The 72,089-nt window shown below is 46.6% G+C and overlaps 1 protein-coding gene and 3 pseudogenes across 2 annotated transcripts; 2 read left to right on the top strand and 2 right to left on the bottom strand.

Moving 5' to 3' along the window:
* The first annotated feature begins 14,393 nt into the window (after positions 1-14,393).
* LOC144126449 (uncharacterized) lies at positions 14,394-15,116 on the top strand (annotated as a pseudogene).
* Positions 15,117-16,588: 1,472 nt separating this feature from the next.
* LOC144132147 (uncharacterized) lies at positions 16,589-21,113 on the bottom strand (annotated as a pseudogene). The gene is made up of 5 exons (XR_013314722.1): positions 20,623-21,113; positions 19,766-20,018; positions 19,282-19,453; positions 18,269-18,380; positions 16,589-17,403 (listed from the first exon to the last, which is right to left on the bottom strand). The product of XR_013314722.1 is annotated as an uncharacterized LOC144132147 (transcript).
* Positions 21,114-28,334: 7,221 nt separating this feature from the next.
* Positions 28,335-29,057, top strand: LOC144126334 (uncharacterized; annotated as a pseudogene).
* A 1,472-nt stretch (positions 29,058-30,529) lies between these two features.
* LOC144132131 (uncharacterized) lies at positions 30,530-34,599 on the bottom strand. The gene is made up of 5 exons (XM_077664479.1): positions 34,560-34,599; positions 33,703-33,955; positions 33,220-33,391; positions 32,209-32,320; positions 30,530-31,344 (listed from the first exon to the last, which is right to left on the bottom strand). Exons 1-5 carry the CDS (start codon positions 34,591-34,593, stop codon positions 30,530-30,532), a joined length of 1,386 nt encoding a protein of 461 aa, XP_077520605.1. The 5' UTR covers positions 34,594-34,599.
* Between the last annotated feature and the right edge of the window lie 37,490 nt (positions 34,600-72,089).

Below are 72,089 nucleotides of genomic sequence, written 5' to 3'. Positions count from 1 at the left end.
GCTCGAACGATACACACGCCGGTGAGAGCCACAACCCAGCACTTTATGGACCTGTTTGTCGCGCGTGAATTTTTGCGAGGAGAAAATTGTACGACTCATTGGTAAACGAGGCCTAGCATGCAGCGCAAGACATCAAAAAGGACAAAGATTTAACTCTATGAATAACGGCACAGGACCAGATGGGACTCAAAGAACGAACGTCTTGTCGTGCGCCAAGTCTTACAAAGTATCCCTACGCTACACTTGAAAAAAAAAAACAGGATGACCGCGGCGCTCAGTAACAATTCAAGACTGTAAGAGTCACAAGCTGGGCTATGTTGAAGCTTTCACTTTTTATACAGTAGGACCTGCGTTTCCTTCTCCTGTCTTCTGGATTAATCATTCTGTGGTAATTGTGGACTCCATTGCCATAAGCGTTTTATGCCGTCGTTATTTTCTTGTTATAGGGCAATGCTTGTACCCACTGTGTGACCGGTGGGTACTGAACCCCGCCCCTTCCCTTTGCCAGGCGGATACTCTAACCGCTAGGCCACTGTTGTAGTGCCAGGAAAAAGAAGAAAAAGAAACTGAGAACAAGAAGGAGAGCAAGCATGAACAAATTACAATAAAATGGTAAAGCCGACGCACTAAATGCAACTAAAAAAAAGCCTTCCAAGTCTACGACAGCATTTGCTGCGAGACTTCGGAATAAATACCAGTAAACCTCGAACCGCGTCCGAGATATAGATCTGTCTCGGAGGCCAGTTCTGAGCAGAGGGCGCCAAAATAGACGGCGCTCTATACAGCAGCGATGCAATTCCTGTTCGGTGCAACCCTGCTTCAGCCTCCAGCACCGCGCGGCTCGTTCACCGTGAGCGTGGGAACGTTTTCCTTTTGAGTCCGGCAATCGCCGTCCTAAATATCGATGGATCAGTTTTATTTTTGTTCTTTCCTTTGCTTCTGATGCTTTCCAGTTCAAAAAATATATGCGCTTTAAACGCGATTCGCCTGTAAATTTTGGCATGTTACTTAGAAATTTATTGCCTTCGCTGGCAAGTGGTAGAAAAAGCGTGGACGAAGGAAGGAACAGAAACACGTGCACCCACCAGCACAAAGCCTTCGCTCATTGAAATCTGGGAATCTAAGGAGCATGCCTGGTGATAACACCTCAGCGACCTTCTCTGCCGAATTTCACCAGGCGCCCCGCGTCTTCCTGGTCCAGTGTTATGCCCACCAAGGCGACACCAGTGTACCCGATGGCGGCGCAGCAAGGGTGGGCCCTTTCGCAAGTCCAACCCGTCCGCAGAATTACAGAGACCGCCTGGCGCGCGTGGCGCGGCTATTCCTCCAAGCTGTCCACGCCATGGAACCAACCACCCGGTATCGTGGACAAGCCCCCGGCTGTCGCAGCTCTGCCCGGATCATCGCAACGGGATTCACGGTCCTGGCGGTCCGGAGTTCCCTCGGCCATCTTCTACATCGAAGAGTCCCATACGTCGCGGTTACCCTGAACGGCACCGAGCGATTTTTACTTTTCCTACTTTAATATCTTGGCCTCAGCTTGTGCGTGTGTGCGCGCACATTTGTGGAATAATACCTCTTGAAAGCACTCGTGTGTCGGTCGTCCTCTGTTGCTGCGTCATCTACACGCTGTAGAGTATTTAACCTCCCAGAGCAAAGTAAGTGGGGCAAAATCGCAAACTATAAAAGGCAGTCTATTAAGTAAAGAGCATAGATATACAACCTCAAAAAAGCGACGGAAACAATATTATATCTGAACAATGGAACAAAAATATATACAGTAACAACTTTGAAACATAATGCAAAAAAGTGAAACTTTAAACAAGGATTACTACTGTTTTGACATGTGAACTACACAGAAGATGAAGTAAATATCTTTAACGCGATGATGAAATGAGTGAACGGTAAACGACAGTTTAATTTCACTTGGTAAAGTATTCTAACAGTTTATGCCGGCAAATAATGAAGTAAATTTTCTACAATTAGTCCTCACTTTAGACAAAAGAAGACTATTACGTGTTGAAGACTACTAGGATTAGTATTTATAAGCTGATCAGTAAAGCCATCAATATGAGTGTGATTATTAATTATCTTAGACGTAATGATGGATAGTTTCACACTAAATAACTGTTGAAGTGGAAGTATGCGCAAGCCATGATAAAATGGAAAAGAATGTGTTAGTAAGGCACTGAATGATACGAGCCTATCGGCTTGATTCTGAAGGCGCTGAAGTCTTTTGATGTCAGTGTAATACGTATTTACTCAGCAGGATAAACAGTAACTAAGGTGACTGTGAACATATGCATAATATAAGGAACGCATGATGTGTGGTTGAAAATATGCATGTGTTTTGATTATGATATGAATGCCGAAGGAAACCTTATGCGCGAGAAATTCAACATGAAGACGTAACTTCAACTGCTTATGTAAAGTGACGCCAATGAATCTGAAAGTTTTGGAAATAGGCAGGCCATGGTTATCGAGTGTTAGTGATGGTGAAATATTAATGATTTTGGGAGGAGAGTAAAATAGCATGAAAGCTGTTTTGGGGTGGTTCATTTGCAGCATGTTGTTTTTGCACCACTGGCTAATAATATTTAGGTCTTTAGGTTAAGTTTATGCTGAAGTGTGGTGGTAGATTTTCGGAAGTGTATATGGTAGTATCTTCTGCATATAACACGCATTTTGTGTGATTTAGTGCAACAGGTAGGACATTAATGAACATTAAGAACAGTAACGGGCTTAGTATTGATCCCTGCGGCACACCTTGGTTTACGTCTTGAGGGGTAGAAGATGTGTCATTTTTAAAGTATTTATGCGCCTTCATAAAGTGCAGACAGGAGGCATCCTATGTGATCATTGAGAAAATCAGAAGGGGCACACTGGTTGTCAAAAGTAAATAAAAAGGATAGAAAAGCAGCTAACAAATTTTGGAATAATCTGGAACTCTATGAGTAATAAGAATAGCCTAGAGCAGAGGTTTAAGTAACATATCAAGCTATTCCTCTAGAAGAGGATGATCAAGACAGAGGAACATGTAGGATCAACGATGACAGAAAATTTTAAATACAAAATCATGTTACGCATAATTTACCTAAGCACGATATACCGGCTGCTGCAATCGTTTCGCTTCGACAAACAGAGCGGGAAAGGGCACATCAGAAGGTTCCTAGTAGCCGTTGGCAGCAGCGGATGGTAGCCCAATTACGTTAATAAAGATATAATTCCCAAAATCGGAGTAAACATTAAAAGATGCAGTGAGCAAAATTATAATAGATGAGAAAGCTCCTGATGGGCAGAAACTAAGCAGAATGAACACGATATATAAAGCAAAGGGGCACAAAGCTGACATAAATAACTACAGTCCCATAACAGTTATGTCAGTGTTTTGCAGGGTGGTGATGCAGATTATAAAGGACAGACTACAGGCATGTGTGGGGAATGAGGGGGTGCCAGGGGGCCTACAAAATGGGTTCCGGAAACAAAGGAGGTTAGATTACAATCTATTCTCATTGACGCAGTGTATCGAGACAGAGGCCACTATGGTTAGCATTTCTTGATATCAAGAGATCCTATAACAGTGTAATTCAATATGATTTCTGGAGCACACATGGCAAATTGGAAGTGGAAGGCAAACTAATGTTTCAAAAGATATCTATAGAATAAGTAAATAAAAGCAACAAAGTGCTTATAAAATACGGAAAAAGTGTATCACAGCCTGTAGAGGCACAGCGGGGGGCTTAAGGGTGTTTTTTTTTCAATTTCGTTGTTCATGTTGTACATACAAACATTAGAGACCAAATTTGAACTTAACAGATTTGGCTTCAACATTTCTTTTGAATTTCAAGCAAGGAGAATGGATTGAACAGTCACTACCAGGTCTGATGTATGCGAATGATTTAGTGATAATGGCTGACAACAAGGAATATTTGCAGAGCAGAAGTTGTTCGACATCTGCGGTACAGAGGGAGATAGACTAGGCCTCCAGATTGTTAAAAAAATAGGTAATAATCATTTTTAGGTATGAATGCGGGGAGAGTAGGATAAAGGAGGCCACGCTAGAGGTAGTGAATAAGTACAAGTTTGTTGTGGGTGTCGATGAATAACGGTGCTTAGGATCTAAGAGAGAATGAAAATTATGGTAACGACTAAAGGTACAGTAGGGACAGGCATGAAAATAGGGCATTGTGGAATAACAATGGGCACGAAGTGGTAAGAGAGATCTGAAAAAAGGTGATGGTTCCTGGTCCGAATTTGGCCGATGCGGTCCCGTGCATGAGACCAGAGGTTCAAGTAAGGTTAGATATCGAGCATCGTAGGGCAGATAGGCTTGATTTGGGAGCTCGTGGCAATACACCAAATCAGGGGGTACAGGGTGATATGGGATGGGTGTCGTTCGAGAGCAGAGAAGCTAGCAGTAAGATAGCATTTGAGAAGCGATTCAGAGAAACGAGTGAAATCTGTGTGCTAGGAAAGTGTTCAGTTACTTGTTCGATGCCTTTCAGGACGTGCTTGATCCACTCCGCCTCGGACAAAGACTAGTTCACCCTTGTACAGAAATTTCTGACATCCTCGATGCAGCTGGCGAACACATCACCCTGCAGCTGGGCTCTCACTCGTAGGCGCTGTTCGGGGCACAGCTTGCGTACTCCAAAGCGCCCGAAGATATAACAAATGGCAGGGTTAAAGGCTGACCTGGTGATGAAGTCGGCTTCTTGGTTTCTGTACTATAGGCTGGCCACGTCCGACAGGTTAACGACCATGTTGTTTAGGTTCATGACGTTGTCCACCGGTTGTGGCCGTTTACTATTTGTAGTAGACAAGCAAATCCTCCACGTTGTGTTCATCGTACCGCTAAAGATGGCGGGGTCCCGCTGTCAGAGAGCGCCAGGGCAAACAACGGGCGTAGGCGAAGGCACAGATCGGTGGACATAGTTGACGCGATGGTTCTGCTGCGAATCTCCAGGACGGAGGCCAAAGGCTGAACCCAGCATACCTTCACAAACTTCTAACAGAGATTTACACGGATAACAGCCTGAGGACAGCTAGCCAAATAGCTGTCTGAGCTCCGGTCATCAACACAACATTCCCGCGCCCTGCGCTGGCGGTGGTGGTGGTGAAAAGCATTTATTTAATGAAAGAGGTGAGGCTCTTTAAAGAGCCCCGCAATGGGTGGAGTCCTTATTACGGAACCCCATTGGTCGAAGCCGCCAGCTTAGCCCTCTTGACCCAAGCCTTTTGGGACTGAAGGTCCGAACAGCCAAGCAGGGCCGCCTCCCATTCCTCTCTGGTAGGGTTGGGGTGGGGGGAGAGAGCTGAGTTGCGCTGGCAAGCCCAAACCATGAGGTAGGTGTCAGCCACCTCCCCACAGTGTTTGCACCTGCCAGTGAACGCGGGATCGAAGTGTTTTCGTACTGCCGGGCACAGCATTGTGTTCGTGAATAATCGGAGTAGAACGCGTTCGTTTGCTTTCCCAAGTCCCTTTGCAGAGGCCGGGTAGAGGCGATGCCTATCCTTATAATAGGATGTGATAGCTTTGAAGGAGAGTAAGTAGCTTCCTTCAGGTTCCAGGTGCTCAGGAGCCAATGGGAACGCCCGGTGAATGAGTGCTCGGGCCGCCGCGTTTGCAGCTTCGTTTCCTGCTAGGCCCTGATGGCCCGGAGTCCAAACCAGGCAGCGGGGTGTAGGATCGGTATCCCGGCTGCAGTTCCTTAGTATTCGTTCAGCTAGTGGAGTTATCCAGCCAACCTCATAATTGCGACATGCCGAACGCGAGTCTGTTATTATGTGTTTGGATTTTGAATCAGAAGCAGCTAGGGCGATGGCAACCTCTTCAGCTTGTGTTGTGCCTGGGGCTCGAAAGGAAAGCCCATCCACCTGTGTTTCTTGATGTATGACCGCGACCGTGTACCACCCTCCGTGGGTATGCCCAGCTACATCTACGTAAAAGACACCATGTTTGTTGCCATAGTGGTGCGCTAAGGCTTCCGCCCTAGCCTGACGACGACCACTATGATCCTCCTTGTCCATCTTAGTGGCGAGGGGTCGAACTCTGACGGCGCGTCTCCAGAGTTCGGGCACTCGGACCCGCTCCTGAATGTGAAAATCATGTTAGATGTGAAGGCGGGCTACCAAGTGCCGACCCGACTTCGTTTGGGCTAGCCGCGTGTATTGATTTGTGAGATGGGCTTCCTTGAGTTCCTGAAAAGTGTTCACCACTCCCAATGCAAGAAGTCTCGCATTGGAGGTGGACACAGGAAGGTCAAGTGCCCTCTTCATCATTTTGCGGAGTTTTACCTCAACTTTGTCTACGTCGTGTTTCCGCAAGGGTAGATAAGGGGCCGAATAGAGGATTCGGCTTATTACGAAAGCATGGGCCAGCCGAACAGCATCCCTGCTTCGCAAACCCCCTCTCTTGTTGGAGACGCGACGGACCATAGGCCTACTTGGTCTCCAACTTTGCGGAGTTTGTGCAATGTTGTGTCTACTCTTCTTTGGCTATGGATGAGGAGCCCGAGTATTCGAATCTCTTTGGCCTCGTGTATGGAGCCATTTGTTAAGGAGAGATGTATTTGGGTAGTGTCCTTAGGGGATGCCCTAAGGTGCACAAATTCAGATTGTTGGGTGCGTATTGGAGACCACAGTGCCCTGCGTAGTGATCCAATGCGTGAGCGGCTGTTTGCAGGCATTCCTCAATGCGCCCTAAGTTTCCCTCTGTGGCCCAGATCGTGATATCATCGGCATACAGCGCATGCCGTATGCCTTCGATACCATTCAACTTGTCTGGGAGATGGAGCATCGCCAAATTAAATAGTAGGGGGATAACACCGCGCCTTGTGGTGTCCCCCGCGTACCCATTTGATACGGACCAAATTCTTCCTCTTGGATTCTGATTAGAGCGGCTCGATCGGTCAGGAAGTCTTTGACATAGTTGAAAGTGTTGCGGCCACAGTTGGTTTCATTGAGGTGTATCAGTATGACACTGTGTTTGATGTTGTCGAAGGCTCCTTTCAAGTCCAAGGCCAGGACGACCTTGTCATTGTGTGGGTGTTTGACTGGTTGTATTATGTCTCTGTTGAGCTGGAGGAGTATGTCCTGTGCCGACTTATGTGAGCGAAAGCCGAACATAGTGTCTGGAAATGTGTTTCGTTGCTCCAAGTATTCGGAGAGCCTATCCCGCACCATGGTTTCCATCAGCTTGCCCACACACGAGGTGAGCGAGATAGGCCTCAAGTTGTCTGTGTTGATTTGCGCTGGCGGTGCGCCTGCCGCCACTTCCCATCTTCCTTTTATACATGCTACATATTTACATATTTTACCTCATATTTACGTATCTAATGACAATGGCGAATTTGTAAACTGAGTTATTACTGCATTAAAGAAATTAAAGAAACAGAAAGCCGAGCATGGTGGAAATTGCTACCACCCCGTTTCAATGGGGACGCTCCCATCTTTCATCCAGCCCATCACTTTTACTTTTTAGTTTTAGTGGGGCACACACAGCAATAGAGTAAGGGTTCATCCTCAGGAAATTGGAGTCCAAATCTTTTATAAATCCCGTCAAATCCAGCTATGTGTTTCTGGGGACTGCAGTGCCCTACAACTGTTTGTCTACTAGCGCTTTTCATTATACGCGAGCGCAGGGAGTTGATTCATGCACGTAAACGGGCCGCTGCAGTGAGGAAACGTGCTGTGGTCACCTAAGAAGGCTCGAACGATACACACGCCGGTGAGACCCACAAGCCAGCACTTTATGGACCTGTTTGTCGCGCGTGAATTTCTGCGAGGAGAAACTTTTACAACTCATTGGTAAACGAGGCCTAGCATGCAGCGCAAGACATCGAAAAGGACAAAGATTTAACTCTATGAATAACGGCACAGGACAAGATGGGACTCAAAGAACGAACGTCTTGTCGTGCGCCAAATCTTACAAAGTATCCCTACACTACACTTGAGAAAAAACAGGACGACCGCGGCGCTCAGTAACAATTCAAGACTGTAAGAGCCACAAGCTGGGCTATGTTGAAGCTTTCACTTTTTATGCAGTAGGACCTGCGTTTCCTTCTTCTGTCTTCTGGATTAATCCTTCTGTAGTAATTGTGGACTCCACTGCTATAAGCGTTTTATGCCGTCGTTACTTTCTTGTTATAGGGCAATGCTTGTACCCATTGTGTCACTGGTGGGTGCCTGGAGGCAGTGCGTACCGAACCCCGCCCCTTCCCCATGCCAGGCGGATGCTCTAACCGCTAGGCCACCGCTGTAGTGCCAGGAAATAGAAGAAAATGAAAATGAGAACAAGAAGGAAAGCAAGCATGAACAAGTTACAATAAAACGGTAAAGCCGACGCACTAAATGCATCAAAAAAAGCCTTCCAGGTCTATGACAGCATTTGCTGCGAGACTTCGGAATAAATACCAGTAAACCTCGAACCGCCTCCGAGATATCGGTCTGTCTCGGAGGCCAGTCCTGAGCAGAGGGCGCCAAAATAGACGGCGCTCTATACAGCAGCGATGCAATTCCTGTTCGGTGCAACCCTGCTTCAGCCTCCAGCACCGCGCGGCTCGTTCACCGTGAGCGTGGTAACGTTTTCCTTTTCAGTCCGGCAATCGCCGTCCTAAATATCAATGGATCAGTTTTATTTTTTTCTTTAGTTTGCTTCTGATGCTTTCCAGTTCAAAAAATATATGCGCTTCAAACTCGATTCGTCTGTAAATTCTGGCATGTTACTTAGAAATTTATTTCCTTCACTGGCAAGTGGCAGAAAAAGCGAGGACGAAGGAAGGAACAGAAACACGTGCACCCACCAGCACAAAGCCTTCGCTCATTGAAATCTTGGAATCTAAGGAGCATGCCTGGTGATAACACCTCAGCGACCTTCTCTGCCGAATTTCACCGGGCGCCCCGCGTCTTCCTGGTCCAGTGTTATGCCCACCAAGGCGACACCAGTGTACCCGATGGCGGCGCAGCAAGGGTGGGCCCTTTCGCAAGTCCAACCCGTCCGCAGAATTACAGAGACCGCCTGGCGCGCGTGGCGCGGCTATTCCTCCAAGCTGTCCACGCCACGGAACCAACCACCCGGTATCGTGGACAAGCCCCCGGCTGTCGCAGCTCTGCCCGGATCATCGCAACGGGATTCACGGTCCTGGCGGTCCGGAGTTCCCTCGGCCATCTTCTACATCGAAGAGTCCCATACGTCGCGGTTACCCGGAACGGCACCGAGCGATTTTTACTTTTCCTACTTTAATATCTTGGCCTCAGCTTGTGCGTGTGTGCGCGCACATTTGTGGAATAATACCTCTTGAAAGCACTCGTGTGTCGGTCGTCCTCTGTTGCTGCGTCATCTACACGCTGTAGAGTATTTAACCTCCCAGAGCAAAGTAAGTGGGGCAAAATCGCAAACTGTAGAAGGCAGTCTATTAAGTAAATAGCATAGATATACAACCTCAAAAAAGCGACGGAAACAATATTATATCTGAACAATGGAACAAAAATATATACAGTAACAACTTTGAAACATAATGCAAAAAAGTGAAACTTTAAACAAGGATTACTACTGTTTTGACACGTGAACTACACAGAAGATGAAGTAAATATCTTTAACGCGATGATGAAATGAGTGAACGGTAAACGACGGTTTAATTTCACTTGGTAAAGTATTCTAACAGGATATGCCGGCAAATATTGAAGTCAATTTTCTATAATTAGTCCTCACTTTAGGCAAAAGAAGACTATTACGTGTTGAAGATTATAAGCTGATCAGTAAAGCCATCAATATGAGTGTGATTATTAATTATCTTATACATAATGATGGATAATTTCACACTAAATAACTGTTGAAGTGGAAGTATGCGCAAGCCAGGATAAAATGGAAAAGAATGTGTTAGTAAGGCACTGAATAATACGAGCCTATTGGCTTGATACTGAAGGCGCCGAAGTCTTTTGATGTGAGTGTAATACGTGTGTACTCAGTAGGATAAACAGTAACTAAGGTGACTGTGAACATATGCATAATATAACGAACGCATGATGTGTGGTTGAAAATATGCACGTGTTTTGATTATGATATGAATGCCGAAGGAAGCCTTATGCACGAGTAATTCAACATGAGGATGAAACTTCAACTGCTTATGTAAAGTGACGCCAATGAATCTGAAAGCTTTGGAAATAGGCAGGCCATGGTTATCGAGTGTTAGTGATTGTGGAATATTTACGATTTTGAGAGGAGAGTAAAATAGCATGAAAGCTGTTTTGGGGTGGTTCATTTGCAGCATGTTGTTTTTGCACCACTGGCTAATATTATTTAGGTCTTTAGGTTAAGTTTATGCTCAAGTGTGGTGGTAGATTTTCGTAAGTGTAAATGGTTGTATCTTCTGGATATAACACGCATTCTGTGTGATTTAGTGAACAGGTAGGACATTAATGAACATTAAGAACAGTAACGAGCCTAGTATTGATCCCTGCGGCACACCTTGATTTACGTCCTGAGGGGTAGTAAAGGTGTCATTTTTAAAGTATTTATACGCCTTTTTAAAGTGCAGACAGGAAGCATCCTATGTGATCAATGAGAAAATCAGAAGGGGCACACTGGTTGGAAAAAGTAAATAAAAAGGATAGAAAAGCAGCTAACAAACTCTGGAAACATCTGGAACTCTATGACTAATACGACTAGCCTAGAGAAGAGGTTTATGTTACATATCAAGCTATTCCTCTAAAAGAGGACGATCAAGGCAGTGGAACATGTAGGAACACCGATGACAGAAAATTTAAAAAAAAATGTGACGCATAATTTACCTAAGCACGATATACCGGTTGCCGCAATCGTTTCGCTTGGACAAAGAGAGCGGGAAAGGGCACATAAGAATGTTCCTAGTAGCCGTTGGCAGCAGCGGATGGTAGCCCAATTACGTTATTAAAGAATTTAGGCCAAAACTTGGAGTAAAAATTAGTAGATGTAGTGAGCAAAATTATAATAGATGAGGAAGCTCCTGATGGGCAGAAACTAAGCAGAATGAACACAATATATAAAGGAAAGGGGCACAAAGCTGACATAAACAACTACCGTCCCTTAACAGGGATAGCAGTGTTTTGCATGGTGGGGATGCAGATTATAAAGGACAAACTAGAGGCGTGTGTGGGGAATGAGGGCGGGCCAGGGGGCCTACAAAATCGGTTCCGGAAACAAAGGAGGTTAGAGGACAATCTATTCTCATTTACGCAGTGTATCGAGACAGAGGCCATTATGGTTAGCATTTCTTGATATCTAGAGATCCTATAACAGTGTAATTCAATATGATTTCTGGAGCACACATGGCAAATTAGAAGTGGAAAACAATATAATGTTTCAAAAGATATATATAAAATAAGTAAATAAAGGCAACAAAGTGCTTATAAAATATTGAAAAAGTGTATCACAGCCTGTAGAGGCACAGCGGGGGCTTTAGGGTGTCTTTTTGTCAATTTTGTTGTTTATGTTGTACCTACAAACATTAGAGACCAAACTTGAGCTTAACAGATTTGGCTTCAACATTTCTTTTGAATTTCAAGCAAGGAGAATGGATTGAACAGTCAGTACCAGGTCTGATGTATGCGAATGATTCAGTGATAATGGCTGACAACAAGGAATATTTGCAGAGCAGATGTTGTTCGACATCTGCGGTACAGAGGCAGATAGACTAGGCCTCCTGATTGTTGAAAAAAAATAGGCAATAATCATTTTTAATTATGAGTGCGGGGAGAGTAGGATAAAGGAGGCCACGCTAGAGGTACTGAATAAGTACAAGTATCTTGCGGGTGTCGATGAATAACGGTGCTTAGGATCTAAGAGAGAATGAAAATTATGGTAACGACTAAAGGTACAGTAAGAAGCTTTCATGAAAATAGGGCATTGTGGAATAACAATGGGCACGAAGTGGTAAGAGAGATCTGAAAAAAGGTGATGGTTCCTGGTCCGAATTTGGCCGATGCTGTCCCGCGCATGAGACAAGAGGTTCAAGTAAGGTTAGATATCGAGCATCGTAAGGCAGATAGGCTTGATTTGGGAGCTCGTGGAAATACACCAAATCAGGCGGTACAGGGTGATATGGGATGGGTGTTGTTCGAGAGCAGAGAAGCTAGCAGTAAGATAGCATTTGAGAAGCGATTCAGAGAAACGAGTGAAAAGCAGTGTGCTAGGAAAGTGTTCAGTTACTTGTTCGATTCCTTTCAGGACGTGCTTGATCCACTCCGCCTCGGACAAAGACGAGTTCACCCTTGTACAGAAATTGCTGACATCCTCGATGCAGCTGGCGAACAATTCACCCTGCAGCTGGGCTCTCACTCGTAGGCGCTGTTCGGGGCACAGCTTGCGTACGCCTGAGCGCCCGAAGATATCACAAATGGCAAGGTTAAAGGCCGACCTGTGATGAAGTTGGCTTCGTGGTTTCTGCACTATTAGCCCCGAGAACGAACTCTGGCGCCGCTGCGATCGCCGCAGTGTGACGTCACGGCAAGGACTCGATCAGCCTGGCGGCCGGCGCGCTGGCTGTTTTCGTTCGTTTTCTCGCGCTAATTCGCAGTCATGGTGACTTACTGCTCAGTGCCGCAGTGCAAATCACGTAAAGAAGCCGGTGTTAGCTTCCACTTCTACCCGAAGTCGTCAAAAATGAAGAAGGCTTGGATGAATAAATTAAAAATGGGGAAGCAACCGTCAGCGTCAGCTGTTCTGCGCAGCAAGCATTTTAAAGAGGAAGACTGTGTACCCGGTTTACAAGACACTAGGTTAGTCCTCTGCCGACGCTTTTCCGTGCTGGTTGTCAGCGATTATCTTTATAATTATCAGGTTACAAGTACAGGAAGCTGGTGCCGGAAGCTATTCTATCCGTCAATCTTCCTGTGCGTCCAAGTGATGCAAGGCGATCGCCCCTGGGTTTGACGCGGCAGCGTCGTAAGTCAGTCACATCTTGTTCAAGCTGTCCTTCACCCTATTTTTCGTCACTGAATGTTCAGGCGTTTATTTAAACCACGCGAAGTGACCGAAAACGGCTTCCACGGTAGCCAAACGACTAAGTTGGATCAGCCGTGGCGATTCTTCTAGCCGCGTGTGAGAGTACTCACGGCCGAGCTGTTCTCATGCTCGATCATGCAGGAAGATTTGATATAACATGCAAAGAGCCGTTACGGGTCTGTAAACTACGCCAGTTGTACAAGGCAATCTGTAGGTAGGATTTTTCTCGGGGGTACGGCGCGCGAACTTTGGGACGGGCCCCGTGGGGCCCTCCCTTGGCTTCGTGCCCGACTTGTACTGTGCTGTGCTTTAAGAGTACCCGAGATGTACAGCTGGTCAGTGCTATTTTCTTCTGAGAGCATGCCCGGACTGTGTTAATTAGACCTTCATCGATTCCCCGTAACACTTTGATTAAAATTCCAGGTGACAGATGAGTTCCCGCAAGATCATTTCAGCTCTGCACACACATGGACGCATTGGAAACACACGAAAACGGGACCGGCAGTAAAAGTTCGACCGCCGCTCCAATAGAATCTGCTGCACGATCAGACGAGGAGGTGGTACACATGGAGTGCGATGGTATATTTACAGTCTATCCCGCCCATGTGAACATTCACGTTGTTGTGGCTGAGCTTTTGTAGGGCGTATGCGAAATACAGGACCCTCCTTTTGGTAAAAAAAATGCATTGTGCTTAGCGCTATCCATAAACCAGTACTAAACAAATATTCCTAGGCTCAAAGCACTATAAATGGCCAGCTTTAGCTCCTCACCATTAATTTTGATCAAAGCGACATGATGCTACCCCAACGTAATCTCATGCCACTGACACCTAGGACGAGTGACCACTTGGTACAAAATATAAAGCCACAGGTATTAATTACCTCAGGAACTACACAAGAAATCTCTTCTGCCCACTCGCATCTCCCCACTTAGCAGAAAATGGCATAGTTTTCAATAAGTGTGGAAATTTAGTAATATCCCTGTACATGCACAGAGTATATCAGATGACACGCATTATTCTGCTGTTTATTTTTCTTTCAATGCTTTAGCTGCTCGAACACAGAGTCTAGACCACCACGCAGCAAGTTCAGAAGGTACCGATCAGTTTCGTTTTTCACATGCAGCTGTTTTTTTACATTGCTTGTATTTTTTCTTACAGAGGTTACCTTGCAGGTGCAGAAGCTTTGCAAAGATGCTGGAGTACAAGTAAATACAACAAATGGCATTTTCAAAAGTGAACAGCTCATAACTATTTCAAAAATTTCAGATGAAAGTGGCTTGCTTGTGCTCACAGGGATAGGATCCTTTGAGTTGTTTTATAACATCACACAATTGTTCACAGAAGCACGTGCCTTGCAGACAAACCGCAGCTTCTGTATAAGCAATGATGACGCTGTCCTCTTAACATTCATGAACTTGTATTATGAATTAATTTTCTCACTGCTGGCTGTGCTGTTTCAAGTTCACCGCACAACTGCGTCTAACTTGTTCAGAGAGTCCATTTTGATCCTGGCCAGGATTTTATAGCACGCAGTATTTTGGCCAGAAAAGGCCTGCGTGGTCACCTGCCTCACAACTTACTTCAAGGAGTACAAAGACACGAGAATGGTGCTCGACTGTACAGAAATAGAAATTGAGCGGCCAAAAGACCTCACCTCACGGCTGCTAACATACAGCCATTACAAACGTACCTACACTGCAAAGGAGCTGGTAAGCGAGACTCCAGGCGGTCTAATTAGCTATATAAGCCCAGCATATGGTGGGAAAGCATCGGATACATATATCACAAAACACTGAAAAGTGCTCGACAAGTGCATGCCACATGTTGACAGCGTCATGGTCGATGAAGGATTTCTTATCAGTGAACTCTGTAGAGAAAAAAATGTCAAAATGAACAGACCTCCCTTTCTTATGGAAAAACAGCTGATAACAGAGAAGGCAAAAAATAATCATTCGATCGCAAGTGCTCGTATGCATGTAGAAAGAGCCATTCAAAGAATGAAACTCTTTCGTATTTTGAGAAATAGGTTCGATCTCGACCTTCTGCCATACATAGACAACATTCTCTTTGCTGGCACAGTGAACCTATCGAAGCCTTTGTTTAAGGATAACAAGTTCCTCTTCCGCTCGTAGATCACTGGGTTTGAGTGTATGGAGTAAACAGATCAGTGTGGTATGTTTCATGTGTGTTGTAAAATATGTATTACTGTCATATCATCTTCATTTGTAACATTCAGAACAGTATTTATTCACTAAATACTTCACTCTCTGAGTTTATTGTTTCTTCAAAACACAGTTATATCACAGATCCACTATAGAGTAGGGGCAGGAAGATGGGATTCTTGACAACACATAACAAAGTGAGCAGGAATTGATGGGGAGCTTCAGTTAGCTAGCCAATGATTTCACAAGAGGGCAACGTTTCCACAGGTCCTCTTCTCAAAACATTGTCTAGCCGACTAAGGCTTGCCCTCAACTCTTGCTCATTTGTTTTGTGTTATATCACAGATATATCACAAAGTGTGTGTCACATCTGTGTGATAAAAAGCGTTGAATAGCAAAAAACAGCTGGCAGGTATATTACAGGTACAAAACGCTTGACTGCATTTCTTAATCTCACATAACACTTTCTGCAAAATATGTAACAAACGGTAATTATTCCCAGGACATCTTTCAATGAATGCTTAGAGTGGTCCTAATCTGTACCTACAGACGTCGTTTCAGCTAGCATAATGGGAAGCCTTATCACACACCGAATATGTGGGAGCACATACCCTTTGAAAAAATAGGACCGCTCAACCACATCCCTGAAATATTCCTCATCGAATGGCACTGGTATGCACATGTTCGTTTCATCATTCAAAAAGACAAATAGCTCCCCTTGCTTCAGTTCCCTCAACTCTTGCTCACTTTGATGTGTTATATCACAGATGTATCACAAAGTGTGTACCACATTTGTATGATAAAAAAACGTTGAATAGCAAAAAACAGCTGGCAGGTATATTACAGGTACAAAACGCTTGACATCTGCATTTCTTAATCGCACATAACCCTTTCTGCGAAAAATGTAACAAAAGATAATTATTCCCAGGACATCTTTCAATGAATGCTTAGAGTAGGTCCCAAACTGTACCTACAGACTTTGTTTCAGCTAGCAGAATGGGAAGCCTTATCACACACACAGAATATGTGGGAGCACATACTCTTTGAAAAAATACGTGGACCACTCAACCACGTTCCTGATATACTCCTCATCGAATGGCACTAGTATGCACATGATCTTTTCATCATACAAAAAGACAAATAGCTCCCCTTGCTTCAGTGCCCTCAACTCTTGCTCACTTTGTTGTGTTATATCACAGATGTATCACAAAGTGTGTACCACATTTGTATGATAAAAAAGCGTTGAATAGCAAAAAACAGCTGGCAGGTATATTACAGGTACAAAACGCTTGACTTCTGCATTTCTTAATCGCACAAAACACTTTCTGCAAAAAATGTAACAAAAGATAATTATTCCCAGGACATCTTTCAATAAATGCTTAAGAGTAGGTCCTAATCTGTACCTACAGACTTTGTTTCAGCTAGCAGAATGGGAAGCCTTATCACACACACAGAATATGTGGGAGCACATACTCTTTGAAAAAATAGGTGGACCGCTCAACCTCATCCCTGAAATACTCATCGAATGGCACTGGTATGCACATGTTCTTTTCATCATTCAAAAAGACAAATAGCTCCCCTTGCTTCAGTCCTGCCAAGCCCATTTGCACTTGTATCTGGCAAAAGTACGTGCTTGCACGCTTCAGCTTTTCAGTTGTTGTTTTGTCATTCTTCTCGGTGATCTCCATTACAAATTTTTCCAAGGACTCTGGGCACTTAACTTCAAGCACACGCTTGGGGTAGCACTCGCACTGTACTAGTCCATCTGGTCTTGCACCAATGTATGGTCGTCCACCCATAACAATAGGTCCACACTGTGTCACAATCAAGTCCTTGTGTTGCGATTGCTGCTGTTGGGCATAGCACTTCTTTGTGCTTTCTTCCAACATGCTGCCACGACGCATTGCTGCTGTGCAGACATTCGTTTGCCGCATGACCTTTTTTAGTAGAGGTCTCAGGTCATGTGGTCCCATCTTTGTCCGTAGTGTCTTCACCCTTGTGAAGACACTGTAGGCTATGGAGGCGGTAATCATGCCAACTCTGTGCTGTCACCAGAGGCCAGATTTTGCTTGGTGTCGTGTCGACTGTTCAATTGCAGCAATATCTTCGCAACTTCTTGCATTCTTTAAGTGTTCGAGCAGCTTTTGCAGGTCACAGTTTCCAAGCAACCTTCTCAGCTCGTGAAGGGTACCCATCAGAGTGATGTCTCTAGGTTCAGGCTCACATCGGTCGGGATTTTCACCACAGTCTGCTACAGCTGCAGAGAAAGCAGACCACACAAAATTAGAGGTCTACATTGTCTCAGGTTTACTGACTCTAAAAGGCATAACAAGTGAAACGGCGCCAAAAGAACAATGTAATACATATGAGATGCATATGGACATGCTGGAAAATTGCTGGTATTTTGTGCCTAGTACCCATACTATAATACATGACCTTATAGCAAGGCAGACAAATATTGTTGGACGCTCATAAGTACAGGAGGTACAACTTTCCGAGTGCAGAGTGACAGATACCAAAGGCTAAATCCCCTAGACAGCCTCACAGCTATAGGCATTTAAGGGTGGCCGAGTATCCTCGTAGGCCACCTACTGAAACTTCAGTGACCCTAAATCGCAGCATGCTGGATAGCTTGGTTGTTCCCAAAATGTGTCGTCATATCTCAACCAGTACTGCAGTGTTACTACTGCATGCTCCTTGTTAAAAACACTACATGAGCAGTCACACTAAAATGGTCCAACGGCAATGTTGGCAGTTGTACACAAGAGTACCTTGCTGTCATGCAAAGGTCCCAATTCCATTCATTGGGTGAAGTTCACATTTAATTTATTCATGTAGGAGACGTTCTACTGCTGACAGTGTTGCACATCAGAAAATATAACATACCATGCTGCGACCAGATCAAGCAGCAGCCTTCTTTTGCCCAGCTGTTGCACAAATAAATTTGGATGTAGCAAAGTAACATGGGATTAACTACTATGTAGATGAATGAATTCCAGCATAATGGTATTATGTACTGCAACCTTTGACTGCACGGATTCATTTCATATAAATAGGCTCAGCTGCTATGTATACTGCACTGATATGGCCAGCCAATATCTAAAATAAGCTTGCATTGATACCTATTTCAGTGGTGCTCTCCGAAGGCATTTTTGCTGCAGATTGATGGCCCAAATTCTTTAGGAGCCGTCCAAGGATATTACCTTCGGGTTGAGCAGGCTCTTTGATCTTTGCCTGAGAAACAAGAAGAAATTGATATAAAGGTCCAGGCTGAAAAATGTGCGCTTGATGAAAACACACAATTTGGCATTTAGCCAGCCACGTCTTTAGCCAGCGACGTCTCAGTGGTTAGGGCGCTCGACTACTGATCCGGAGTTCCCAGGTTCGAACCCGACCGCGGCGGCTGCGTTTTTATGGAGGAAAAACGCTAAGGCGCCCGTCTGCTGTGCGATGTCAGTGCACGTTAAAGATCCCCAGGTGGTCGAAATTATTCCGGAGCCCTCCACTACGGCACCTCATTCTTCCTTTCTTCTTTCACTCCCTTCCTTAACCCTTCCCTTACGGCGCGGTTCAGGTGTCCAACGATATATGAGACAGATACTGCGCCATTTCCTTTCCCCAAAAACCATTTATTATAATTATTATTATTACTATTATTATTATTATTATTATTATTATTATTAGCCACGTCTCACCATTTGTATTTCGTCTCTGAGAGTTATCATGAAGTGATACATAAGAAAGCTACGTTTCAGTAAACAAAAGAGTACCAACTTATATTTAGAGTCAAACACCGTGTATCTGAAGCACTCTTATAAAACGGAGGTGTGACACCTGATATTCCCGAAAATTATCACATGGTACTTGTGACGCTGGTTTTTACAGTTGGTAAAAAAGAAAATAACATGTTCTTGTACCCATTGTGGAGAATGAACGTAGCAATTAGAGCGCTGTGAGAGCTTTCAGTGCAGAAGCAGTAAGCAAATCGCTTAATTTATATACCAAAAAATTTCACTACTGTAACATAATGCACCAGTCAGCAGTGGCCTTCCTTTCAGGGTCACAGTGTGGCCTTTCAATCTCATTGTTTTTTTTTACTGCAAGTAATGTTGTAAAAGCAGAATTATTCACACACCTTTTTTGTGCATGGAAGGTCAACCATAGCCCTTGGTTCATACTTCTGCTTTATTCGGTCCTTCTGCGCTTTGCCCCACTTCTGTGGCTGATCAGTCGGTGACAGTCTGTCAAAAGTTCTTGCTCCATTAATATGTAGCAGAGAAGCCACAATGTGCTTACATTTGTAGTTTCTGTAAAATAAAATCCAAAACAGCACTTGAAGACATTCGAGTTACCTGAGTCTTAACACCTATTGTATCAATTAAAAAAGGTCCTTAAACGCGAATTTGATACTATCATTATTAATTAGAGTGTCAGACACTTGAAGGGAAGAAACTCTTAAAGAATGTTTTGAGCTTTTTCCACAGCCAAGTTCTATGCATAAAAAAAAGTTACTCAGCGCAGGATGCTGTCATTTTTTGCTATTGTCACCCAGATATTAAATTTACTGTACTCCGTACATGTACAACTTGAGCCGACAGTCGAGCGGAAAGAGATCATACCCTGCCTTGCAGGAGCAGCGGGCTCGATCAACCTCCGAGTTGCACACGGTGATCTTAACTTCGTGTGGGGCATTGTCGAGTGCGGTCGTTTGTGAAACAAACGCCAGGAAATTGAAACGACCATTTCCAGCTGCTTCAATGGAGCACTCAACTACATGGCCTGCATAGTACGCGTCCACTGCTTCGATGAGGCAGCGACCGGTCTCGCACGCCTTGTCCACATAGCAGTTGATGCTGCTTAGTGGCAGGGCGACTGCAAAAGAGAAACGTTCGAAGGTTAGTATATAATACCCGAGACAGCGTTGCGGTTACGTCGCAGCACGCAGAGGCGAAACGAATGCCGGAGAGGCTGATCATTCTGCGGCAGCAACGATAAAAACACGATCATGCATGTACGTACGTTGCCGTTAGTAAATTAGGTGTAATTGTACTGCGCACATGCTTCCGACTACACTAAAAAATGCGCGTCAAGCAAGGCTAATCTTCCAGCTTTAATTGATAGCCTACTTTCAATAGAAATCCGCGATCCGCGCGCATCACGTGCCACCGCGCCAAACGCACCTCACAACAACATCGCTCACAACAACATTCACGACCCTATATCAACATCAAACAATCTTATATTGCGTCGTAAACCGACCAACCGCACATCTGCCGTATGTCCCTTACTCGAATAAACAAAACGCATATAGAAGACAACCGGCATTGCTGAAGGCAGAGAGTCATTTCCGAAGCAAGAAGTCATAGCAGGCGCCCGTCGCGGCGAACGCTCGAGAGCACGTGCGTTCGCCGCGATGTACTCTGTTCTTTAACCTTTGAACGCGGCAGTGATCGTGATTCAGCATAGTTTTGCTTACCTGAGATTCTATCTCCACTGTCTGCGTTGTTCATTAGTCTTTAGTGACGGGCAACAAAACGTTGAAGCGAACCTGAACGTACTAGCAGCCGGGGCTGTCGACACAGGCGCACGAGAGTCCTTGGCGTGACTTCACGTCGGCTGGCCGTGAGGAGGCGCCACTCAAACTTCTCGGGGCTAATAGGCTGGCCACGACCGACAGGTTAACGACCATGTTGTTTAGATTCATGACGTCGTCCCACCGGTTGTGGCCGTTTACCTGCTTGTAGTTGACAAGCAAATCCTCCACGTTGTGTTCATCGTACCGCTAAAGATGGCGGGGTCCCGCTGTCAGAGAGCGCGAGGGAAACAACGGGCGTAGGCGAAGGCACAGATCGGTGGACATAGCTGACGCGATGGTTCCGCTGCGAATCTCCAGGACGTAGGCCAAAGGCTGAACCCAGCACACCTTCAAAAAATTCTAACAGAGATTTACACGGAAAACAGCCTGAGGACAGCTAGCTAAATGGCTGTCTGAGCTCCGGTCATCAACACATTTCCGCGCCCTGCGCTGGCGATGCGGCTGCCGCCACTGCCCATCTTCCTTTTATACATGCTGCATATTTACATATTTTACCTCATATTTACGTATTTAATGACAATGGCGAATTTGTAAACTGAGGTATTACTGCATTAAAGAAATTAAAGAAACAGAAAGCCGAGCATGGTGGAAATTGCCACCACCCCGTTTCAATGGGGACGCTCCCATCTTTCATCCAGCCCATCACTTTTACTTTTTAGTTTTAGTGGGGCACACACAGCAATAGAGTAAGGGTTCATCCTCAGGAAATTGGAGTCCAAATCTTTTATAAATCCCGTCATATTCAGCTATGTGTTTCCGGGGAACGCAGGGCCATACAACTGTTTGTCTACTAGCGCTTTTCAGTATACGCGAGCACAGGGAGTTGATTCATGCACGTAATCGGGCCGCTGCAGTGAGGAAACGTGCTGTGGTCACCTAAGAAGGCTCGAACGATACACACGCCGGTGAGAGCCACAAGCCAGCACTTTATGGACCTGTTTCTCGCGCGTGAATTTCTGCGAGGAGAAAATTTTAAAACTCATTGGTAAACGAGGCCTAGCATGCAGCGTAAGACATCGAAAAGGACAAAGATTTAACTCTATGAATAACGGCACAGGACAAGATGGGAGTGAAAGAACGAACGTCTTGTCGTGCGCCAAATCTTACAAAGTATCCCTACACTACACTTGAGAAAAAACAGGACGACCGCGGCGCTCAGTAACAATTCAAGACTGTAAGAGCCACAAGCTGGGCTATGTTGAAGCTTTCACTTTTTATACAGTAGGACCTGCGTTTCCTTCTTCTGTCTTCTGGATTAATCCTTCTGTAGTAATTGTGGACTCCATTGCTATAAGCGTTTTATGCCGTCGTTATTTTCTTGTTATAGGGCAATGCTTGTACCCATTGTGTCACTGGTGGGTGCCTGGAGGCAGTGCGTACCGAACCCCGCCCCTTCCCCATGCCAGGCGGATGCTCTAACCGCTAGGCCACCGCTGTAGTGCCAGGAAATAGAAGAAAATGAAAATGAGAACAAGAAGGAAAGCAAGCATGAACAAATTACAATAAAATGGTAAAGCCGACGCACTAAATGCATCAAAAAAAGCCTTCCAGGTCTAGGACAGCATTTGCTGCGAGACTTCGGAATAAATACCACTAAACCTCGAACCGCCTCCGAGATATCGGTCTGTCTCGGAGGCCTGTCCTGAGCAGAGGGCGCCAAAATAGACGGCGCTCTATACAGCAGCGATGCAATTCCTATTCGGTGCAACCCTGCTCAGCCTCCAGCACCGCGCGGCTCGTTCACCGTGAGCGTGGTAACGTTTTCCTTTTCAGTCCGGCAATCGCCGTCATAAATATCGATGGATCAGTTTTATTTTTTTCTTTCCTTTGCTTCTGATGCTTTCCAGTTCAAAAAATATATGCGCTTCAAACGCGATTCGTCTGTAAATTTTGGCATGTTACTTAGAAATTTATTTCCTTCACTGGCAAGTGGCAGAAAAAGCGAGGACGAAGGAAGGAACAGAAACACGTGCACCCACCAGCACAAAGCCTTCGCTCATTGAAATCTTGGAATCTAAGGAGCATGCCTGGTGATAACACCTCAGCGACCTTCTCTGCCGAATTTCACCGGGCGCCCCGCGTCTTCCTGGTCCAGTGTTATGCCCACCAAGGCGACACCAGTACCCGATGGAGGCGCAGCAAGGGTGGGCCCTTTCGCAAGTCCAACCCGTCCGCAGAATTACAGAGACCGCCTGGCGCGCGTGGCGCGGCTATTCCTCCAAGCTGTCCACGCCATGGAACCAACCATCCGGTATCGTGGACAAGCCCCCGGCTGTCGCAGCTCTGCCCGGATCATCGCAACGGGATTCACGGTCCTGGCGGTCCGGAGTTCCCTCGGCTATCTTCTACATCGAAGAGTCCCATACGTCGCGGTTACCCTGAACGGCACCGAGCGATTTTTACTTTTCCTACTTTAACATCTTGGCCTCAGCTTGTGCGTGTGCGCGCGCACATTTGTGGAATAATACCTCTTGAAAGCACTCGTGTGTCGGTCGTCCTCTGTTGCTGTGTCATCTGCACGCTGTAGAGTATTTAACCTCCCAGAGCAAAGTAACTGGGGCAAAATCGCAAACTATAGAAGGCAGTCTATTAAGTAAATAGCATAGATATACAACCTACAAAAAAGCGACGGAAACAATATTATGTGTGAACAATGGAACACAAATATATACAGTAACAAATTTGAAACATAATGCAAAAAAGTGAAACTTTAAACAAGGATTACTACTGTTTTGACATGTGAACTACACAGAAGATGAAGTAAATATCTTTAACGCGATGATGAAATGAGTGAACGGTAAACGACGGTTTAATTTCACTTGGTAAAGTATTCTAACAGGATATGCCGGCAAATATTGATTACATTTTCTATAATTAGTCCTCACTTTAGGCAAAAGAAGACCATTACGTGTTGAAGAGTAGTAGGATTAGTATTTATAAGCTGATGAGTAGAGCCATCAATATGAGTGTGATTATTAATTATCTTATACATAATGATGGATGATTTCACACTAAATAGCTGTTGAAGTGGAAGTATGCGCAAGCCATGATAAAATGGAAAAGAATGTGTTAGTAAGGCACTGAATGATACGAGCCTATTGGCTTGATACTGAAGGCGCTGAAGTCTTTTGATGTGAGTGTAATACGCATTTACTCAGCAGGATAAACAGTAACTAAGGTGACTGTGAACATATGCATATTATAACGAACGCATGATGTGTGGTTGAAAATATGCACGTGTTTTGATTATGATATGAATGCCGAAGGAAACCTTATGCGCGAGTAATTCAACATGAAGATGAAACTTCAACTGCTTATGTAAAGTGACGCCAATGAATCTGAAAGTTTTGGAAATAGGCAGGCCATGGTTATCGAGTGTTAGTGATGGTGGAATATTTACGATTTTGGGAGGAGAGTAAAATAGCATGAAAGCTGTTTTGGGGTGGTTCATTTGCAGCATGTTGTTTTTGCACCACTGGCTAATATTATTTAGGTCTTTAGGTTAAGTTTATGCTGAAGTGTGGTGGTAGATTTTCGGAAGTGTAAATGGTTGTACCTTCTGCATACAACACGAGTTCTGTGTGATTTAGTGCAACAGGTAGGACATTAATGAACATTAAGAACAGTAACGAGCCTAGTATTGATCCCTGCTGAACAAATTGGTTTACGTCCTGAGGGGCAGAAAAGGTGTCATTTTTAAAGTATTTATAAACCCTAATAAAGTGCGGACATGAAGCATCCTATGTGATCAATGAGAGATTCATAAGGGGCACACTGGGTGTCAAAAGTAAATAAAAAGGATAGAAAAGCAGCTAACAAACTTTGGAAACATCTGGAACTCTATGACTAATAAGACGAGCCTAGAGCAGAGGTTTAAGTTACATATCAAGCTATTCCTCTAGAAGAGGACGATCAAGGCAGTGGAACATGTAGGTACACCAATGACAGAAAATTTTTCAAAAGAAAAAAAAATGTGACGCATAATTTACCTAAGCACGATATACCGGTTGCCGCAATCGTTTCGCTTGGACAAAGAGAGCGGGAAAGGGTACATAAGAATGTTCCTAGTAGCCGTTGGCAGCAGCGGATGGTAGCCCATTTACGTTAATAAAGAAATTATGCCCAAAATCGGAGTAAAAATTAATAGATGTAGTGAGCAAAATTATAATAGATGAGAAAGCTCCTGATGGGCAGAAACTAAGCAGAATGAACACAATATATAAAGGAAATGGGCACAAAGCTGACATAAATAACTACCGCCCCTTAACAGTGATATCAGTGTTTTGCATGGTGGGGATGCAGATTATAAAGGACAAACTACATGCGTGTGTGGGGAATGAGGGCGTGCCAGGGGGCCTACAAAATGGGTTCCGTAAACAAAGGAGGTTAGAGGACAATCTATTATCATTTACGCAGTGTATCGAGACAGAGGCCACTATGGTTAGCATTTCTTGATATCAAGAGATCCTATAACAGCGTAATTCAATATGATTTCAGGAGCACGCATGGCAAATTAGAAGTGGAAGCAAATATAATGTTTCAAAAGATATATATAAAATAAGTAAATAAAGGCAACAAAGTGCTTATAAAATAGGGAAAATTTGTATCACAGCCTGTAGAGGCACAGCGGGGGCTTTAGGGTGTCTTTTTGTCAATTTTGTTGTTTATGTTGTACCTAAAAACATTAGAGACCAAACTTGAACTTAACAGATTTCGCTTCAACATTTCTTTTGAATTTCAAGCAAGGAGAATGGATTGAACAGTCACTACCAGGTCTGATGTATGCGAATGATTTAGTGATAATGGCTGACAACAAGGAATATTTGCAGAGCAGAAGTTGTTCGACATCTGCGGTACAGAGGCAGGTAGACTAGGCCTCCTGATTGTTAAAAAAAATAGGCAATAATCATTTTTAATTATGAGTGCGGGGAGAGTAGGATAAAGGAGGCCACGCTAGAGGTACTGAATAAGTACAAGTATCTTGCGGGTGTCGATGAATAACGGTGCTTAGGATCTAAGAGAGAATGAAAATTATGGTAACGACTAAAGGTACTGTAAGAAGCTTTCAAGAAAATAGGGCATTGTGGATTAACAATGGGCACGAAGTGGTAAGAGAGATCTGAAAAAAGGTGATGGTTCCTGGTTCAAATTTGGCCGATGCTGTCCCGCGCATGAGACCACAGGTTCAAGTAAGGTTAGATATCGAGCATCGTAGGGTAGATAGGCTTGATTTTGGGAGCTCGTGCCAATACACCAAATCAGGGGGTACAGCGTGATATGGGATGGGTGTTGTTCGAGAGCAGAGAAGCTAGCAGTAAGATAGCATTTGAGAAGCGATTCAGAGAAACGAGTGAAAAGCAGTGTGCTAGAAAAGTGTTCAGTTACTTGTTCGATGCCTTTCAGGACGTGCTTGATCCACTCCGCCTCGGACAAAGACGAGTTCACCCTTGTACAGAAATTGCTGACATCCTCGATGCAGCTGGCGAGCAATTCACCCTGCAGCTGGGCTCTCACTCGTAGGCGCTGTTCGGGGCACAGCTTGCGTACGCCTGAGCGCCCGAAGATATCACAAATGGCAAGGTTAAAGGCCGACCTGTGATGAAGTTGGCTTCGTGGTTTCTGCACTATTAGCCCCGAGAACGAACTCTGGCGCCGCTGCGATCGCCGCAGTGTGACGTCACGGCAAGGACTCGGTCTGCCTGGCGGCCGGCGCGCTGGCTGTTTTCGTTCGTTTTCTCGCGCTAATTCGCAGTCATGGTGACTTACTTCTCAGTGCCGCAGTGCAAATCACGTAAAGAAGCCGGTGTTAGCTTCCACTTCTACCCGAAGTCGTCAAAAATGAAGAAGGCTTGGATGAATAAATTAAAAATGGGGAAGCAACCGTCAGCGTCAGCTGTTCTGCGCAGCAAGCATTTTAAAGAGGAAGACTTTGTGTACCCGGTTTACAAGACACTAGGTTAGTCCTCTGCCGACGCTTTTCCGTGCTGGTTGTCAGCGATTATCTTTATAATTATCAGGTTACAAGTACAGGAAGCTGGTGCCGGAAGCTATTCTATCCGTCAATCTTCCTGTGCGTCCAAGTGATGCAAGGCGATCGCACCTGGGATTGACGAGGCAGCGTCGTAAGTCAGTCACATCTTGTTCAAGCTGTCCTTCGCTCTATTTTTCGTCACTGAATGTTCAGGCGTTTATTTAAACCACGCGAAGTGACCGAAAACGGCTTCCACGGTAGCCAAACGACTAAGATGGATCAGCCGTGGCGATTCTTCTAACCGCGTGTGAGAGTACTCACGGCCGAGCTGTTCTCATGCTCGATCATGCAGGAAGATTTGATATAACATGCAAAGAGCCGTTACGGGTCTGTAAACTACGCCAGTTGTACAAGGCAATCTGTAGGTAGGATTTTTCTCGGGGGTACGGCGCGCGAACTTTGGGACGGGCCCCGTGAGGCCCTCCCTTGGCTACGTGCCCGACTTGTACTGTGCTGTGCTTTAAGAGTACCCGAGATGTACAGCTGGTCAGTGCTATTTTCTTCTGAGAGTATGCCCGGACTGTGTTAATTAGACCTTCATCGATTCCCCGTAACACTTTGATTAAAATTCCAGGTGACAGATGAGTTCCCGCAAGATCATTTCAGCTGTGCACACACATGGACGCATTGGAAACACACGAAAACGGGACCGGCAGTGAAAGTTAGACCGCCGTTCCAATAAATCTGCTGCACGATCAGACGAGGAGGTGGTACACATGGAGTGCGATGGTATATTTACAGTCTATCCCGCCCATGTGAACATTCACGTTGTTGTGGCTGAGCTTTTGTAGGGCGTATGCGAAATACAGGACCCTCCTTTTGGTAAAAAAAATGCATTGTGCTTAGCGCTATCCATAAACCAGTACTAAACAAATATTCCTAGGCTCAAAGCATTATAAATGGCCAGCTTTAGCTCCTCACCATTAATTTTGATCAAAGCGACATGATGCTACCCCAACGTAATCTCATGCCACTGACACCTAGGACGAGTGACCACTTGGTACAAAATATAAAGCCACAGGTATTAATTACCTCAGGAACTACACAAGAAATCTCTTCTGCCCACTCGCATCTCCCCACTTAGCAGAAAATGGCATAGTTTTCAATATGTGTGGAAATTTAGTAATATCCCTGTACATGCACAGAGTATATTAGATGACACGCATTATTCTGCTGTTTATTTTTCTTTCAATGCTTTAGCTGCTCGAACACAGAGTCTAGACCACCACGCAGCAAGTTCAGAAGGTACCGACCAGTTTCGTTTTTCACATGCAGCTGTTTTTTTACATTGCTTGTATTTTTTCTTACAGAGGTTACATTGCAGGTGCAGAAGCTTTGCAAAGATGCTGGAGTACAAGTAAATACAACAAATGGCATTTTCAAACGTGAACAGCTCATAGCTATTTCAAAAATTTCAGATGAAAGTGGCTTGCTTGTGCTCACAGGGATAGGATCCTTTGAGTTGTTTTATAACATCACACAATTGTTCACAAAAGCACGTGCCTTGCAGACAAACCGCAGCTTCTGTATAAGCAATGATGACGCGGTCCTCTTAACATTCATGAAGTTGTATTATGATCTAATTTTCTCACTGCTGGCTGTGCTGTTTCAAGATCACCGCACAACTGCGTCTAACTTGTTCAGAGAGTCCATTGTGATCCTGGCCAGGATTTTAAAGCACGCAGTATTTTGGCCAGAAAAGGCCTGCGTGGTCACCTGCCTCACAACTTACTTCAAGGAGTACAAAGACACGAGAATGGTGCTCGACTGTACAGAAATAGAAATTGAGCGGCCAAAAGACCTCACCTCACGGCTGCTAACATACAGCCATTACAAACGTACCTACACTGCAAAGGTGCTGGTAAGCGAGACTCCAGGCGGTCTAATTAGCTATATAAGCCCAGCATAGGGTGGGAAAGCATCGGATACATATATCACAAAACACTGAAAAGTGCTCGACAAGTGCATGCCACATGTTGACAGCGTCATGGTCGATGAAGGATTTCTTATCAGTGAACTCTGTAGAGAAAAAAATGTCAAAATGAACAGACCTCCCTTTCTTATGGAAAAACAGCTGATAACAGAGAAGGCAAAAAATAATCATTCGATCGCAAGTGCTCGTATGCATGTAGAAAGAGCCATTCAAAGAATGAAACTCTTTCGTATTTTGAGAAATAGGTTCGATCTCGACCTTCTGCCATACATAGACAACATTCTCATTGCTGGCACAGTGAACCTACCGAAGCCTTTGTTTAAGGATAACAAGTTCCTCTTCCGCTCGTAGATCACTGGGTTTGAGTGTATGGAGTAAACAGATCAGTGTGGTATGTTTCATGTGTGTTGTAAAATATGTATTACTGTCATATCATCTTCATTTGTAACATTCAGAACAGTATTTAATCAGTAAATACTTCACTCCCTGAGTTTATTGTTTCTTCAAAACACAGTTATATCACAGATCCACAACAGAGAGGGGGCAGGAAGATGGGATTCTTGACAACACATAACAAAGTGAACAGGAATTGATGGGGAGCTTCAGTTAGCTAGCCAATGATTTCACAAGAGGGCTACGTTTCCACAGGTCCTCTTGTCAAAACATTGTCTAGCCGACTAAGGCTTGCCCTCAACTCTTGCTCATTTGTTTTGTGTTATATCACAGATGTATCACAAAGTGTGTATCACATCTGTATGATAAAAAAGCGTTGAATAGCAAAAAACAGCTGGCAGGTATATTACAGGTACAAAACGCTTGACTGCATTTCTTAATCTCACATAACACTTTCTGCAAAATATGTAACAAAAGGTAATTATTCCCAGGACATCTTTCAATGAATGCTTAGAGTGGTCCTAATCTGTACCTACAGACGTCGTTTCAGCTAGCATAATGGGAAGCCTTATCACACACCGAATATGTGGGAGCACATACCCTTTGAAAAAATAGGACCGCTCAACCACATCCCTGAAATATTCCTCATCGAATGGCACTGGTATGCACATGTTCGTTTCATCATTCAAAAAGACAAATAGCTCCCCTTGCTTCAGTTCCCTCAACTCTTGCTCACTTTGATGTGTTATATCACAGATGTATCACAAAGTGTGTACCACATTTGTATGATAAAAAAGCGTTGAATAGCAAAAAACAGCTGGCAGGTATATTACAGGTACAAAACGCTTGACATCTGCATTTCTTAATCGCACATAACCCTTTCTGCGAAAAATGTAACAAAAGATAATTATTCCCAGGACATCTTTCAATGAATGCTTAGAGTAGGTCCCAAACTGTACCTACAGACTTTGTTTCAGCTAGCAGAATGGGAAGCCTTATCACACACACAGAATATGTGGGAGCACATACTCTTTGAAAAAATACGTGGACCACTCAACCACGTTCCTGATATACTCCTCATCGAATGGCACTAGTATGCACATGTTCTTTTCATCATTCAAAAAGACAAATAGCTCCCCTTGCTTCAGTGCCCTCAACTCTTGCTCACTTTGTTGTGTTATTTCACAGATGTATCACAAAGTGTGTACCACATTTGTATGATAAAAATCGTTGAATAGCAAAAAGCAGCTGGCAGGTATATTACAGGTACAAAACGCTTGACTTCTGCATTTCTTAATCGCACATAACACTTTCTGCAAAAAATGTAACAAAAGATAATTATTCCCAGGACATCTTTCAATAAATGCTTAAGAGTAGGTCCTAATCTGTACCTACAGACTTTGTTTCAGCTAGCAGAATGGGAAGCCTTATCACACACACAGAATATGTGGGAGCACATACTCTTTGAAAAAATACGTGGACCGCTCAACCTCATCCCTGAAATACTCATCGAATGGCACTGGTATGCACATGTTCTTTTCATCATTCAAAAAGACAAATAGCTCCCCTTGCTTCAGTCCTGCCAAGCCCATTTGCACTTGTATCTGGCAAAAGTACGTGCTTGCACGTTTCAGCTTTTCAGTTGTTGTTTTGTCATTCTTCTCGGTGATCTCCATTACAAATTTTTCCAAGGACTCTGGGCACTTAACTTCAAGCACACGCTTGGGGCAGCACTCGCACTGTACTAGTCCATCTGGTCTTGCACCAATGTATGGTCGTCCACCCATAACAATAAGTCCACACTGTGTCACAATCAAGTCCTTGTGTTGCGATTGCTGCTGTTGGGCATAGCACTTCTTAGCGCTTTCTTCCAACATGCTGCCACGACGCCTTGCTGCTGTGCAGACATTCGTTTGCCGCATGACCTTTTTTAGTAGAGGTCTCAGGTCATGTGGTCCCATCTTTGTCCGTAGTGTCTTCACCCTTGTGAAGACACTGTAGGCTATGGAGGCGGTAATCATGCCAACCCTGTGCTGCCACCAGAGGCCAGATTTTGCTTGGTGTCCTGTCGACTGTTCAATTGCAGCAATATCTTCGCAACTTCTTGCATTGTTTATGTGTTCGAGCAGCTTTTGCAGGTCACAGTTCCCAAGCAACCTTCTCAGCTCGTGAAGGGTACCCATCAGAGTGATGTCTCTAGGTTCAGGCTCACATCGGTCGGGATTTTCACCACAGTCTGCTACAGCTGCAGAGAAAGCAGACCACACAAAATTAGAGGTCTACATTGTCTCAGTTTTACTGACTCTAAAAGGCATGACAAGTGAAACGGCGCCAACAGAACAATGTAATACATATGAGATGCATATGGACATGCTGGAAAATTGCTGGTATTTTGTGCCTAGTACCCATACTATAATACATGACCTTATAGCAAGGCAGACAAATATTGTTGGACGCTCATAAGTACATGAGGTACAACTTTCCGAGTGCAGAGTGACAGATACCAAAGGCTAAATCCCCTAGACAGCCTCACAGCTATAGGCATTTAAGGGTGGCCGAGTATCCTCATAGGCCACCTACTGAAACTTCAGTGACCCTAAATCGCAGCATGCTGGATAGCTTGGTTGTTCCCAAAATGTGTCGTCATATCTCAACCAGTACTGCAGTGTTACTACTGCATGCTCCTTGTTAAAAACACTACATGAGCAGTCACACTAAAATGGTCCAACGGCAATGTTGGCAGTTGTACACAAGAGTACCTTGCTGTCATGCAAAGGTCCCAATTCCATTCATTGGGTAAAGTTCACATTTATTTATTCATGTAGAAGACGTTGTACTGCTGACAGTGTTGCACATCAGAAAATATAACATACCATGCTGCGACCAGATCAAGCAGCAGCCTTCTTTTGCCCAGCTGTTGCACAAATAAATTTGGATGTAGCAAAGTAACATGGGATTAACTACTATGTAGATGAATGAATTCCAGCATAATGGTATTATGTACTGCAGCCTTTGATTGCACGGATTCATTTCATATAAATAGGCTCAGCTGCTATGTATACTGCACTGATATGGCCAGCCAATATCTAAAATAAGCTTGCATTGATACCTATTTCAGTGGTGCTCTCCGAAGGCATTTTTGCTGCAGATTGATGGCCCAAATTCTTGAGGAGCCGTCCAAGGATATTACCTTCGGGTTGAGCAGGCTCTTTGATCTTTGCCTGAGGAACAAGAAGAAATTGATATAAAGGTCCAGGCTGAAAAATGTGCGCTTGATGAAAACACACAATTTTGCATTTAGCCAGCCACGTCTTTAGCCAGCGACGTCTCAGTGGTTAGGCGCTCGACTACTGATCCGGAGTTCCCGGGTTCGAACCCGACCGCGGCGGCTGCGTTTTTATGGAGGAAAAACGCTAAGGCGCCCGTCTGCTGTGCGATGTCAGTGCACGTTAAAGATCCCCAGGTGGTCGAAATTATTCCGGAGCCCTCCACTACGGCACCTCATTCTTCCTTTCTTCTTTCACTCCCTTCCTTAACCCTTCCCTTACGGCGCGGTTCAGGTGTCCAACGATATATGAGACAGATACTGCGCCATTTCCTTTCCCCAAAAACCATTTATTATAATTATTATTATTATTATTATTATTATTATTATTATTATTATTATTATTAGCCACGTCTCACCATTTGTATTTCGTCTCTGAGAGTTATCATGAAGTGATACATAAGAAAGCTACGTTTCAGTAAACAAAAGAGTACCAACTTATATTTAGAGTCAAACACCGTGTATGTGAAGCACTCTTATAAAACGGAGGTGTGACACATGATATGCCCGAAAATTATCACATGGTACTTGTGACACTGGTTTTTACAGTTGGTAAAAAAGAAAATAACATGTTCTTGTACCCATTGTGGAGAATGAACGTAGCAATTAGAGAGCTGTGAGAGCTTATAGTGCAGAAGCAGTAAGCAAATCGCTTAATTTATATACCAAAAATTTCACTATAACATAATGCACCAGTCAGCAGTGGCCTTCCTTTCAGGGTCACAGTGTGGCCTTTCAATCTCATTGTTTTTTTTTACTGCAAGTAATGTTGTAAAAGCAGAATTATTCACACACCTTTTTTGTGCATGGAAGGTCAACCATAGCCCTTGGTTCATACTTCTGCTTTATTCGGTCCTTCTGCGCTTTGCCCCACTTCTGTGGCTGATCAGTCGGCGACAGCCTGTCAAAAGTTCTTGCTCCATTAATATGTAGCAGAGAAGCCACAATGTGCTTACATTTGTAGTTTCTGTAAAAAAAAATCCGAAACAGCACTTGAAGACATTCGAGTTACCTGAGTCTTAACACCTATTGTATCAATTAAAAAAGGTCCCTAAACGCGAATTTGATACTATCATTATTAATTAGAGTGTCAGAACTTGAAGGGAATAAACTCTTAAAGAATGTTTTGAGCTTTTTCCACAGCCAAGTTCTATGCATAAAAAAAAGTTACTCAGCGCAGGATGCTGTCATTTTTGGCTATTGTCTCCCAGATATTAAATTTACTGTACTCCGTACAGGTACAATTTGAGCCGACAGTCGAGCGGAAAGAGATCATACCCTGCCTTGCAGGAGCAGCGGGCTCGATCAACCTCCGAGTTGCACACGGTGATCTTAACTTCGTGTGGGGCATTGTTGAGTGCGGTCGTTTGTGAAACAAACGCCAGGAAATTGAAACGACCATTTCCAGCTGCTTCAATGGAGCACTCAACTACATGGCCTGCATAGTACGCGTCCACTGCTTCGATGAGGCAGCGACCGGTCTCGCACGCCTTGTCCACATAGCAGTTGATGCTGCTTAGTGGCAGGGCGACTGCAGAAGAGAAACGTTCGAAGGTTAGTATATAATCCCCGAGACAGCGTTGCGGTTACGTCGCAGCACGCAGAGGCGAAACGAATGCCGGAGAGGCTGATCATTCTGCGGCAGCAACGATAAAAACACGATCATGCATGTACGTACGTTGCCGTTAGTAAGTTAGGTGTAATTGTACTGCGCACATGCTTCCGACTACACTAAAAAATGCGCGTCAAGCAAGGCTAATCTTCCAGCTTTAATTGATAGCCTACTTTCAATAGAAATCCGCGATCCGCGCGCATCACGTGCCACCGCGCCAAACGCACCTCATAACAACATCGCTCACAACAACATTCACGACCCTATATCAACATCAAACAATCTTATATTGCGTCGTAAACCGACCAACCGCACATCTGCCGTATGTCCCTTACTCGAATAAACAAAACGCATATAGAAGACAACCGGCATTGCTGAAGGCAGAGAGTCATTTCCGAAGCAAGAAGTCATAGCAGGCGCCCGTCGCGGCGAACGCTCGAGAGCACGTGCGTTCGCCGCGATGTACTCCGTTCTTTAACCTTTGAACGCGGCAGTGATCGTGATTCAGCGTAGTTTTGCTTACCTGAGATTCTATCTCCACTGTCTGCGTTGTTCATTAGTCTTTAGTGACGGACAACAAAACGTTGAAGCGAACCTGAACGTACTAGCAGCCGGGGCAGTCGACACAGGCGCACGAGAGTCCTTGCCGTGACTTCACGTCGGCTGGCCGTGAGGAGGCGCCACTCAAACTTCTCGGGGCTAATAGGCTGGCCACGACCGACAGGTTAACGACCATGTTGTTTAGATTCATGACGTCGTCCCACCGGTTGTGGCCGTTTACCTGCTTGTAGTTGACAAGCAAATCCTCCACGTTGTGTTCATCGTACCGCTAAAGATGGCGGGGTCCCGCTGTCAGAGAGCGCCAGGGCAAACAACAGGCGTAGGCGAAGGCACAGATCGGTGGACATAGCTGACGCGATAGTTCCGCTGCGAATCTCCAGGACGTAGGCCAAAGGCTGAACCCAGCACACCTTCACAAAATTCTAACAGAGATTTACACGGAAAACAGCCTGAGGACAGCTAGCTAAATGGCTGTCTGAGCTCCGGTCATCAACACATTTCCGCGCCCTGCGCTGGCGATGCGGCTGCCGCCACTGCCCATCTTCCTTTTATACATGCTGCATATTTACATATTTTACCTCATATTTACGTATTTAATGACAATGGCTAATTTGTAAACTGAGTTATTACTGCATTAAAGAAATTAAAGAAACAGAAAGCCGAGCATGGTGGAAATTGCTACCACCCCGTTTCAATGGGGACGCTCCCATCTTTCATCCAGCCCATCACTTTTACTTTTTAGTTTTAGTGGGGCACACACAGCAATAGAGTAAGGGTTCATCCTCAGGAAATTGGAGTCCAAATCTTTTATAAATCCCGCCATATTCAGCTATGTGTTTCCGGGGACTGCAGGCCCATACAACTGTTTGTCTACTAGCGCTTTTCAGTATACGCGAGCACAGGGAGTTGATTCATGCACGTAATCGGGCCGCTGCAGTGAGGAAACGTGCTGTGGTCACCTAAGAAGGCTCGAACGATACACACGCCAGTGAGAGCCACAAGCCAGCACTTTATGGACCTGTTTGTCGGGCGTGAATTTCTGCGAGGAGAAAATTTTACAACTCATTGGTAAACGAGGCCTAGCTTGCAGCGCAAGACATCGAAAAGGACAAAGGTTTAACTCTATGAATAACGGCACAGGACAAGATGGGACTCAAAGAACGAACGTCTTGTCGTGCGCCAAATCTTACAAAGTATCCCTACACTACACTTGAGAAAAAACAGGACGACCGCGGCGCTCAGTAACAATTCAAGACTAAGAGCCACAAGCTGGGCTATGTTGAAGCTTTCACTTTTTATACAGTAGGACCTGCGTTTCCTTCTTCTGTCTTCTGGATTAATCCTTCTGTAGTAATTGTGGACTCCATTGCTATAAGCGTTTTATGCCGTCGTTATTTTCTTGTTATAGGGCAATGCTTGTACCCATTGTGTCACTGGTAGGTGCCTGGAGGCAGTGGGTACCGAACCCCGCCCCTCCCCATGCCAGGCGGATGCTCTAACCGCTAGGCCACCGCTGTAGTGCCAGGTAATAGAAGAAAATGAAAATGAGAACAAGAAGGAAAGCAAGCATGAACAAATTACAATAAAACGGTAAAGCCGACGCACTAAATGCAACTAAAAAATGCCTTCCAGGTCTAGGACAGCATTTGCTGCGAGACTTCGGAGTAAATACCAGTAAACCTCGAACCACCTCCGAGATATCGGTCTGTCTCGGAGGCCAGTCTTGAGCAGAGGGCGCCAAAATAGACGGCGCTCTATACAGCAGCGATGCAATTCCTGTTCGGTGCAAACCTGCTTCAGCCTCCAGCATCGCGCGGCTCGTTCAGCGTGAGCATGGGAACGTTTTCCTTTTCAGTCCGGCAATCGCCGTCCTAAATATCAATGGATCAGTTTTATTTTTGTTCTTTCCTTTGCTTCTGATGCTTTCCAGTTCAAAAAATATATGCGCTTCATACGCGATTCGTCTGTAAATTTTGGCATGTTACTTAGAAATTTATTTCCTTCGCTGGCAAGTGGCAGAAAAAGCGAGGACGAAGGAAGGCACAGAAACACGTGCACCCACCAGCACAAAGCCTTCGCTCATTGAAATCTGTAAATCTAAAGAGCATGCCTGGTGATAACACGTCAGCGACCTTCTCTGCCGAATTCCACCGGGCGCCCCGCGTCTTCCTGGTCCAGTGTTATGCCCACCAAGGCGACACCAGTGTACCCGATGGCGGCGCAGCGAGGGTGCGCCCTTTCGCAAGTCCCTCCCGTCAGCAGAATTACAGAGAGCGCCTGGCGCGCGTGGCTAGGCTATTCCTCCAAGCTGTCCACGCCATGGAACCAACCACGCGGTCTCGTGGACAAGCCCCCGGCTTTTTTTTTTTTACGCAGACCTTTAAAAGTTAAACCACTGCCGATATTGCTTGCACAAAGCATTCTCAATGAGTCGTCATATGTTGGCGCAGGTTTCTGCGTACATTTGATATCGAAGAATCTGAATGCCAGCCTAATGCACCGCCTCCAGTATGAATGGTGCGCAACAGCGCGAAGTTGTCTTTCCGCGTATTTCAAGCGCTGGTCGATTGATAGCGTGTTGCCGAGATATAAATCTGTCCTAATTCTCTCACGATGGCTTCGTGTATGAGCGGCTTAGTTGACGCGACGGAGCTGGACGGCTGTGCATTGGGTGATTCTCGACATTGTTTGAACTGCATTCATTTTAATCTGCGATCTGGCAGGAATAAGGATGGCGCTCTTGAGGTTTTCTTTAGCCAAGCCAATATTATATTTAATGTACTGATGTTTTCAGAAACCTGGTTTGACTGTGAAGAGGACGTGATTAAGCTATCTGGCTACAAATCTTACTTTGTTAATCGTGTAGGTAAGCGTGGTGGCGGTGTATCGATGCTCATTTCTAACGAAATTGAGTGCGAAGTTCTTGATGAGTTCTGTTGTGCTTCTACTGACTTCGAAGTGCTTGTACTAAAATCGCGCAAATACTTATTGTGTAGTTGTTATCGTCCACCATGCGGTGACGTCTCTTTATTTTTCACTTTCATGTATTCTTTGCTACAGTTTGTCAATGCTCAAAACCTCTACATTATGTTGGGTGGAGACTTCAATATTAATTTTCTGGCTGAGAATAGCCCAAAGATGAAATTTGAATCCCTTTTGAATATTCACTCATGCCAAAATGTGATAACGTCACCTACACGGCTAGCAGCTGGCTCCCAAACACTTCTTGATCTTTTTATAGGTAACTTCGAAACTTGTCGTATTAAATCTGGTATCATTAATTACTCTTTGAGTGATCACCTTCCGATATTTCTCTCAGTGTATCACGGTTTTAAAATCAATGCGAAATTTGAGCTGCCCTTGCTCCGCTGGCAAATCAATCCGCGCACGTTATCTAGCTTTCGTGAATGCATTGCAGAAGTAAACTGGAATGACGTCCTCTCTGAATATAATCCTGACGTAGCTTATGACAAGTTCTTAAAAAAGTTTTTGTCTTTGTATAATTCCTGCTTTCCAAAAAAAAGTTTTCATAGGTCAAAGAAAATCTGGAAACCGTGGGTAACGTCAGAACTGCTAAACCGCATTAAAAAGCGTGACCGGCTTTTCCGGAAATTTATCAAAAGCAAGTGCCCGGACGCGCTCGAAGCCTTTAAGAGGTATAGAAATCAAGTCACCAAAGAACTTCGTACTGCTAGGAATCGTTACCACTATAATCTTTTAACTTCCTCGAATCAGCAATCAGGTCAGGTTTGGCGTAGATTGCACCAAAATTTCGGCAAATCACCGGAGACGATCACAAAGCTAGATAATAATGTCGTAGAAATATCAGGGGAGAGATTAGCAAATACTTTCAATGACCACTTCCTTTCTCTGGCCTCAGTGTCGTCCGGCGGAGACTACTCAACTTTCATGAAACCTTCTTGCCCACAAGCTGTGTTTTTGGAGCCGGTCTCGGAAACTGAAATAATAACTACGTTTGCGAGCCTAAAAACCAGCACCTCCACTGACATAATGGGCCTTCAAGTGAAGCCTGTAAAACATGTATTAGACTTAATTGCCCATACATTGGTGCATATATTCAACATCTGCCTTTCATCAGGGGTGTTCCCCCGGAGTATGCAGTGTGCCAAGGTAACCGTAATATATAAAAAGGGCGACCGAAACAACCTTTCTAATTACCGTCCGATTTCAATACTTCCAGTTTTTTCGAAAGGACTTGAGAAAGTTATTCTCAAACGACTAACTTCTTTCACCGATCACTGTAACATCTTAGCTCCCGCGCAATATGGTTTCAGAAAAAATAGGTCCACTGAATTAGCGCTACTTACGCAAAAAGAAATTATCCTGGAAAGTTTTGAAAACAAAAACATGGTCCTTGGTGTCTTCCTTGACTTTACAAAAGCCTTTGACTATATTAGTCACCGTATACTGATTGAAAAGTTGGAGTGTTATGGTATTCACGGTGTAGCCCTTCAGTTAATTTCATCCTACCTTGAACACCGATCACAGTGTGTTGTGATAACAGGGCATTCTTCCACCGTAAAACCGGTTAAACTAGGCGTTCCGCAAGGAAGCATTCTAGGTCCTTTTCTATTTGTTTTATATATAAATGACATAGTAAACACTGACCCAACGGCCAAGTACATAATTTATGCAGACGATACAAGTTTATTCTTTTCCGGCTCTTCCGGTGCAGATTTGTCCCGTCGTGCTAATCGTGCACTTCGTATAGTTAGCACCTGGGCAGCAAAAAATGGGTTGAAGTTAAATATTCGAAAAACCAAGGCTGTTATGTTTCATCCAAAAAATAAACTTTATGTACTACCACCAATTCTAATTTAGGGTATAGAGATAGAGGTTGTGCAGAGTTTCAAGTCGCTCAGTGTTATTTTTTCTGCAAATTTGTCCTGGGATCAGCACATGAATGACCTCATCAAAAAACTTTCGAAAACTGTTGGTCTCATGCGGCGTCATTGTTTTACTTTTCCAAGCGCAGTTAATATTCTGCTTTACAACTCTTTATTCTCATCCACGCTCAACTACGGCGCACTTGTATGGGGAACCACAAGCAAAAACAATATTAATGATCTTCACTTGCTACAGAAACGTGCCATCCGCATAATTTGTAAAGCACCCTATTTAAGCCATACGAAGGACATGTAAAGGCAGCTTAGCATTGTTAGTGTAGAATCTATGTACACCTATAGACTGTCTAAACAATATAAATTAGAAGAATCTAAAAATATAAATGCATTAAAATTGCTGGCCGGACTGGAAAAGCACTCCTACCTACCCAACGCGCAAGCCTGAACAATGGAATGTGAGTAAATGCCGTACGGGTTATGGAAATCAAATGTTGAAATTCCAACTGCCGACAATGCTAAATGATTTCTTGAAGGACAAGAACACAGATATACAATCTATTTCATTGAAAAACCTACGAAAGAAATTTGTATGGAATTAGAATGTGAACATGTTTTTCTTATTCTTTGGAACCATTTGTTTTTTTTTTTCATTTTCTTCTGTATCTCAACTTTTTACCAGATATATTTCAACTATCTTATACTGGAGTCTAGTTTTGTGCACGCTTCTATATGTTATGTAATAATTTCATTACCTGTATGTCTTATTGATGTATGCACAACTTGGACTGGCGTATGTTTCACTGTCACTTATTAATCTGCTTTATGCACTTATATATATATATATATTTTTTATTACTGCAGCAGTAGCTGCAGATTGCGTTCCCAAAATCCAAATGCTGTGTTTTCTTTTCTCTTTTTTTTCCTCTTTATATTTTTACCATGCGCTGCCTCTGTTTGCCATGTATTGGGGTGCGGGCCTAGTCAAGCCTATGTCAGGCTTTTTGTCTGTACTCCAAACATCCTTGAGATGTTGACTAAAGATTGTATTGTATTGTAAGGCACTGAATGATACGAGCCTATTGGCTTGATTCTGAAGGCGCTGAAGTCTTTTGATGTGAGTGAAATACGTATTTACTCAGCAGGATAAACAGTAACTAAGGTGACTGTGAACATTGTGGGTTTCTCAGTAGGCACAGGCCACTACCCACCGCGGGGTCGAGCTTCGCGCGAGCCAAGGGCTCCGATCAGCCGTCACCACACGCACCCTGGGGCACCGCTGCGGCGGCGTTCAACCTCTGCAGAGAGGAGAGCGGCTCGCCGCAAAAAACAGGCCTCCAAGTTCACAAAGGAGACGTTTATTGACGCCGTCCTCCAGCGGTACACACACACATTCAACAGTCACCCCGTCCCGGGGCGCGCTCAGAGCAGGGCTCCGGTGCGCGCTCGGGGCAACAAGAGAAATGCGCGCCGCTAGCACGCCGCTGCAGGAGATTGTCCCCGCGGCAGTGCTGTGATCTCTCTCGTGTCGGCCGTTGGGCCGTTTGCGAGAGAGAGTGGGCAGTCAACGCAAGGTGCGCCTGTCAGTGGTCGTTGGACACCTGGACAGGCTCGAGCCGCGGCGGATCGAGGACCCACGCTGGCGAGCTCGAGTATGAACTGGTCCGAACGGCAGAGGCCGGCTCGGACGAACAGCAACGTACGCACCTTACGCTGTCTCGGAGGGGGTCTCTCTGGGCCCCGCTCGGACGGTCGCGCGCCGCGCGACCACCCCAAACGGGTCCCGAATTCCCGCCAAAAGTCACCAATGGCAAAGGCCCTTGGGCAGCCGGGGGCGGAGCTGCGGCCGAATGACAGCGATTAGCCACCAGCCGTCTCTCGTCGCCCGAGGCGGGAGAAAGGGAAAGAGAGCGACGCGGGATGCCGCGCTGACGCCACGGCGGGAATCTAGCAGGCTTCCCACATCCTCCTCTCCTTAAATGCCCTCCTACCAATCGGCGAAAGCGTGCGGCAAAATAAAAAAATAAAAATAAAAAAAATAATCCATATAAAACTACCACACTTCAGTTCCAGCCATAAATTCAAAAGGCAAACAAACAAGAACAGAAAACAAACAACACTTGCATACGTTTCAAGGAGACAAAACTAACTACACTGTACACTGTACACAAGGCCAGCTGTCAGGTGGCCTGCAGCCTCATAATGTTCGGTGGCGCTGCCCATTGGGCCTGTCGGCGGCCAACTCACGCTTTTGCTGCCTTCAGGGTCCCGGTGGACGATTTATTGACGGCGGTCCCATGTCCTCCACAAGGTCATCAAAGTTGAGCATGAGGACGTGACATCGCTCGACGATCCCGAAGAGGACCCGCAGCCCGACACCTCCTCGCCTGGAGTTTCCGATCCCGGTGGACCACTTGCCTGGCCGCCGCTAGGCGCCGGCACTCCGGGGGCCAACAGCGCGGCGAACGCAGGGCTGGCCTCCGCCCGCCGGCGGCACAGCGCCGCAAGCTCGACATCGGAAAGATGGCTCGCCGCCGGCAGTGCCGCCACACTCCGGCGTGTCCTTCCTGCCCCCCTCTCGGCGTTGCCTTTGATCTTGGGAACACGCACATAACCCCAGGCACGCACCTGCACAGAAGGGGACATTGATCAGTGACAACGACCCGCTTGTTGGAATCGTCCCGAGGCGCCGTGGCAGGGGTCAAAGGACACACAGACGCACTCTTCACGCTCCCCATAGCCACACAAAAACCATGCCGCGAGACACTCGCTCCTTAACGAGCAAAACCACTCCCCAGCCGAAAGGGGAGACTTTCGCCGACCCCTCCGCGAACCAGCTGGTCCCCTGTTCGCGAGGAAGGCCGCACCCGTGGGGTCAGAACGTAAATGAAAAGAAGGCGCGCTGTACAAAAGAAGGCCATCTCTGCGCTACAAGAAAAGTGCAATCGCGAGTAGGCTGAAGTTTAGATATGTACAAGTCTGGTTTAAAAAACTGAACGCCAACGCAAACGTATATTACATAGTACAGATCTCGGAACGTAAGAGGAAACAACGAATAAACTGGAAACAAAAACATGCTACAGGCTGACTAAAAAAACGACTAAATAACTGCACAAGGCTGGAACTGAGCATGCGGCAAATAAAAAAAAAGAAACCGCCGTGCTTCACCAGGGGTAGGGCCCGACGAGAAAGCTCGCCAGCTAGCTGAGGCTGCGTGCCTTCGGTTGCGGAAGAGTCCGCCATCCGGCATCAATCACATCGGTGACCGTCGCCTCAGATTGTAGGGGTGCTCGGTACGGTTGCGTTCCGCAGCACCAGTTGTTCCTTTGCGCTTGCTTGTGATACCCATGGGTACCGACGCAAACTCGTCAGACCGCGACGCATATGCCTTCAGGTCTGCGATGTGGGCACGGCTGGTTTTCCCCGTAAGGGGATCCTCCAACAGGTACGCGAGCGGCGACCAGACTCTGACCACTCGGTACGGACCAAGCAACTTAGGAGCGAGCGAGGCTGAGAACCCCGTGCTCGCATCACTAAGAACGTGGTTGAGCTTCAGGACAAGATCACCCGCCTGAAAAGTGAGGCTGCGGTGCTTGCGGTCATACTGAGCCTTCTGTAGGGCTCTGGCTGCCGCCAAACTCTGCCTTGCTCTGTTGAGTGCCCGACCAAGCCGGTCCCGAAGCGTCGACGCATAAGCAGAGCAGTCTGCCCGCGTCTGCTCATCCCCGAGCTGGCTCTGCATGACGTTTGACATCGGATTCGCCAGCTCCCTCCCGAAATTGAGGAAGGCGGGAGAGAAACCAGTTGAGCGATTCTCAGCTGTTCGAATGGCGAACGCAAATTCGCTGAAATGGTCTGCCCAGTCCTTTTGACACTCGGCAAAGGCCGCCAGCATTGGCTTGAGCGTTCGGTTGATTCGCTCGGTCAAGTTGGACTGGAAATGGTAGGGTGAAGTGGTGTAGTGCTCAATTCCGAGGGAACGGCACGTGTTACCGAACACCCGAGCAGTGAAATAGGACGCATTGTCCGTGATCAGTCTTTCCGGAAAGCCGAACCGACAGAACACTTCCTGGAGTTTATCCAGCACCGCTCATGCTGACACTTTCCGAAGCGGGTACAACTCGACCCATTTGGAAAAATGGTCAGTTACTACCATCAGGTGAACGATCCCCTGCTTACTCCTTGGAAAAGGCCCCATCAGATCGCAGGTGGCCATCTGCCACGGACGCACACTGTCAATTGGTTTCATCATTCCGGGCGACTTGCCGCCCCTTGACTTCACCGCTTGACAGACATGGCAGGAACCGCAATAGCGGAAAATGTCACGCTTCATGCCGGGCCACGTCACCGATTGACTCAGTTTTGCAAAAACTTTGGAGCCACTCAGGTGACCGGCCAGTGGTTCGTCATGAGAAAATCGCAACAGTGCGCCTCTCAGACTTTTGGGGATAACCACCTTGAACGGGTCAATGGACTCATCATCGGTGGCTATGTATTTCAGCACGAGCCCGTCATGGTCCAGCAAATATGAATCCCCCGGGGCTCGCAGCGACACACGCTGGCTTTTACCCCCTGCGCCCGCTACAATACAAGTAGCGTCCCGGCGCTCCGTCTCCCTGAGACCGTCGCTCATCTCGCGACACATGGGGTCATTTTGCTGGGCTTTCAGCAGCTCTTTCCGGCTGAAAACGATTCCAGTTACCCCAGAGGGGGGCCTGGTCTCGTCCCCCTTCAGGTTTGCAGCCAAAATTTCCGCTGGCGACGGCGTCTCCGAGGCGCTCACGCGGAGCTCTGCCTCTCGCCCGCTTTGTGAAGCGCTGCTTGCCTGGTTAGCGGAATGGGTTAGCCAGTTTGCGGGCTCCCCCTCCTTGCCGCCCGGCGGCTCGTCCGCTTATTCGCCCGCTCCGCCTGCTGGCGTCAAGGCACCGCTGGCGAGTGGGGCACGGGATAGCGCGTCAGCTAGCACGTTCGTGCTCCCCTTTCGATACTGCACCGAAAAGTCGTAATGCTGTATCAGGAGAGCCCAGCGCGCCAGCCGACCCGCAGGCACGCGGAGCCGCATCAGCCAAGTGAGCGCACTGTGGTCTGTCTGCACCACGAATTGCGTTCCGTCAAGGTAGACGTCGAATTTCCGCAGTGCAAACACGATGGCGAGGCACTCCTTCTCGGTCACGGAATAATTCCTCTCCGAGGGTAGCAAGGAGCGGCTGGCAAAGACCAGCGGCTGCAGCGCGCCATCGAAATCCTGTAGGAGAACTGCTCCTAAACCCAGATCGCTCGCGTCAGTCTGGACTACGAACTGTCTGGTCAGGTCGGGTAGCCTGAGCTGCGCTGTCTCGGCAATGGCACAAGACAGGAGGCGAAAGGATCGCTCTTGCTCGGGCCCCATCGCCACGCGGTAGTCTTTCCCAAGAGCTTGGTCAAGGGTGCCTGCACGCGGGCACAGGACGGGATGAACGACCGATACAAGTTGGCCATTCCCAGAAAACGGCGGAGGCCGCGTACGTCCTTGGGCACGGGAAGCTCGAGTATGGCTCGGAGTTTGTCCGCATCGGGCTCAATGGAGCCCTCGCCCAGCGTGAACCCTAGCAACTGAACTCGGGTCCGCGCTATTTGGGCTTTCGCAGGATTCAAAGTCATCCCAGCAGCCCGTACCCTCGCGAGCACGTCGGCAATGTGGCCTAAGTGCTCATCGAAGGTTCGTGAATAAATCACGATATCGTCCAGGTAGCACAGGGCGTGAGACCATTTCGCTTCCCCTAGGACGCGGTTCATGAGCCTCTGAAAAGTCGCAGGACCATTGCAGAGACCGAAGGGAATGCGACTGAACTCAAACAGCCCTCTGTGGCACGTGAACGCGGTCTTAGACCGGTCAGCGTCCGCCATCTTTACCTGTAGGTAACCTTTGGAGGCATCTAGCGTGGAAATGTACCGCGCACTGTTCAGGTTTCCTACGATTGAACTGATCGTCGGGAGCGGATAGGCATCCTTTCGAGTCAGCGCATTCAGACGGCGATAATCCACACACAACCGGTGGCTGCCATCTTTCTTAGGCACCAACACAACCGGAGACGCCCAAGCGCTGGACGAGCGACGGATAATGTCCGCCGACAGCATCTCATCCAGCAACCCATCGATCACCTGCCTTTTCGCAAGGCTGACGGGTCTGGGGTTGCACTTCAAAGGAAGCGCATCTCCGGTGTGGATCTTGAGGCTCACTAAATTAGTACAGCCAGGTTGATCCCTGAAGAGCTCATCGTACTGACGCAACAGTGCTGTCAAACGAGCCTTCTGTGTGTCATCCAACGTTACCACAAAGGCGGCCAGGGGATGTGATGCATGGTCGTGCCGCGGCGCTCGGTCCCAAAGGCAAGCGTGAACGACGGAACGCTCGACACAAGGGCTTGGCCCTGGTCGCTGAGCGTGGCACTCTCCGAACGCCTTCACTGCGCAGGCAGTTATTGACGCCGCTGGGCAGATGAACGGCTTCAGCTGGGAAAATGGTCCGTCGCGATAGCCGCCATTCGCAATGTCCACCACGATCCCGGTTTTCAGGAGAAAGTCCCTTCCGAGAATCACGGGCACACTGAGGCCGGGGAGGTGGATGAAACGAGTGCGTCTCGTCCGCTCTCCCCACCTGACAGTCAGTCTCGCGGCGCCAGCCGAATGGGCTACGCCTTTCGCAAGGTTGAATGTCGTACGGCAGTCCCGCAAGCGCACCGAGTGCTTTTTCAAGTGGGACAACACCTCTTCACCGAACAAGAAGGCAGTGGCTCCCGTATCCAGTAACGCCAAAAATTTGCGGCCAGCAATGGTGACCGGAATAAACGGCGCGTGCGCATTAGCAAGGCAGCTTGCTCTGTACGCTGAGGGGATTAGCAAAGATTGGGCCGGTCGTCCCTTTACGACCGACCCGTGCCGCCATTTCCCTGCCTCAAAGGAGGCCTGGTTACGGGGCATTCTCTCCCTAAGTGCCCCGTCTCTTGACAGCGGAAACAGCGCACACCGCCGCGAGCTCGGTCGCGGAACAATGGCGCCTCTCCCTGCCTGGTTCCGCCCGTTGCACGGCCAAAGGGCCGGGTGATTCGGGTTTCCCCCTCCGCTGTGCGTTGGGGCACTTGGCGTCCCTCGGCAGGCGGTCCAGAAAGCGGTGCAGCGCAGGCTGTCCGTCTCCTGTAGGAGTAGTGATCGAGAGCTCGTTCGCTCAACTCCCATACTTCGTTTTGCCCGCTAACGGCTGCATAGGCAGCGTGTGCGGGTGGTCGCCGGTTGGGTCGGGGCATGGCCCCTCTCCATGCACAGCGTGGCTCGAGGGCCTCGCTTGCCGGCGGTGGCGGACGATAGGCGCGCGCGGCGAGAATGTCGTCTTGAATGCGCTTTGCCTCGGCGGCCAGCTCCTCAAAATCTCGGAACCGGCCTCCGCCCAGGTATGCCGAAAAAGTCGGATGTGCCTGCCTGATCGTCCTTTCCACACGTTCCTCGTTCGAAGCTCTGGGCTCGGCGATTGAGAAAAGGTCCTCCATCGCACGTACGTACTCCAGGAGTGACTCATCCAGAGCCTGTGAACGAAGCTCCAACTCTCGCCGCATCCTACGCTCATAGTCAGTGGGCAGGAATTCGCGCAAGAATGCTGCACGGAACTCGTCGAGAGTCGCTGCCCGGTGGCCGGAAAGCCGATGCCACCTAGCTGCCGTGTCAGTCAGTGCTGCGGGGATGATGTGTGCAAGCACAACCTGATCAGTGAGACCCATAGCTCTCTGGTTATGGGTGAGCGACTCAAGGAAATCCCGGGCACTGAGGAGGTCATCCTACCCGCGGTACGTTGGCATGGGCAACTTGACCGCGAGGTGAGACACCTTCGGAGCGGAAAAAACGTCTCAACCGCCCCTGACAGCGACTGAATCCTCCGGGCAGCACTTCTTAGCAGCGACTGCGCCCCGGCCTCAGAGGAGGCTTGGGCGGGCTGCACGAACGCATGAGGCAAGGCGCCCAGTTTGATGAGCGGCGCGGTTTCCACAGGGAGCAGGGCCAGTGCCTCACCGTTCCCAGAGCAGTATTGACTGCTCGCGGGGCACGGCTGCTGCTGTGCAGGACGGCCGGTTGCGGCAGCGTCGCACGCGCCTCTTTCGCACGGGCGCAAAGCACGCACAGCGAAGGTATGTGATTGACAGGTGCACCGCAGGGTACTCCCGATACAGCTCCAATGGGAGCTGCGTGATCGACGTTGGGGGTTGTACCGCCGTATGCCCCAATGGGGGCCGCGGCCAACCATGGTGTTTGGCTATTCGAAGAAACAGCAGCCGACGGATCAAAGGACGCTACGACTCCTAAGGGAGCCGACACGTAGCTGCCGAGTGCCCCGATGGGGGTGGCAGACATGGTGCGCAAGCGTGATCGTCAAGGCGACCTGCTCGGAATGTGCTATCAAAGGCTAAGAGCCAGTGACGTAGCACGTTGGGCCCCAGTTGTGGGTTTCTCAGTAGGCACAGGCCACTACCCACCGCGGGTTCGAGCTTCGCGCGAGCCAAGGGCCCCGATCAGCCGTCACCACACGCACCCTGGGGCACCGCTGCGGCGGCGTTCAACCTCTGCAGAGAGGAGAGCGGCTCGCCGCAAGAAACAGGCCTCCAAGTTCGCAAAGGAGACGTTTATTGACGCCGTCCTCCAGCGGTACACACACACACATTCAACAGCCACCCCGTCCCGGGGCGCGCTAAGAGCAAGGCTCCGGTGCGCGCTCGGGGCAACAAGAGAAATGCACGCCGCTAGCACGCCGCTGCAGAAGATTGTCCCCGCGGCAGTGTTGTGATCTCTCTCGTGTCGGCCGTTGGGCCGTTTGCGAGAGAGAGTGGGCAGTCAACGCAAGGTGCGCCTGTCGGAGGTCGCTGGACCCCTGGGCAGGCTCGAGCCGCGGCGGATCGAGGACCCACGCTGGTGAGCGCGAGTATGAACTGGTCCGAACGGCAGAGGCCGGCCCGGACGAACCGCAACGTACGCACCTTACGCTGTCTCGGAGGGGGTCTCTCTCTATGGGCCGCGCTCGGACGGTCCGCGCCGCGCGACCACCCCAAACGGGTCCCGAATTCCCGCCAAAAGTCACCAATGGCAAGGACCCTTGGGAAGCCGGGAGGGGATTAAATACCATAGATATATACCCTACCAAAAAAAAAGACCGAAAAAATATTATGTATGAAATATGGAACAAAAATATATACAGTAACCACTTTCAAACATGATGCAAAAAAGTGAACTACACAGAAAATGAAGTAAATATCTTTAACTCGATGATGAAATGAGTTAACAGTAAACGACGCTTTAATTTCACATGGTGAAGTATTCCAACAGAATATGCCGGCAAATATTGAAGTAAATTTTCTATAATTAGTCCTCACTTTAGGCAAAAGAAGATTATTACGCTGTTGAAGCCTAGTACGATTAGTAATTACAAGCTGATCAGTAAAGCCATCAATATGAGTGTGATGATTAATTATCTTGTACATAGTGATGGCTAATTTCACAATAATTAACTGTTGAAATGGAAGTATGCGCAAGCGATGATAAAGTGGAAAAGAATGTCCTTGGAAGGAACTTAATGACATGAGCCTGATGGCTTGATGCTGAAGTCTTTTGACGTGAGTGGAATACGTATTTCCCCAGCAGGATAAACAATAACTAAGGTGACTGTGAACATATGCATAATATAAGGAACGCATGATGCGTGGTTGAAAATATGCACGTGTTTTGATTATGATATGAATGCGGAAGGAAACCTTATGCGTGAGTGATTCAACGTGAAGATGAAACTTCAATTGCTTCTCTAAAGTGACGCCAAGGAATCTGAAAGTTTTCGAAATAGGCAGGCCATGGTTATCGAGTGTTAGTGATGGTGGAATATCTATGATTTTTAGAGGAGAGTGAAATAGCATGAAAGCTGTTTTTGGGGGTTCATTTGCAGCATGCTGTTTTTACACAACTGGCTAATATTATTTAGGAATTATGTTAAGTTTATGCTGAACTGGGGTGGTAGATTTTCGGTAGTGTAAATGGTTGTATCTTGCACATATAACACGCATTTTGTGTGATTTAGTGCAACAGGTAGGACATTATAGACATTAAGAACAGTAACGAGCCTAGTATTGATCCCTGCTGAACACATTGGTTTACGTCCTGAGGGGAAGAAAAGGTGTCATTTTTAAAGTATTTATAAGCCCTAATAAAGTGCAGACATGAAGCATCCTATGTGATCAATGAGAAAAACATAAGGGGCACACTGGGCGTCAAAAGTAAATAAAAAGGATAGAAAACCAGCTAAGAAATTTTGGAAACATCTGGAACTCTATGACTAATAAGACTAGCCTAGAGCAGAGGTTTAAGTTACATATCAAGCTATTCCTCTAGAAGAGGACGATCAAGGCAGTGGAACATGTAGGAACACCGATGACAGAAAATTTTTAAAAAGAAAAAAAAAATGTGACGCATAATTTACCTAAGCACGACATACCGGTTGCTGCAATCGTTTCGCTTGGACAAAGAGAGCGGGAAAGGGCACATAAGAAGGTTCCTAATAGCCGTTGGCAGCAGCGGATGGTAGCCCATTTACGTTAATAAAGAAATTAGACACAAAATCAAAGTAAACATTAATAGATGTAGTGAGCAAAATTATAATAGATGAGAAAGCTCCTGATGGGCAGAAACTAAGCAGAATGAACACGATATATATGAAGCAAAAGGCACTACAGGCGTGTGTGGGGAATGAGGGGGTACCAGGGGGCCTACAAAATGGGTTCCGGAAACAAAGGAGGTTATATGACAATCTATTCCAATTGACGCAGTGTATTGAGACAGAGGCCACTATGGTTAGCATTTATTCATATCAAGAGATCCTATAACAGTGTAATTCAATATGATTTCTGGAGCACACACGGCAACTTAGAAGTGGAAGACAAACTAATGTTTCAAAAGATATCTATAAAATAAGTAAATAAAAGCAACAAAGTGCTTATAAAATAGGGAAAAAGTTTATCACAGCCTGTAGAGGCACAGCGGGGGCTTAAGTGTGTCTTTATGCCAATATCGTTGTTCATGTTGTACCTACAAACATTAGAGACCAAACTTGAGCTTAACAGTTTTGGCTTCAACATTTCTTTTGAATTTCAAGCAAGGAGAATGGATTGAACAGTCAGTACCAGGTCTGATGATTGCTAATGATTCAGTGATAATGGCTGACAACAAGGAATATTTGCAGAGCAGAAGTTGTTTGACATCTGCGGTACAAAGGGAGATAGACTAGGCCTCCAGATTGTTAAAAAATAGGTAATAATCATTTTTAATTATGAGTGCGGGGAGAGTAGGATAAAGGAGGCCACGCTAGAGGTAGTGAATAAGTACAAGTATCTTGCGGGTGTCAATGAATAACGGTGCTTAGGATCTAGGAGAGAATGAAAAATATGGTAACGACTAAAGGTACAGTAAGCAGCTGTCATGAAAATAGGGCATTGTGGAATAACAATGGGCACGAAGTGGTAAGAAAGATCTGAAAAAAGGTGATGGTTCCTGGACCGAATTTGGCCGATGCGGTCCCGTGCATGAGGCCAGAGGTTCAAGTAAGGTTAGATATCGAGCACCGTAGGGCAGATGGGCTTGATTTGTGAGCTCGTGGCAATACACCAAATCAGGGGGTACAAGGTGATATGGGATGGGCGTCGTTCGAGAGCAGAGAAGCTAGCAGTAAGATAGCATTTGAGAAGCGATTCAGAGAAACGGGTGAAAAGCAGTGTGCTAGGAAAGTGTTCAGTTACTTGTTCGATGCCTTTCAGGACGTGCTTGATCCACTCCGCCTCGGACAAAGACGAGTTCACCCTTGTAAAAAATTGATGACATCCTCGATGCAGCTGGCGAATAATTCACCCTGCAGCTGGGCTCTCACTCGTGGGCGCTGTTCGGGGCATAGCTTGCGTACGCCAGAGCGCCCGAAGGTATCACAAATGGCAAGGTTAAAGGCTGACCTGGTGATGAAGTCGGCTTCGTAGTTTCTGTGCTATAGGCTGGTCACGTCCGACAGGTTAACGACCCTGTTGTTTAGGTTCATGACGTCGTCCCACCGGTTGTGGCCGTTTATCTGCTTGTAGTAGACAAGCAAATCCTCCACGTTGTGTTCATCGTACCGCTAAAGATGGCGGGACCCGCTGTCAGAGAGCGCCAGGGCAAACAACGGGCGTAGGCGAAGGCACAGATCGGTGGACATAGTTGACGCGATGGTTCTGCTGCGAATCTCCAGGACGTAGGCCAAATGCTGGACCCAGCACACCTTCACAAAATACTAACAGAGATTTACACGGATTACAGCCTGAGGACAGCTAGCTAAATGGCTTTCTGAGCTCCGGTCATCAACACAACCATCTCGCGCCGTGCGCTGGCGGTGCCGCTGCCGCTACTGAACATCTTCCTTTTATACATGCTGCATATTTACATATTTTACCTCATATTTACGTATTTAATGACAATGGCGAATTTGCAAACTGAGTTATTACTGCATTAAAGAAATTAAAGGAACAGAAAGCCGAGCGTGGTGGAAATTTGCACCACCCCGTTTCAATGGGTACGCTCCCATCTTTCATGCAGCGCATCACTTTCACTTTTTAGTTTTAGTTGGGCAATAACCGCAATAGAGTAAGGATTCATCCTCAGGAAATTGCAGTCCAAATCTTTTATAAATCCCGTCAAATTCAGCTATGTGTTTCTGGGGACTGCAGGACCATACAACTGTTTGTCTACTAGCGCTTTTCAGTATAAGCGAGCGCAGGGAGTTTATTCATGCACGTAAACGGGCCGCTGCAGTGGGGAAACGTGCTGTGGTCACCTAAGAAGGCTCGAACGATACACACGCCGGTGAGAGCCACAAGCCAGCGCTTTATGGACCTGTTTGTCGCGCGTGAATTTCTGCGAGGAGAAAATTTTACGAGTCATTGGTAAACGAGGCCTAGCATGCAGCGCAAGACATCGAAAAGGACAAAGATATAACTCTATGAATAACGGCACAGGACCAGATGGGACTCAAAGAACGAACGTCTTGTCGTGCGCCAACTCTTACAAAGTATCCCTACGCTACACTTGTGAAAAAACAGGACGACCGCGGAGCTCAGTAACAATTCAAGACTAAGAGTCACAAGCTGGGCAATGTTGAAGCTTTCACTTTTTATACAGTAGGACCTGATTTTCCTTCTCCTGTCTTCTGGATTAATCCTTCTGTGGTAATTGTGGACTCCATTGCTATAAGCGTTTTATGCTGTCGTTATTTTGTTGTTCCAGGGCAATGCTTGCACCCATTGTGTCACCGGTGGGTTCCTGGAGGCAGTGGGTACCGAACCCCGCCCCTTCCCCATGCCAGGCGGATGCTTTTTTTTTTATTCGAGAAGTGTGCCATGAGGCATAAGTTGAAAAAGGAAAGGGGTGAAGGAATACACGGGATTGAAAGTTAAAAGAAGGAGTGAAGAACCGTTGCGCTGAGGTAGTCGCAGAGGTTATAATGAAACGGTTGTCCATAGTCCACTTCACGTAGTCACTTTCGCGGTTCCACCGCAGGCCCACCTCCCTGAGGTGCCGTTTTCTGATAGCAGCCGTCGCTGGACACGTCCACAACCAGTGCCGCACATCACAAATGTCCGGTGCAGCGCTACAGTGAGGGCACCTGTCAGTTGCTGGCTGTTCTTTGGCACGCCACCGATGACGGACAGATGGTGTCAGAGCCGCCCCTGCCCGAATCCGGCGCACGGATACCTCCTCCTGCCGAGTAAGACTACGGGGGAGAGGGAGCGAACACGGAGGAATTAGAGCGCGTGTTCGCTGGCGAAGAACTTCGGAATCGAAAACATGGGACATGAACGGATCTAGGGGAAGAGGGGAAGGTGGCAGATCGTCTAATGTATGAAGATGAGTCATAGCATCCGCTTGAATGTTATGTGGATCTTGGGCATGGCCGCGAATCCAGTGTATGCGCACTGGACATGGACACTTTGCGCACAGCACATGAATAGATTGTGAAATCTGGAACGTTCGTCGAACAGCCCTAAGCTGTTTAAGGGCGGCGCGGGAGTCGGTGTAAATATGAACTGTATTGAATGTTGGAACGAGCGGAAGGGAAGCAATAGCATTGTAAATGGCTTGAAGTTCCAATGCCAGAGGAGTGCACGTATCCGCAGTATACGTCGTGCGAGAGTTGACATGCGGATGAGATGGACTGTACACAGCAGTAACTCCCCTCTCTGCAGAATGTGATGCATCCGTGTATAATATGCACCCTTCAGGGAGATACGCTGCTGATACCGACGGGGAAACAGTGGGGCGATTGTCAGTGAGCTGGCAATAGGACCAAGGTGGAAGCGGATGCTCTAACCGCAAGGCCACCGCAGTAGTGCAAGGAAATAGAAGAAAAGGAAAATGAGAACAAGAAGGAAAGCAAGCATGAACAAATTACAATAAAACGGTAAAGCCGACGCAATAAATGCAACTAAAAATGCCTTCCAGGTCTAGGACAGCATTTGCTGCGAGACTTCGGAGTAAATACCAGTAAACCTCGAACCGCCTCCGAGATATCGATCTGTCTCGGAGGCCAGTCTTGAGCTGAGGGCGCCAAAATAGACGACGCTCTATACAGCAGCGATGCAATTCCTGTTCGGTGCAACCCTGCTTCAGCCTCCAGCACCTCGCGGCTCGTTCTGCGTGAGCGTCGGAACGTTTTCCTTTTCAGTACGGCAATAGCCGTCCTAAATATCAATGGATCAGTTTTTTTTTTGTTCTTTCCTTTGCTTCTGATGCTTTCCCGTTCAAAAAAATATATGCGCTTCATACGCGATTCGTCTGTAAATTTCGTCATGTTACTTATAAATTTATTTCCTTCGCTGGCAAGTGGCAGAAAAGGCGAGGACGAAAGACGGCACATAATCACGTGCACCCAACAGCACAAAGCCTTCGCTCATTGAAATCTGGGAATCTAAGGAGCATGCCTGGTGACAACACGTCAGCGACCTTCTCTGCCGAACTCCACCGGGCGCCCCGCGTCTTCCTGGTCCAGTGTTATGCCCACCAAGGCGACACCAGTGTACCCGATGGCGGCGCAGCAAGGGTGCGCCCTTTCGCAAGTCCCTCCCGTCAGCAGAATTACAGAGAGCGCCTGGCGCGCGTGGCTCGGCTATTCCTCCAAGCTGTCCAAGCCATCGAGCCACCCATCCGGTCTCGTGGACAAGCCCCCGGCCCTCGGAGCTCTGCCCGGATCATCGCAACGGGATTCACGGTCCTGGCAGTCCGGAGTTCCCTCGGCTATCTTCTACATCGAAGAGTCCCATACGTCGCGGTCATCCTGAACGGCACCGTGCGATTTTTTCCTTTTCCTACTTTAATATTTTGGCCTCAGCTTGTGCGTGTGTGCGCGCACATTTGTGGAATAATACCTCTTGAAATTACTCGTGTGTCGGTCGTCCTCTGTTGCTGCGCCATCTGCACGCTGTAGAGTATTTAACCTCCCAGGGCAAAGTAAGTGGGGCAAAATCGCAAACTATAGAAGGCAGTCTATTAATTACCATAGATATATACCCTACCAAAAAGAAGACCGAAAAAATATTGTGTATAAAATATGGAACAAAAATATATACAGTAACAACTTTCAAACATGATGCAAAAAAGTGAACTACACAGAAAATGAAGTAAATATCTTTAACTCGATGATGAAATGAGTTAACAGTAAACGACGCTTTAATTTCACATGGTGAAGTATTCCAACAGAATATGCCGGCAAATATTGAAGTAAATTTTCTATAATTAGTCCTCACTTTAGGCAAAAGAAGATTATTACGCTGTTGAAGCCTAGTACGATTAGTAATTACAAGCTGATCAGTAAAGCCATCAATATGAGTGTGATGATTAATTATCTTGTACATAGTGATGGCTAATTTCACAATAATTAACTGTTGAAGTGGAAGTATGCGCAAGCGATGATAAAGTGGAAAAGAATGCCCTAGGAAGGAACTTAATGACATGAGCCTGATGGCTTGATGCTGAAGTCTTTTGATGTGAGTGGAATACGTATTTCCCCAGCAGGATAAACAATAACTAAGGTGACTGTGAACATATGCATAATATAAGGAACGCATGATGCGTGGTTGAAAATATGCACGTGTTTTGATTATGATATGAATGCGGAAGGAAACCTTATGCGTGAGTGATTCAACGTGAAGATGAAACTTCAATTGCTTCTCTAAAGTGACGCCAAGGAATCTGAAAGTTTTCGAAATAGGCAGGCCATGGTTATCGAGTGTTAGTGATGGTGGAATATCTATGATTTTTAGAGGAGAGTGAAATAGCATGAAAGCTGTTTTTGGGGGTTCATTTGCAGCATGCTGTTTTTACACAACTGGCTAATATTATTTAGGAATTATGTTAAGTTTATGCTGAACTGGGGTGGTAGATTTTCTGTAGTGTAAATGGTTGTATCTTGCACATATAACACGCATTTTGTGTGATTTAGTGCAACAGGTAGGACATTAATGAACATTAAGAACAGTAACGAGCCTAGTATTGATCCCTGCTGAACACATTGGTTTACGTCCTGAGCGGCAGAAAAGGTGTCATTTTTAAAGTATTTATAAGCCCTAATAAAGTGCAGACATGAAGCATCCTATGTGATCAATGAGAAAAACATAAGGGGCACACTGGGCGTCAAAAGTAAATAAAAAGGATAGAAAACCAGCTAAGAAATTTTGGAAACATCTGGAACTCTATGACTAATAAGACTAGCCTAGAGCAGAGGTTTAAGTTACATATCAAGCTATTCCTCTAGAAGAGGACGATCAAGGTAGTGGAACATGTAGGAACAGCGATGACAGAAAATGTTTAAAAAGAAAAAAAAATGTGACGCATAATTTACCTAAGCACGACATACCGGTTGCTGCAATCGTTTCGCTTGGACAAAGAGAGCGGGAAAGGGCACATAAGAAGGTTCCTAATAGCCGTTGGCAGCAGCGGATTGTAGCCTAATTACGTTAATAAAGAAATTGGGCCCAAAATCGGAGTAAACATTAAGATATGTAGTAAGCAAAATTATAATAGATGAGAAAGTTCCTGATGGGCAGAAACTAAGCAGAATGAACACGATATACGAAGGAAAGGGGCACAAAGCTGACATAAATAACTACCGTCCCATAACAGTGATGTCAGTGTCTTGCACGGTGGTGATGCAGATTATAAAGGACAGACTACAGGCGTGTGTGGGGAATGAGGAGGTGCCAGGGGGCCTACAAAATGGATCCCGGAAACAAAGGAGGTTAGAGGACAATCTATTCTCATTGACGCAGTGTATGGAGAAGGAGGCCACTATGGCTAGCATTTCTCGATATCAAGAGATCCTATAACAGTGTAATTCAATATGATTTCTGAAGCACACATGGCAAATTAGAACTGGAAGACCGACTAAATAATGTTTCAAAAGATATATATAAAATAAGTAAATAAAGGCAACAAAGTGCTTATAAAATAGGGAAAAATTGTATCACAGCCTGTAGAGGCACAGCGGGGGCTTTAGGGTGTCTTTTTGTCAATTTTGTTGTTCATGTTGTACCTACAAACATTAGAGACCAAACTTGAACTTAACAGATTTGGCTTCAACATTTCTTTTGAATTTCAAGCAAGGAGAATGGATTGAACAGTCACTACCAGGTCTGATGTATGCGAATGATTTAGTGATAATGGCTGACAACAAGGAATATTTGCAGAACAGAAGTTGTTCGACATCTGCGGTACAGAGGGAGATAGACTAGGCCTCCAGATTGTTAAAAAAATAGGTAATAATCATTTTTAGTTATGAGTGCGGGGAGAGTAGGATAAAGGAGGCCACGCTAGAGGTAGTGAATAAGTACAAGTTTGTTGTGGGTGTCGATGAATAACGGTGCTTAGGATCTAAGAGAGAATGAAAATTATGGTAACGACTAAAGGTACAGTAGGGACAGGCATGAAAATAGGGCATTGTGGAATAACAATGGGCACGAAGTGGTAAGAGAGATCTGAAAAAAGGTGATGGTTCCTGGTCCGAATTTGGCCGATGCTGTCCCGCGCATGAGACCAGAGGTTCAAGTAAGGTTAGATATCGAGCATCGTAGGGTAGATAGGCTTGATTTGGGAGCTCGTGGCAATACACCAAATCAGGGGGTACAGGGTGATATGGGATGGGTGTTGTTCGAGAGCAGAGAAGCTAGCAGTAAGATAGCATTTGAGAAGCGATTCAGAGAAACGAGTGAAAAGCAGTGTGCTAAGAAAGTGTTCAGTTACTTGTTCGATGCCTTTCAGGACGTGCTTGATCCACTCCGCCTCGGACAAAGACGAGTTCACCCTTGTACAGAAATTGCTGACATCCTCGATGCAGCTGGCGAACAATTCACCCTGCAGCTGGGCTCTCACTCGTAGGCGCTCTACGGGGCACAGCTTGCGTACGCCAGGGCACCCGAAGATATCACAAATGGCACGTTTAATGCTGACCAGGGCCCTAATTACGGAACTCGCTCTAAAGTTGTAGAGCGTTACGTCAAAATGACAACAGCATGACGACAAGGCGAGACGTCAACGCGTGACGGAACGCGGAATCAACCAATGGCTAGTAGAGTGCCGCCCGGGAAGGGTTTATTTGCACAAGAGGCCTATTTGCACGGCAAGGGGCCGTATGCTAACTTTTTTATAAGAGCACGCAGTGAATAAAATAAACATTGTTTTATTCTTTCGTAAAAGTGTATTTCACTCTCACTACCATGAAACAAAACATGAAGAACATTCACTTTTGCAGAAAACTGCTTTCGTGGGTAACTTTTGCTGCCATGAGGGCACGCTGGCACATGTAAACAGTGAACATGGCGGCCTTCAAGAAAACAGCTGATCCCACAGCTAGTTTCTGCTTTTTTTACGCGTCGTCTTAAATCAAGGTTCTATTTGGTTGTCCAAAGTGCGCGGATAACAATTATCGAAGCCAGTGAAGGCCACGGGCCTCCAGAAAGGAGCCTGCACGAAACGTCGGGCCCGAAAATCGACGAAGACAACTTGAGGTAAGCCTGTGTTATTGGTTTAAAGATGCCATATGCCAAGCATATGATTTGGGTTCTGTTTCTTTTGCTTTAGGAAATACAAGACGTCCACGAAGCGCGGCTTGTTGGATAAAATCAACTTCTTTGGCCTCATAAACGTCTGGCACAAATTATTCAGTTGGGAAGTAGCAAGAACCAAGCAAGGCGGTTGGGCGCACACAAACAACTTTGCTTGTTTTCGTTCGTTCTTGGCTTTGCTATAAGTTGCTGTAGCGCAGCACACGCATATTTTCCTGTAAAAACATATTAGCCCGAACTCAGAGCAAATGTTTTTCCCTGTTATTCCCTGCTTTCGAAAAGCGGAACAGAAACTATTGCCCGTTTGTTTTCCCCGCTGTGTTCGCTGCTGCAATTCTCTAAGCGGGATAGTCTCGAAATGGCGCCAACACGAAGAATGCCTAGCGAGCAAGAGCTAATCGTAATAGAGTCTATGGAGAGCCATCCGCTCTTGGCTCGGGCTTCTGCCGACCTAACAAATTCATACAGAGCTGTTGAAAAGCGCGAGTTGTGGAACCAGCTTGCGTCGATTCTCAACAACGAGGGCTCGGCCGTTTTAAAACTTGATGTCTGTGCCTTGCGCCTTACTAGCACTGTTTATTCCATCTGTGGTGTATTTTAGTCTCGGCGGAGGTGCAGGAATGCATAGACAAGTGGTTGAGCATTATTGATTGCTTCTCTTTTGCTAGTGCTCTTTTAGTTTCATGGTCTGCCAGTACCAATCAGCCGCACCTTTTAACCTGTTACAGCAGAGGAGATGAACAGGGAGCCTCAGCAAGTTGTCGACAAGACACACTGAGCCCCACAGACCGTGAGTTGGCTTGCCATTATTCAAGATCCATGCTACCCTTTCTGGCAGCTGCTTGAAAGTAATAGCACTATACTCTCTGGCAGCATTTGCAGCAGTAGCCAAAATACGGCAGTGATTCTACAGTATACACCAAACTATATCTCTCTGGCTTTGCCACGCAGTGCAGGATGTTTATTTCTCCTGCAGTGAGGCTGTAATACCTCCTAGCAGTCTAGCAAATGGGCACATGAAATATGCTACAACAATGGTGTCCAAGATTGCTGTCCTGTATATTTATGTCAAGTCCTCTAACACATTGTACCAAATGTTTTGCTTATTCCAACACGTGATGAGCACATTTTCTTTCCCGACAGCTACACCGGTGCCCTCGCCGCAGCCCTCACAGCAGCACACCAGCACACACCAGAGCCCCCAATGCAGCCCTCACCGCGCGCCACGCCTAGTCTTCTTGGGAAGCGACGGCGAGACGATGTACCAATGAGGTGCTGCGACAGACGCTGTATGAGTCGCATCATTTCGACTCCCTTACTGAGGCCCGGAACCGCCTGGACGCTGCTTTTCAGCAGAGCATACTGGAGGTGTGTACTCGCTGCACACACTGCACTTTGAAGAGTCGAAGCCGTCACCTGAAGCATAAATATCAGTGCTCTCTTTTGAGCACCTCTACTTCTGTTTTGACGCCTCTTGTGGGAGGTGGTTGGGACAGCTGAGTTTATGAAATTGACACGAGCCTTCTACAACAACACTTTGTCCAATATATCTCTAGCATCTGGCATTTTACATAAAACTTGCCCCGCCGCGGTGGCTCAGTGGTTAGGGCGCTCGACTACTGATCCGGAGTTCCCGGGTTCGAACCCGACCGCGGCGGCTGCGTTTTTATGGAGGAAAAACGCTAAGGCGCCCGTGTGCTGTGCGATGTCAGTGCACGTTAACGATCCCCAGGTGGTCAAAATTATTCCGGAGCCCTCCACTACGGCACATCTCTCTTCCTTTCTTCTTTCACTCCCTCCTTTACCCTTCCCTTACGGCGCGGTTCAGGTGTCCAACGATATATGAGACAGATACTGCGCCATTTCCTTTCCCCCCAAAACCAATTATTACATAAAACATAAGCGAGATCTCAATATTGGTTGTCATTAATAATTTGTAATTGGAAGTATTTTTACATGCAGGCCATACGGGAGGTGACAGATGCTGTGCAGGCGTCAAATGGGCAGCAAGAGCTGCTCATACGGAACGTGAACCTACTGACGCTAGTCTTACAAAAGCAGCTTGAGCCACCTGCACCACATTGAATTGTCCATTTTTATTTGCATTATTTGAATGTTTTTTTATTGAACAGCTTCACATGTTTATATTAATTCTAGAACATTACTTCTCTGCCAGGTGCAGACTCGTTGAACTATTTTTAGTTTGCATGTTAAAATTTCCGTTTTGTGTTTATTTTTATTTACATTGTTTGCTTCTCTGTCAGGTTGGTGTTTTTGTATTTATTCAAGATCATCTATGCCTTGTGCCATAGCATCATTTTTTTATTTCTTGTGAGCTCTGCAGGCCCAGATGCTTCACACTGTTTATTTTCTTCCAGTTATGTAATTTAAGCTCTGCCAGGTGTGGAAGCCTCCTATACTCTTTTATTTTTCATTACTTTCAAATGTTTACCTGCAGCTATGGCAGGTGCACAAGGTGCAATTTCTAGTGCTTGTTTTCTTTCATTGCAATATGTGGGCAAGTGCAATATGTGGGGCAAAGTTGTTCTGAAGTGACTGTAATTATGAAGGGCATCATAATACGGGTATTCTGAATACATTTTGAACACTTCGATTTTGTGCCTATTAAATTTGTTCGCATATTCCTGAGTCGTTTTTTTTTCGCATTACTTTTCCTGCTTTTCCGTACAGTGTCCATGTGTGCATTGTTACATGTTCTATCCTCAATAGACCCGAGGAAAAATGAGGCTTGCCAGCATTCGTCCAAAGTCACTTCTGAACTGGTGTTGAATTTAGGCAAAAAAAAAAATTGGGGACGCTTGAGCTCCGCCTTTAAAGGTATGATGCAACAATGTTAATGGCTCTCGTTTGTGGGTCCCTTTACAACTTCAAACGCAGCCATGTTGGCATCATCGTCTGTGATACTCGTGTGTCTTGTACACGTAACATGTTTTTTTAGTCCAGTAAAATCTACGAAGAGCAATGTCTTGTGTAGCACTTGCTGTGCATTCCACCAGTTATGCAATCTGTTTCAGAAAACTGCAAACCAGGGCTGCATCGGGCCTACAAGTCTGCACAACATGCCAAACCTGTGATTATTAGCATTCAAGCTGGCAGTCAAGATGAAGCTTCTTTTTAGGGCAAACAGCGCGTAGGACTTAGACAGAAAGCAAAGAAAACATAGGACGAGCGCTCATCCTGTGTTTCCTCTGCTTTCCGGCTATGTCTTTCGCACTGTTCGCCTTAAAAATGTACAGCCAACTCGCCCGTTTGGCCACAGTGTAAGATACAACTGTTCTTGTGCAATCTCTGCGCAGCACTCGACAAGGCATATGCAAATCACTGTTGATGCTGCATGTTTTTTTTCCCTCCTGTGTGTTACATTTGGGAAACTGGTATGAACAGCTGTGGCGAAAAAATTATTGTGACCAATGAATAAACATGGCGCAAAAACAAACGCTTTACTAATGCTTAGCAGTCTCCACACCACAATTTTCCTCGTGCACATTCATCAGACACATAGTGACCGCAAGCAACTGTTTGCCTAAATGGGCAGGTCGACGTAAGCAAAGGCGAAAGACGGTGTACAAGGATGCATTTCACTTGTTGGACGAGCTGTTTCGGCGTGTATTTTGACTTGAGAAGGAGAAGATTCAGTAGCTGTGCGGCAAGCTTGCTGATGCACTGAAAGGCATACTGGTGACCACTGTCGATGGAGCAGCAGTTGGTGTGTGCACTTCATACCTTGCCACTGGAGGCTTTCAAGCACACGTAAGGAAAAAGTAATTAACAAATGCTGGAATGTGGCTACCAGTGGCAAAGGGCATCATATCACACAGGGGCTCACGCACTAACACAGGGCAATGGCACTTCCCGTAGCAAGAGTGGCTGCGACAACTCGCCACGCCAGCACGGTGAGTCATTGCAGCCACAGCTGCCAGATGGTGTAGGGCTTACTGCCGGTGGTGCTGCTGTTGCCGCTGCTGCTGCCGCTGCTGCTGTCGCCGCACCATCTGCAGGTGTGCTTTCCTCTGCGGACGGGTTGTGCCAAAGAGGCCAATGATACGGTCTCGCATTGCTCTACCACGCAGGTAGGTCATGCGGGATCCTGTCCCCGCCAAGTACCCGGCAAGCAGAGGTGGCCCATTGTTGTCAGGGTCATCAGTAGTGTCGCCTTCGTCTGCAGCCAGGGCTTCTTCAAGACAGATGTTGTGCAACGCAGCACACGCTGCAATGATGACCGCCGCCCGCTCCGGATCGTAGTGGTGTGTCCGGTACCTTAAGGCACCGGAAGCGGCTTTTGAACACACCAATGCAGCGTTCCACAACACATCGCATTGAGACATGGGCTGCGTTGTACTGCCCTTCTGCAGTGTTTGCACCAGGATGCCCTGACACTGGTGTGAGCAGCCACGGCTCCAGTGGATATCCACTGTCTCCTGGACTACCAAAATTTGCAGTGAAGTGTGTTGTTGCCTATGTAATAAATGACTCATACCAAGCAGCTCAAAACCAGTATGCTGAACCAGAATTCATAGGCATGCAGAAGATTCATGACTAAGGGGTACCTCTGTAAGCACAGCCTTCTAGGTTAATGATGTACTGTGATATCCTACACGACAATAACGATGTGCACACCTCTTTTGGCTTGGTGTTTTATGCTTGAAATACGATTCACTTTATAACAATGTTTCTTGTGCCTCTGCACCAGCAGTAACAGTAAATACCAATAATAAATACGATACATCATACTGTTGCTTGTCATCCATGTTATAACCCGCCTCTTTTAGGTACGAGCCACTGCTGTAGCTAAATACGTGCTGTCGAAGTGGCCCGATGATAAATATGCTGCTTACCCAGAAGAAACTCTCCATTCTTCAGCAGCCCGTGCTCCACCTTCCGACGCCGCCGTGAGTAGCGCCAAGAAAAGGCATCGTGACAAGACGCCGGGCAGCGAGGGTCGACCGCAAGGATCTTCATGTTCGCGTCGCAGATCTGCGAGAAACACAGGCAGACAATCTTAGACGTGAACTTCCATTGTCGAGCTCGCGGCTTTCGGACAAATGCGGTCAGAAAACCAGTCTACTCACAATCGTGGTGTTCATCGCGTAGTATCCTTTGCGGTTCCAGAATGCTGCCCGGTTTGCTGGGTCTGCCCGCGGCGCTTTTATGGCAATCAGCGTGCCGTCGATGCAGCCGACGACGCCTGGGATGGTGCCGCGGGGAAGGAAGGTCGCCTTCGCTGCCCCCTTTTTCCTCGGGGTGCGCCGGGAAACGCACCCATCCCTTCTGTGCGCCGACTTTGCAGATGGCCTCAGCCACACGCCGCACGCCGTACGCACTTGCTCACCGTCGGTTGTGCGAGGCCGATGGTCTGCTCGTTGCCGACACACACTTGAAAGCGCCCGGAGGCAAAAAAAAAAACGGAGAGCCCACAGCACCTGCCGCCGCACCGACAAAGCGCTCGTCCGTACGCCTCGCAGTTCGTCCGCAAGTTCGCCGCACAACCACTCCACTTTCTCCTTATCGAGTCGAAATAACCGACGGAACAGCTCGTCTGGCAAGTCATACGCGTCCTGGTACACCGTCCTTCGTCGTTGCTGGCGCCGACGTTGCCGCCTCCGCCACCAATAAATAGCAGACGCCGCCCCGCCATTTTCCCTCTAAAACTCTTTAGACCGACTCTTCGCGGTCGCAAAAAAACAGTCTAAAACCGCGGGCATAATTGGGTGTGCAACGTCATGCGTTTTTTCTTGTCCGTGACGCCATTGCAGCTTCCCGCGACGCTACTTTTCAAAATGGCGCCGGCGACCAATAGGAGCGGGCATTTTAGAGCGCTCTCATTTGTAGAGCGGTCGGAGCGAGTTCCGTAATCCGGGCCCAGGTGATGAAGTCTGCTTCGTGGTTTCTGTACCATAGGCTGGCCACGTCCAAAAGGTAAAACACCACGTTGCTAAGCTTCAATACGTCGTGCCGCCGGTTGTGGCCGTTTACCTGCAAATCCTCCACGTTGTGTTCATCGTACCGCTAAAGATGGCGGGGTCCCGCTGTCAGAGAGCGCCAGGGCAAACAACGGGCGTAGGCGAAGGCACAGATCGGTGTACATAGTTGACGCGATGGTTCTGCTGCGAATCTCCAGGACGTAGGCCAAAGGCTGAACCCAGCCCACCTTCACAAAATTCTAACAGAGATTTACACGGAAAACAGCCTGAGGACAGCTAGCTAAATGGCTGTCTGAGCTCCGGTCATCAACACAACAATCTCGCGCCCTGCGCTGGCGGTGCAGCTGCCGCCACTGCCCATCTTCCTTTCATACATGCTACATATTTACATATTTTACATCATATTTACGTATTTAAAGACAATGACGAATTTGCAAACTGAGTTATTACTGCATTAAAGAAATTAAAGAAACAGAAAGCCGAGCGTGGTGGAAATTGGCACCACCCCGTTTCAATGGGTACGCTCCCATCTTTCATGCAGCGCATCACTTTCACTATTTAGTTTTAGTTGGGCAATAACAGCAATAGAGTAAGGATTCATCCTCAGGAAATTGCAGTCCAAATCTTTTATAAATCCCGTCAAATTCAGCTATGTGGTTCTGGGGACTGCAGGGCCCTACGACTGTTTGTTTACTAGCGTTTTTCAGTATACGCGAGCGCAGGGAGTTGATTCATGCACGTCAACGGGCCGCTGCAGTGAGCAAACGTGCTGTGGTGACCTAAGAAGGCTCGAACGATACACACGCCGGTGAGAGCCACAAGCCAGCGCTTTATGGACCTGTTTGTCGCGCGTGAATTTCTGCGACGAGAAAATTTTACGGCTCATTGATAAACGAGGCCTAGCATGCAGCGCAAGACATCGAAAAGGACAAAGATATAACTCTATGAATAACGGCACAGGACCAGATGGGACTCAAAGAACGAACGTCTTGTCGTGCGCCAAATCTTACAAAGTATCCCTACGCTACACTTGTGAAAAAACAGGACGACCGCGGAGCTCAGTAACAATTCAAGACTAAGAGTCACAAGCTGGGCTATGTTGAAGCTTTCATTTTTTATACAGTAGGACCTGCGTTTCCTTCTCCTGTCTTCTGAATTAATCCTTCTGTGGTAATTGTGGACTTCATTGCCATTAGCGTTTTATGCGTTCGTTATTTTCTTGTTCCAGGGCAATGCTTGCACCCATTGTGTCACCGGTGGGTGCCTGGAGGCAGTGGGTACCGAACCCCGCCCCTTCCCAATGCCAGGCGGATGCTCAAACCGCTAGGCCACCGCTGCAGTGCCGGGAAATAGAAGAAAACGAAAATGAGAACGAGAAGGAAAGCAAGCATGAACAAATTACGATAAAACGGTAAAGCCGACGCACTAAATGCATCTAAAAAAAGCCTTCCAGGTCTAGGACAGCATTTGCTGCGAGACTTCGGAGTAAATGCCAGTAAACCTCGAACCCCCTCCGAGATATCTGTCTGTCTCGGAGGCCAGTCCTGAGCAGAGGGCGCCAATATAGACGGCGCTCTATACAGCAGCGATGCCATTCCTGTTCGGTGCAACCCTTGTTCAGCCTCCAGCACCGCGCGGCTCGTTCTGCGTGAGCGTGGGAACGTTTTCCTTTTCAGTCCGGCAATAGCCGTCCTAAATATCAATGCATCAGTTTTATTTTTGTTCTTTCCTTTGCTTCTCATGCTTTCCCGTTCAAAAGATATATGCGCTTCATACGCGATTCGTCTGTAAATTTCGACATGTTACTTAGAAATTTATTTCCTTCGCTGGCAAGTGGCAGAAAAAGCGAGGACGAAGGAAGGCACAGAAACACGTGCACCCACCAGCACAAAGCCTTCGCTCATTGAAATCTTGGAATCTAAGGAGCATGCCTGGTGATAACACCTCAGCGACCTTCTCTGCCGAATTTCACCGGGCGCCCCGCGTCTTCCTGGTCCAGTGTTATGCCCACCAAGGCGACACCAGTGTACCCGATGGCGGCGCAGCAAGGGTGGGCCCTTTCGCAAGTCCAACCCGTCCGCAGAATTACAGAGACCGCCTGGCGCGCGTGGGGCGGCTATTCATCCAAGCTGTCCACGCCATGGAACCAACCACCCGGTATCGTGGACAAGCCCCCGGCTATCGCAGCTCGGCCCGGATCATCGCAACGGGATTCACGGTCCTGGCGGTCCAGAGTTCCCTCGGCCATCTGCTACATCGAAGAGTCCCATACGTCGCGGTTACCCTGAACGGCACCGAGGGATTTTTACTTTTCCTACTTTAATATCTTGGCCTCAGCTTGTGCGTGTGCGCGCGCACATTTGTGGAATAATACCTCTTGAAAGCACTCGTGTGTCGGTCGTCCTCTGTTGCTGCGTCATCTGCGCGCTGTAGTGTATTATACTCAGCCGTGCTGACTCAACCCCCACACCCCATGTGGAGCCAGCGTTATATAATCGAACACGGTGAAAGAGTCTGCGGCTTTTAAACACGCTCCTTGTTTGGACGGAGTAGGCTGCGAAAAAGCCCACACAACATTTAATTAATTAGTACCACAGCGGTGGGCTCCTAGCACTGTGTGCATGACTCGTGTAGCGCCACAGTGACTGTAGGCTCGTGAGCGCTTGAAAATGCCAGAAACTGCGCCGAGGTTGATGACGTCATGAATGCTCGTGCGCCGAAGTGAACAACGAAAATGGACGGCGGCGGGCTACACTGCTCTTTGCGCGTGGACTTGCTTTTTTTCTTCTTTTTTTTCATCGGTAAGTGACGCTCGCGGGCAGTATGGCTCTCGTGATCCGCGAATGAGCATGCCGTGCATCTGAGGATATCGTCTGTTTGGCATTTTCTGCAAACAACACCTCCTGACAGCAATGGAAAGAAACATTTTGCCATTAGCTAGCCTTGATGCGCACTGAAAGAAGGCAGTGGAAAAATTCGTGAAGAGAACAAAAAGGGTGAGAAATGTATCCTGGTGCGGTGACCGCATCTCCGGTGAAAGCTTAAGAGTATCTGGTGTGTGTTAAAAAAAGCTGAACTTTGAAAAAAGAGCCAGACCGCCTTTCAGCATCCTCAAATAAAAGTGCGCCTAGCTCGCGTCTCTCGCATAGCTCATCTAGAATGAGTGAAAAAAAAACTTGTACAGATTACCGTGAAAGTGGGTGCTGTTGTAGAGACGTTGCAAAATATTCCTTCCTCAACCACTGATCCGCTTGAGGTGAAACTGCGCACAGAGCTTGCATGGGTAACTTTTGCTTCGGCCTACTTCGGCCGGGCATGATGTGAGCCCGGAATCGGCTGCGCCTCTGGAGACGACACATGACGCCGCCCTTCGGCGGTAACCCAGAGTTGAAGGTTTTCAGCTCCTCGATCTTCGCCGCAAACGAGCGAGTGGTGGAGGCTGGCAAAAATTTTTAAGGTCGCTTCTGTAAACACGCACGGCACGGTACATTCGCCGTGTGTTTATTGCTTGTCGCTTCATTAACAACTTGGGTTTTTTTTTTTTTTTACAACCTTGCGACAAGATTCAATGGCATGCGCTGTGTTTTATCTGTTTGTCGAGTACTTACTGGATATTCGCGCCGTGTATGGTGTTGCTGTTCGTGACGCCTGTGGGCATATATCACGCCCCCGTGTGCAAGAGACGTATAGAGATCGCCGATACCTTTTATTCCGATCTTCACCTGTGTACTTGCTTTTATTTCTTTGTCTCCGTACTGTAAACAAGCAGTGAACGGAGTTAATTTTTTAGTGTTGGCGGTTGTAGTCAGGAGGTTTTGAACGGGTACAGCAGCAGCATTGTATTGGACTCTGTTATTCTGGTCATGCGCTCGACATTGCCGCTGTTACACCGAAAGCTGTAAGCGCCCTTTCCTGTGTTTCGCCTCGTAGCAGTATGTCGTAGTCTGTCTTCGTCGGCGTAACTGGTGGGCGCGTTACCATGAGAGCCACTTGGGGGGTGCTTACCGTGCAAGAGGGAAGGTGTGACGTGAGCGGAGAAACGCGAAACTGGTGGCTAGTTACCACGGGAACCACGTGGAAGGTAGTTACCGGTGAAAGGGCAGGGTATGGGGCGAGTAAAAAGGCGCAACCGGTCGGCGGTTGCCACGGAAACCACCCCTAGGGTGGTTACCCTGTAAGAACGAACAGGGAGGGTTACCATGAAATGAGGCTTTATTACTTGAGCGCAGGAAGTCGTAACGAGAGAACCATAACCGTCCAAAAGGCGGTTAGCCTTGCGGATGATTCTTTACTGTTCAAACCCATGCGCCACATTGTGCACCCAAGGAAACCCCAAGCGCTTGTCCCTGATTCCCGGTAATGGTCGAGGGATGTGGTGGGGAAATTGAAGCGACAGTACACACTCTCCAGGCGGACATTAGCCGAACTGTGTCATTCTGTTTTCACTGCACCGTATGCTGCCTACTATGACGGACCTTACAGGGCGTGCATAAAAGCGAAAATTCAAGGATACAGAGTTCGCTAATATTAAAGGCATGCATTCAAACAAGATATTCGACCTCTTTTGTGCGCAGCGACAATGATGGCGCCAACTTGGTGCGTCCTGAAAGCTCCAAACATTTACCACCTACACTCACGTCTCAGTAAAATGTTCTATGTTGATTTATACTACTCGGTGTTTATTAGACTGCACTAGCATTCGAGCCCTTTTGCTATGGAAGTCGCGACTCGGCCGGAAACAGGACTTCGTGTTCACCACTAGTAGAGGGCCGCAGCCACTAGCCTCAGCTTTGGAAGAGAATTACAACCAAAACTTATCTTGACCGAAGTGACAAAGGTATACTTTACATATACCCGCGCTTAATTGAAACGAGGACAAAGGAAGGAATGAATATAACAGTACCGTATACGGCCGGCTATAAGTCGAAAAGTCTAAGAACGCCGCATTGTTGAAACACTAGCAGCGCTTTCTGCAGCGAAGAAATTTTCCACTCAGTTTTCTACTGCCTGCAAACTTTATTTCGGCGAAAATTTCCGTTCAGAGTTTCAAAAGAGTTGCTAATGCTGCTCGCTCAACGCTCCGTCATCCGGATTATAACAGTTATAACGGTATCCAAAATATTTAGCATGCAATACATAGTGGGGCATATTTCTTGCGTGCTCTTGTTTACAGCCAAGCATCTCGTCTGACAGCCGTGTGTCGCCTGGTTTTGTACGTAACCGCTTCCTTTCAGTCTGAAGGCGCGTTAGTGCCACCGATGGCGGCCAAGTAAAATGTAGGGAATCATCAAGGGAATCGCGAAATGTGCGTCTTACGCGTCGCAGAACGGAAATAAGGTGCAAATAATTGCGTGAAGCGAAAGGAACAAAACACTACAAAGCATTTGTCGAGAATGAGTGCTTCTAAAAAGAAGCAAGCACTCAGGCTGTAACGCCACCCACATTGAGAGCCTTCAACAAACACTTTCTTTTATTGGTTCAAATGTAGAAAGTTCATTTAATTCTGTATGCTTTCAAATTAGGAAAAAAATAACGGCTATCATGGCTACCGACCCAACCTGTATATTTGAAGAGGCAAGTACACCACTGCAGCTGTACAGCAATCTAGGATGTCAAGGTGGATTCTTTTATTTTGCACGCTGTCGATAAGCTGCAGGCGGCATGACTGTAAAAAGCGTGTTTGCGCTCTGCACCTCATTAGTCCAATAGGCGCGTGTTTTGTGTACAACACAAGAAAATAAGGGTCGAAAAATATGGGTGCACTCTGCAAAGCCTCGCAAAGGTCTTTCAATCTTCTCTTACGACCGATAATGCTTCGTTGCCAGTGGTCCCTTGTTTAATGGCAGGCACGTGTACCACTTCGTAATAAAAGTGTGCCTGTAGACGCGAAAAGTGCGACGGTGGCCATTTCGTCCGGCTATAAGGTGTTTTAAAGACCACTGCAGCACCCGAGAACAAATTGCGGTTTCGGCTGCCCAGCACCTGAATTGCTTTACCTACACGAATCTGATGCTGATTTCAGCCAGTCGTTTAGCGCCTTCAAACGCAAGTATAAATAAATCTTGTTCTCCACAAACAGACTCCTACTGTGATGATCAAACCGCATGTACCTTAAACAGATCTCTACACGGTTATCATGCAGTTCGTAATTGTCATCCGAATATTTCACGTTTATTCTTTCTTGCGCTACTCTTCCTTCGAATGTAACACAAGAAGAAACTCAATTCTCTTTGATGGTATCGTTGGAAACTCTTTCAGTGCGTGTGTACCGTCTTTTCAGGTTTAAGATTAGGTTCTTTGAAGTGTGCATATATGTATCTGTAACCGCATTCCTGTTCAAAACACAAAAAGAAGTACTTGTGTTGCTGCAGGCTGCTACATGTTAAGTCTGTTAACAGGATTTGTGGAGCGGGTAAGTTGTATTTTTATCCGATTTTAGCCCTGTACGTGTTTAAATACCAGAAAATGAATTCGTGTTGCAGCAGGCTGTAACTAATGTATGAGGGCTAAGACCTCGTCACTCTTTCGAGCCTTTTTCAATTCAATTCAATTCAATTCAATTTATTCAACATCTGAGGATGTTGGGTGCGTCGACAAAAAGCCAGAGAGAAGGCTTGACAGGGGTCGACGCACCCTACAATGACTTGACAGGAGCATCAGGATGGTATACAGGGTGTCATATATGTTAATAACAGAATCATTACATGAATATGAAAATAAAATAAAACGGCAAGTAAGCATACAGGAAAGAAAATACAAATAATGAGTACAACTCTCAGGTGGTAATAAGTGCAACTCTCACAGTACCTAAGTGCACACAAGCCTATCCCGCCCGCAGGGATCCATCTGTATTGCTTCCTCCAAATGAAAACTATTTCAATTTTAATTTCAGACAGAAAAAAACAGCATGACACTTACTTCTATGCACTTATAGCGACAGAGGAGTCTTGGGGAGCGTCCCTCATCAGCCACTTTTCTCTTCAACTTTTCTTCACGAGCAACAGCGTGCCCGGCTTTCATGGCCGCTTTTTTACGTATGGCGAGGAAGCTTACGTGAATTTCCTTTATCTGGAGGCAAAGTAGCCTCCTCGAACTGAAAGTATTCGATTCAGAAAACAAGAATCCGAATTTAAGCCTATAGCATAATGAAATAAAAAGGCGGAAGAAAATACAAAGAAAGGAAAAGGGCGTACTTGCTTTCCACCCGTTATGTAACACCGCTCTTTTGGGGCCTTTAAGGTAATAAAATGAAATGAAATGAAATTTACTTAATGGCATAAGAAGAGACAAGCGCTTGTCTTCTTTCAACATTGCAGAACAAAGACAAACTGAGCTGCCTTCTGAGAGATGAAAGGATTGTATTAACAGTGAGCTGAAAGTGAACTTCCTATTGTCAGAAGAAACAAGGTCTACACAGTCAGTTCACAGTGAACTTCCTTTTATCAAAAGATTATTAAGTCCAAACAAGGTCAGTTCAAAGCAAACTTCCTTTGGTCAGAAAAAAAAAGGAAAAGTCTATGGGAAGTTTTTCAGGAAACGGAAAGGAAAAGCA

This window comes from Amblyomma americanum, chromosome 1, assembly GCF_052857255.1.
Source record: "Amblyomma americanum isolate KBUSLIRL-KWMA chromosome 1, ASM5285725v1, whole genome shotgun sequence".
Taxonomy (NCBI): Eukaryota; Metazoa; Arthropoda; class Arachnida; order Ixodida; family Ixodidae; genus Amblyomma; species Amblyomma americanum.
The sequence above is the reverse complement of the archived record's forward strand: the minus strand, read 5'-3'. Positions and strand labels throughout refer to the sequence as shown.

Excerpts from the sequence above, each read along its gene's own strand:
- LOC144132131 (XM_077664479.1), bottom strand. The coding sequence starts at position 34,593 with ATGAACAACGCAGACAGTGGAGATAGAATCTCAG. Across the intron at positions 33,392-33,702 it reads CGCTGCTCCTGCAAGGCAGG|AAACTACAAATGTAAGCACA; the intron begins GTATGATCTCTT and ends TTTTTTTTACAG. Across the intron at positions 32,321-33,219 it reads ACCTTCCATGCACAAAAAAG|GCAAAGATCAAAGAGCCTGC; the intron begins GTGTGTGAATAA and ends CTTGTTCCTCAG.